The sequence below is a fragment of the Misgurnus anguillicaudatus genome, chromosome 19 (assembly GCF_027580225.2).
Source record: "Misgurnus anguillicaudatus chromosome 19, ASM2758022v2, whole genome shotgun sequence".
In the NCBI taxonomy this organism is placed as follows: domain Eukaryota; kingdom Metazoa; phylum Chordata; class Actinopteri; order Cypriniformes; family Cobitidae; genus Misgurnus; species Misgurnus anguillicaudatus.
In genome coordinates this window covers 53,662,097-53,734,185 of record NC_073355.2, presented here as the reverse complement: position 1 = coordinate 53,734,185, position 72,089 = coordinate 53,662,097, and the positions used below count along the sequence as shown (strand labels likewise).

Genomic DNA, 72,089 nt, shown 5'->3' with positions numbered 1-72,089 from the left:
TATGAATTTTTCGTTGAATCTGTAGTAAATAGACGAGGTCTGAGGTGAGCAGCAGAGAGTTCTGATATATATCAGGGGCCATGAAAGACACTGACACCGAGATGCAGTTCAAACATAGACCGAAGTTTATTAGACAGGCTTCAGCTTATATAGTGTACAGAAAGGAAGCACTGGTCACCTGATAAACATTTGATAATGTCTAGAAGAATCATGTGGGCAGCTATTGAGCAAACATGTCTGGAGAACAATCACATGATTGGTCCCTTCGCAAGAGCATCTGGATACGGATACATAAATAATAATGCTTAGACAGTTGTATTGTGTAAAAAGAGGAAAGGGAGATTAGAACAGGGAAGTCTGGTCGTACTTCATGACCTGGACTGACCAGCCCATGTCTAGCTTTTGTGCATAGTCAAGGGAAAATGTCACAACTCAATCTCAACTTAGTAAATGCAAGATAAATGAACCGTATCATTGCTTCATTAATCATCCGAATATAACAATAAAGAAATATATATCAAATAGGTAAATGTGGGGTGTGGGGGAACAACATTTAAATTCTGACAATGGCCCCTTTGAGACACGTCAGTGGATCACATCTGATCCCACGCACACACCCATATCAAAAGAAAAATTAATTTCCTTGTGTTTGAAAATAAAATTTTGCATCACAGGTCGTTTGGGTCCACCTTCTATACATCGAGTTATCACTAATCCATTTACTCCAGATACATTATTTATGACATATAACAGGGTTATGGGTCCACATCTGGAAAGCACTGGTTTCATATACTTTAAGAAAATACTTTTCCTAATTGCAGAAATCAAATTGTTACAAATAGTTTATTAAATAGCAATTTCCTAAATAACCCTTATTTTCAAGAAACCAATACCTTTATTATTATTATTTTTTCTATAGACTTTCAGATCACTATCATTCAAAATAAACATATACCACAGCATATGATCTATGAATCGCTTTTGCAGGGCCAGTTGTGTGATGTGTTCGTTGTCTTCCAATATTCTTTGCTCTGCTTCCACAATGTGCTCGCTGAAGATGATGAAAGCTTTGGTCACTATACATGGTTCGAATTCTTCTGGCAGTGGAGCTTCCATCAAGATCTCTCACTCGTTGTTTTTCCGTTGTTCTCTGTGACTAGTAGTCGTTGGTTGGTTTCGTCTCTGGTGTCCTGATCCATGGCAGAGTGGTGCTTCAACCTTGAGGCATGAATCCACCGTAGCTGATTGTCAATCAGAACTCCCATCTTTGTCACAGCCATCACCATGTCTGGGCCGAGGTATTTTGGCTCTCATCTTATTTCGGATAATAAAGCAGGTAGCAAATCTACCCATTTCTTTCCAGTTTCTAACGCAGCTTTGGTTATCCTATGTTTAATTTTCGTGTCCGTTCTCTCTATGACAGCTGTTAATTGTAGGTGATGATACGGGATATTAAAATGGCAATTAATAGTCGGCGCTTTAGCTAAGAGCTACATTACTCTAGACACAAAAGGTGTCTCGTTGTCGGATTCAATTGTTTTCGGTATGCTAAAACGAGGAATAATTTCCTTTTGTCAAAATTTTAACTACAGTTTGCACATCCTCTTTGTGATAAAAAAGATATTTCATAATTTCCAATCGGCAGTATGCGAATGAAGTCAATCTGATCATGTTAATCACTTGCACAGCCATAGCAAGGTCTGTTTTGACATCATATTCAAATAGTCATTTAATGTGAGCTTGAGCTGCTTCTTTGGCAGCCTCATCTGGTCTTCTTGTTTCACACAGCCTGGTCATCATTTCCTGATCCATGATCTTTTACTTTCACTATTGCCATTTCAGACGGTAAGCCAGGGATGGGCAACTTCGGCCCCGGAGGGCCGGCGTCCTGCAGAGCCCAGCTCCAACCATAATCAAACACACCTGAAGCAGCCAATTAAGGTCTTACTAGGCATACTAGAAACTTTAACGCACGTGTGCTGAGGCAAGTTGGAGCCAAACTCTGCTGGACACCGGCCCTCCAGGACCGAAGCCGCCCATCCCTGCGGCAAGCTGTACTGCTTTTGTCAACCATCCTACCAAATATGAATGAGCTATAAGTTTACCATCTGCTGTCTTAAAATCTCAGGCTTCCCATGCTTTTTTACAAAATTTAGAATGCACATATTTAGAGTCGTGTAGATTTTGGCTTTTTCCTTTCATTAGCTCACAAGCTCGTATTAGAGTTACCAATTCTGCAGCTTGTGCTGAGTTGTAATTTAGAGCAAAGGCTTCGATAACCTCACCAGTATCCGACACCACAGCATAACCACACAGGTAGACATCGTCCGATGGCTTTGCATATGAGCCATCCACATAGATCTGACCCCCCCATCTAGGGGCGATTCCATTAAATTGGCCCTAGAGAAACAGGAAGTGGTCAATTCAACAATGCAATCATGTTTTAGATCGTGCTCAGTCATGTCTACCAGTCCCAAAACTGTGGAATTAATGTTAAAAGTGGGCTGGATCGTTACATTTTTGGTTGCCAACAGCGTGGCCTCATACCCAGGTCGCCTCTGTGCCGTCATGTGTTGTGTTTGTATATTATATAAAAATGCACCTACTTGATGTGATGTGTAGAGTCATTGACTGTGACAGCACCGTTCTCTCAGCCACCTGTACAAACAGAACATCAGCAGCCACTGCATAAAGACATTTTAGGCATACCTGTTACTATATTATCTAGTTTTCTAGACAGATATGCCACTGGCCTATAAGCGCAACCTTGTTGTTGCCAAAGGATATCCAGAGCCCCACCATTCGCCTCTCACGCATGCAGGTGAAAAGTCTTTGCATAGTTTGGGTGGCCCAGAGCTGGGGCCGTAGTAATGGCGTGTTTCAGTGCCATGAAATGAGTCTCTGCTTCATCAGTCCAGCATATCAGTGATGCAGGCGATGCCTTGTGATCAATCGTGCTCCGCAAATGTCCGTCATGGGCAGCACACTCAGGTTTCCATGAGTAACAAAAGTTTATTAACCCCAGAAAACTTTGGAGCTGTTACACAGTTCGTGGGAATTTCATCTTCCGGATCAGTTCAACCTGATCTGTGGAGGTTTTTTTTTGAACACCTGGCATTATGACGTGACCCAGGTACAAGAACTTTTGCTTGACCCACCGGAACTTTTCTTTTGATGCTTTGAAACCAGCGTCCACCAAAATATTGCAGTACGATAATGGAGGCTTCCTCACAGTTCTTTTCAGTCAGAGCAGAGACCATGATGTCATCGGCATACAGCAGACAGCAAACCCGAAAACAGCAAGTTGATCTTTTTTTTTCTCAGTGTCTTTTTTCACCGCAGCGGAGAGGACGGATGGTGAGTCAACATACCCTTCTTAGTTTTTGCACCCCCTATCCTATAAGGCTAGCTGTGGCTGTGTGTCTGGATGCACTGGAACAGAGAAACAAAAGCAGCACACAAATCAATGACAGAAATACTTATGTGTGCATGGTATAAAATTTATAACAGTGGGCACATCTGGAACAATCAGAGACAGAGGAATTATCAGTTTATTGAGTGCTCTTAAATCTTGTGTAAGACATTATGTCTTTCCATCAGCATTCACCACCGGGTTAATCGGTGTGTTGTATGGCGAGTAGGTACGAGGACACCCTGTTAAACAAAATGGTGAATAATAGGTTTAATGCCATCTTCCTTTTCTTTTGACAAAGGATATTGTTTGATGTAGACAGGTTTAAGTTTAACTTTGTATGGTTTCATATCAATGAAACCTGTATTATTGTTTGACTGAGTTCATAGACATGGGTTAATCAAAGTGTCTACATTCTGTAGTATGCGGGCGGGTACTGGATCTTGGTCGGCCTTCTCACTTCCTCCCCCCATAGGCAGAGGATCAAAGTATGTCCGTAATCATGACATAAAAGAGAAAACAACATGAGAATCATGAAATTCCATTTTTTACTTGTGCATAATGTCTCGCCCGAGCAAATTAAGACAAACATCTGGTATGATTTGAAATTTGTGAAGAAAAAAATGGTTTGACACCTGGAGCTCTTACCTCCAGAGGTGGTGTAATGGGTCAGAACATTTCATTGTGTTTTGTTATGCCAGTTTGTCTGGTAATTACTGTCAGATAGTTTCTGATGCACTTGCTTTGGCTGTTGCATTGACTGTCTACGTGGTGCGCCCTTGGAATAAAATTTCACCCCCCTTTGAACGACAGTCACATTTCATGTGGCCCCTTTGTCCACATAATAACACATTATATCAAATCTCAGTTTCCTTTCCGGTGCTTAAGCAAGCTTTTTCCCATTCGATGAGACTTGCACTGAAAACATAGCATGTTCACCAGATGCATCAGACTCACAAATCAGTCTATTCACATTCATATCCAACAGATTTCACTTACCTACGATTCATATTATTCAACAGCATATTTGTAACAGCGCACTCAGACTTTGTCAATCGGTAATCTAGAATAAACTCATAATGCTTTGAAACATGTGCAAAATTTAGAGGCAGTTTCATTTGGTTTTATCTTTCCGTTTAATGCAAATGATAAATACTGGCAAATGCCAAACCGTTTATCTAGACAAACGTGCAGCTGATTAAAAAAGCATATCATGATATTCATGATCTTCCCGTGTGAGTGGATGACGAGAGGCTGCAGTCCCCTCACCTTCAGTCACATGGTTTTCCCGAATCAGACAGCGGCACGTATCAATTATGTTTTTTATTTATTTATTTATTTATTTATTTATTTATTTATTTATTTATTTATTACATCGCTCTCCAATGTTTTCAACAAAATAGTATAAATCTGCCCCTGTGAGGTGCTCATAACTCTTGTGAGATTGCAAAACATTCACACATTTTACAGTGTTTTGTGACGACGGCAAACTTAAGCTGGTAGCCTACTATTCAACATAATATATGGCAGCGCATTTTGGGTTGGGGGTTTTCGATGTAAAGTTATTAAATTACTAATCGCTAAGTTACTGACATACAGGTCAGCATAAAACCTTTATTCTTTGTATACATAAAATCATCAGGCTTTTGCCTGGACGTGGCAGAATCACCCATCTTCAACACAATGTAAACAAATAATAGCAGCAATAATAAACAAACCGCAACAAGCACAAATAAGCAATTGACAAACACCCGGGTTTTCTGTGCTCCTCCACTCAGCCTCAATACATTTACGTATCGTTTCGTTCTTTAGAAGTTATATATTAGTTTGGCAAATTATTTGAAATTTGCAAAAATCCAGTTTTCATAAAATGTCATAAATGTTATTCATATAGTTTTAATAAATTTCTTTGATAGTGGGCAATGCTCGTTTTATATTCAATTCAACGTTTTGTTGATGATTACTCAACAATAACGAATAACAATAACACCGCGATCTCAAATATACAGCGAGCTCTAACTGTATATTTGACCTCGCTCCGTACGCAGTCAATGCTGCATCTGCTGGTAATCTCGATTACCGCACCCGTGAAATTTAATTGACAAGAAATCACTCGTTGTCAATTTGTTTCTTTCTTTTACTCGTGAGCGACTATCACTTCGTTACTAGCAATTAATTCGTAAATCAATTAGCCAACGGTGGCGATTTTTGGGCCACCTGCCCCATGTGGGCCGAGTGAAAATGACCGATCTTGTCTCGAGCACAAGATATGGGTCCTACTGGGACTCTACAGGGGTAAGCGCTGTATTTCAAATTTATTAGAAATATCACGACACTTACCCCTTTATGTAGGTCCTCCCCGATCTGCGGTGTTCGAATTTCGGTCTCCGGTTCTGTCGGGAGGAGGCTCACCCCCCTGTCGCCGGACGAGCGCCCAACTGTTAGAATCTAATTCTACGCAGGTCTAGAGGTATGAAGTTTTCGTTGAATCTGTAGTAAAGAGACGAGGTCTGAGGTGAGCAGCAGAGAGTTCTGAGGGGCCATGAAAGACACTGACACCGAGATGCAGTTCAAACATAGACCGAAGTTTATTAGACAGGCTTCAGCTTATATAGTGTACAGAAAGGAAGCACTGGTCACCTGATAAACATTTGATAATGTCTAGAAGAATCATGTGGGCAGCTATTGAGCAAACATGTCTGGAGAACAATCACATGATTGGTCCCTTCGCAAGAGCATCTGGATACGGATACATAAATAATAATGCTTAGACAGTTGTATTGTGTAAAAAGAGGAAAGGGAGATTAGAACAGGGAAGTCTGGTCGTACTTCATGACCTGGACTGATCAGCCCATGTCTAGTTTTTGTGCATAGTCAAGGGAAAATGTCACAACTCAATCTCAACTTAGTAAATGCAAGATAAATGAACTGTATCATTGCTTCATTAATCATCCGAATATAACAATAAAGAAATATATATCAAATAGGTAAATGTGGGGTGTGGGGGAACAACATTTAAATTCTGACAGTGTGTGTATGTATCAGAAGTGTTTGTGTGTTGATGATCATCTTAACTTCACTCTTTATCACTGTGTTTGTAGTTTATCTCTGTGTTGGGTGACAGCTGCAGGTTTTTGTGATCTGGCTTCAGCCCTGAGATCAAACCCTTCATCACACTTAAGAGAGCTGAACCTGAGCCACAATAATCCAGGAGTCTCAGGAGTGAAGCAGATCTCTGATCTACTGAAAGATCCACACTGCACACTGGAGAAACTCAAGTATGTCAGACATTAAGAGTCCTGTGTGTGTGTGTGTGTGTGTGTGTGTGTCTGTGTGTGTGTGTGTGTGTGTGTGTGTTGTGCTCCACCCAACGTGTTTTCCCCTAACCCTGTACAAGCCTATGCTGATGACATCCAATTGGCCTCTCGGGAAGAGAGTGTTATTAAGAACATGCTTGTCAGAACAGACTTATTTACGAACTGGTCAGGTCTGCAAATTAAGCATTCAAAATGTGCTGTTTTCTACCAGAGACGAAGCGGGGGAAACCGATGGTACAAATCCAAAGCTGATCAAATACCTGAGTTTACTATCAACACAGAACCGATTCGTGTGTATGACCTGCATGAGACGTACACCTATTTGGGTCATAAATTTAATATAGCAGGGGAGTGGAAGGAGCAGGTTGAGTACATGGTTACTGAGTATATTTCCAGGATGGACTTAATTGATGCCTCACCACTTCCTTTGCTCATGAAGCTGGAGGCCATTAGACAGATTGCCCTGTCTAGAATACAACTAGGGATGCTCATATCAGTTAATTTTCCCGACCGACAACCGTAGCTTCTAAACCGAACATTAACCGTTAACTGATAAGATTTTAATATGAAATTGTCATTGAGTAAAAATACAGTTGACGGTTGTCTGTGAACTAGTAAAAACAAAAGATTTAATTTGAACGTGCAAACAGCAGCGACAGATCAACAACAGAACCAGGATTCATACATTATCAGATATTCACGCAATATATTCACCTTATTAAAAAGCACGCGATCAGTCCAGAGGATTAATATCCAAAAAGGGCAGATTGTCTCCGTTTCATCTACCACAGTGGTCATTTCTAAAGCAGGTTGCTTTTCAGAAAGTTTTGTTTTTGCGTCGTCTTTCTCCAATTGTGCAAAAAGAGAGATGTTTATTACAGAGCATGTGAGCGGTGCGGAGCGGGAGCGGAGTGGTAATATTTCCATCAGAGCGCAGAGCGCATTTCCGAAGTTTCCGCTCCGCTCGCTCAATACGCAGCACCGCTCGCTCATCCCAGTATGCCCTTTGGTAATTTGATAGTTCGAGAATCTATAGCAATAAGTTATGTAGTTCAAATATTGTTTTAATGAAGTCGCCAGCCTTATATAGAAATGAAAGAAATGAAACTAAGATGACAGAATAACTGTAGCGTCGTCTGCATCTAGATGCAGTTTTAAAGATTAAAATAACTTTAATCCAACTGATCAACACAAATACAAAGCGCCATAATATAACTGATTGCTAACCAGCATTTAAACCACTTAAAATAAAAACCTGTATAGTTCTCCGCTCCGTGGATGAGGAAGCTTCAGCCAAAAACGCCGGTGCCTTTAGTATTAACTGACTGAACACTTGACTCTTCCATGGACATTTAGATATTAATTTTTTTCATCAACAGCATGCGAGGAACATTATAAACATCGATGATAATCTGCCGACTCGACTGATTCAGCACGTCCTCTATTCTACAGAGTCCGCTTAATTAACGGCTTTTCGTTCGGTCCGCGTGAGCTAAACATTTTTGTTCTGTAATTTGCTCTCGCGTAGGTTATATTTCTACATATTTTTGACCAAGTAACACTCGGGATAAAATGTAAGTTGTTTTAGATAGCATTTAAGCTTCTGAAATGTTGACAAATCAGTCTGACTAAAATGATCTATCCAGATGAATTTAGACAAAATAATGATTTATTCGTTTTCATAGAGATACACGTTAATTTAGCTACTAATATACTATTGAAAATGCCATAAATAAATACTTATGGCCTTCTGTATTGCATTCGTTTTGTACATTTACAGGTTCATAAATACTGTCTAATTTTAATTTCTTTAAGACACAGCTGTGTTCTGTATTTACTGATGCACTGTAAATTTGCACTTTGCACTTGAAATTGTTCTTCAATTTATTTTAGTTTTTTCAAATAATATATTTATATAATAGTATAGTTTGTTAAATGTTTTTCTCATAAGGGGAACGAATTATTATAATATTTCGTAATTAGGCTACTTATTACATTTATTATTACTTAAAATTGTGAATTAGTAAAACGTGGATGACGTGGAAACAATTTGTTAATTTGAATTATATCCGGAGCACCGTATCAGTTAAACTAGGTCTAATAGCCAACACACAACTGTACATAACTGCGATTTATCAGCTAATACTTTAATTAAATGCAATTATCCAAGAACGTCAGTACAGAAAACAATTAGGCTTACTAAATATTTTTTTTATGTCGGAGCGGGATCTGAGCGGGAATTGGTTTATTTGCTAGCGTGAGCGGAAAGTTAACGGAGCGCTTGCTTGGGCGGTGAGCGACTGAGTGGAGCGCTTGAAGAGTAGAGCGGAATATTTAGGGGAGCTTTGCTCACATGGTCCGGGACACGCGCGCGTCTCCGTTCAGCTTCCAAACACGCATACAAATGATCAGACCGTCAGGGCAGCAATCATTTGTGTCATTTACAGGACATTCACAAATTAAAGATAGAAAAGTGACGAAATGTCTGTCGGCTCATGACTACACACGCACCATGTATTAACAAATATTTTTTTATTTTAACTGATAATGTTAATCGGTCATAAATTCTTACCTTCGGTTAACGGTTAAACGGTCAATGTGAGCATCCCTAAATACAACATCTCTTTGCCAATGTCCACCTTATGAGTAAGACCCTGAGTCAATTGAATGATAAAATGGTTTCTTTAGTAAGAAAGTGGTTTGGATTGAACACTCATACTACTAGAGACATAATTTTCCAGTCTAAACAAGACGGTGGTCTTGGTGTTCCAAATGTGGAGTGGATATACAATGCAACAAGATTGTCACATCTTATTAAAATGTTAAACAATGATGACAATACTGTCAGAGAGCTTGCTAGATCCTCTCTGCTTCTGGACATGAAAAGACGCAAAGTCCCTTTGGCAGGAGAGGGAGAGTCAAGCTTTCTGGGTTTTAAGAGAAAATCTAATTGTAAGATGGAGACACACTGTGCTGGTTTCGGGGTCTGGTCAGATTGGCCTGACCTTAATGACCTTTGTGTAAAACTTGGAGTATCCCTGGACTGGGTGAAACCTGATACAGCCACCATAATTGTTTCTGAAGATCTTATAACCGATCGTTTAACCTCAGCAAGGGCTATTGTTGTGGATACAGGATTTCACCTATCACCAGACAATGCACGAAGGTACCTTGTAAGGCTACAACAACAACGACAGCAGCAACACTGGATTGGTCTTAAACTACAGGGAAAGATTGCTTGTATTCTTACTGCAGACCATTCTGTTTCTCACTCAATACTCAGAAACTCTGTGGTTGATGAAGACATAATGACTTTTGCAATCAAAGCCAGATTGCAAGTCCTTCCAACTAGACTCAATCTTTCCCTTTGGTACCCTAATTCATTCTCTTCACACTGTTTGCACCATGATAACCAGTTAATTATTGAATCCCTGTCTCATGTTTTGAATGGATGTTATGCATATAAGGGAATGTATGTTGCCAGACATGACAGAATCGTTGACTTACTGGTTGAAAATATAATTCCATGTGTTTCACAGTCTACAAAAATCTATAAGAATGTATGTGTCTCACCTTGCATGTTCAAACTCTGTAATAGTGTAACTAATGTGTTTTCAAATGTTGCTGCAAAAAAAACAGATGTTGTTGTTGTTGATGAGAACAGCAGAGAAGTGACCATTCTTGAAGTAGGTTGTACATTTGATTACAGTCTGGAAGAAGCCTACCTTACTAAGCTCTTAAAATACCAGCCACTTAAAGACATTGTTGCGCAGCTGGGGTACAAATGTAAGTTTTTGGTATATATATTTGGAAGCTTAGGTAATGTCCACAGACAAGTGGTCAGAGGTCTGCAAATTGCTGGTCTCCCTAAGCCAAGAGCAAAAGCTCTAGCAAAATTTTGTTCAATTTCAGCAATAATTGGTAGTCGGCACATATGGAGAAGGCGTTGCTATTTGTACCCATAAACTGAGACCAGAGGCAATGATTATTGGATTACAATGCTTGTATCTAAGATTGTTTGTGTTCAATGAAATTTATTGTAAAATGTGAACACAAATAAAATATTAAAATGTGTGTGTGTGTGTGTGTGTGTGTGTGTGTGTGTGTGTGTGTGTGTGTGTGTGTGCGTGTGTGTGTGTGTGTGTGTGTGTCTGTGTGTGCATGTACGTGCATGTGTGTGTGTTTGTGTGTGTCTGTGTATCAGACGTGTTTGTGTGTTGATGATCATCTTAACTTCAATCTTTATCACTGTGTTTGTAGTTTATGTTGGTGTTGGGTGACAGCTGCAGGTTTTTGTGATCTGGCTTCAGCTCTGAGATCAAACCCTTCATCACACTTAAGAGAGCTGAACCTGAGCCAGAATAATCCAGGAGTCTCAGGAGTGAAGCAGATCTCTGATCTACTGAAAGACCCACACTGCACACTGGAGAAACTCAAGTATGTCAGACATTAAGAGTCGTGTGTGTGTGTGTGTGTGTGTGTGTGTGTGTGTGTGTGTGTGTGTGTGTGTGTGTGTGTGTGTAAGGCGTGCGTGCGTGCGTGCGTGCGTGCGTGTGTGTGTTAGAAGTGTTTGATTGTTGATGATCATCTTAATGTCACTCTTCATCTCTGTGTTTGTAGTTTATCTCGGTGTGAGGTGACAGATGAAGGTTTTTGTGATCTGGCTTCAGCTCTGAGATCAAATCCTTCATCACACTTAAGAGAGCTGAAGCTGAGAGGCAATAATCCAGGAGTCTCAGGAGTGAAGCAGATCTCTGATCTACTGAAAGATCCACACTGCACACTGGAGAAACTCGAGTATGTCAGACATTAAGAGTCATGTGTGTGTGTGTGTGTGTGTGTGTGTGTGTGTGTCTCTCTCTCTCTCTCTCTCTCTCTCTGTGTGTGTGTGTGTGTGTGTGTGTGTGTGTGTGTGTGTGTGTGTGTGTGTGTGTGTGTCTCTCTCTCTCTCTCTCTCTCTCTGTGTCTGTGTGTGTATCAGAAGTGTTTGTGTGTTGTTGATGATCATCTTATCTTTACTCTTTATCTCTGTGTTTGTAGTTTATGTGGGTGTAAGGTGACAGATGAAGGTTTTTGTGATCTGGCTTCAGCTCTGAGATCAAATCCTTCATCACACTTAAGAGAGCTGAACCTGAGCCGCAATGATCCAGGAGTCTCAGGAGTGAAGCAGATCTCTGATCTACTGAAAGATCCACACTGCACACTGGAGAAACTCGAGTATGTCAGACATTAAGAGTCATGTGTGTGTGTGTGTGTGTGTGTGTGTGTGTGTGTGTGTGTGTGTCTCTCTCTCTCTCTCTCTCTCTCTCTGTGTGTGTGTGTGTGTGTGTGTGTGTGTGTGTGTGTGTGTGTGTGTGTGTGTGTGTGTGTCTCTCTCTCTCTCTCTCTCTCTCTGTGTCTGTGTGTGTATCAGAAGTGTTTGTGTGTTGTTGATGATCATCTTATCTTTACTCTTTATCTCTGTGTTTGTAGTTTATGTGGGTGTAAGGTGACAGATGAAGGTTTTTGTGTTCTGGCTTCAGCTCTGAGATCAAATCCTTCATCAAACTTAAGAGAGCTGAACCTGAGCCGCAATATTTTAGAAGTCTCAGGAGTGAAGCAGATCTCTGATCTACTGAAAGATCCACAATGTACACTGGAGACACTCGAGTATGTCAGACATTAAGAGTCATGTGTGTGTGTGTGTGTGTGTGTGTGTGTGTGTGTGTGTGTGTGTCTCTCTCTCTCTCTCTCTCTCTCTCTGTGTGTGTGTGTGTGTGTGTGTGTGTGTGTGTGTGTGTGTGTGTGTGTGTGTGTGTGTCTCTCTCTCTCTCTCTCTCTCTCTGTGTCTGTGTGTGTATCAGAAGTGTTTGTGTGTTGTTGATGATCATCTTATCTTTACTCTTTATCTCTGTGTTTGTAGTTTATGTGGGTGTAAGGTGACAGATGAAGGTTTTTGTGATCTGGCTTCAGCTCTGAGATCAAACCCTTCATCACACTTAAGAGAGCTGAACCTGAGCCAGAATAATCCAGGAGTCTCAGGAGTGAAGCAGATCTCTGATCTACTGAAAGATCCACACTGCACACTTGAGAAACTCAAGTATGTCAGACATTAAGAGTCCTGTGTGTGTGTGTGTGTGTGTGTGTGTGTGTGTGTGTGTTTGTTTGTGTGTGTGTGTGTGTACCTGGTAATTATCACGTTGTGGGGACCAATTGTCCCCACAAGGATAGGAATACCAGTGTTTTGGTGACCTTGTGGGGGCATTTTGATGTCCCCATGAGGAAACAAGCTTGTAAATCAAGATGATGTTTATTGAAAATCTAAGGTACAAGAAAGTTTTGTGTGATGGTTGGGGTTAGAGAATGGGGTAGGTTAGGGGAATAGAATATACAGTTTGTACAGTATAAAATGCATTACGTCTATGGAATGTCCCCACAAAACATGGAAACCAGAGTGTGTGTGTGTGTGTGTGTGTGTGTGTGTGTGTGTGTGTGTGTGTGTGTGTGTGTGTGTGTGTGTGTGTGTGTGTGTGTGTGTGTGTGTGTGTGTGTGTGTGTGTGTGTGTGTGTGTGTGTGCGCGCGTGAAGTGTTTGTGTGTTGATGATCATCTTAACTTCACTCTTCATCTCTGTGTTTGTAGTTTATCTGTGTGGGGGCTGAGAGATGAAGGTTTTTGTGATCTGGCTTCAGCTCTGAGATCAAATCCTTCATCACACTTAAGAGAGCTGAACCTGAGCAACAATGATCCAGGAGTCTCAGGAATGAAGCAGATCTCTGATCTACTGAAAGATCCAAACTGCACACTTGAGAAACTCTAGTATGTCAGACATTAAGAGTTATGTGTGTGTGTGTGTGTGTGTCTCTCTCTCTCTCTCTCTCTCTCTCTCTCTCTCTCTCTGTGTGTGTGTGTGTGTGTGTGTGTGTGTGTGTGTGTGTGTGTGTGTGTATCAGAAGTGTTTGAGTGTTGATGATCATCTTAACTTCACTCTTCATCTCTGTGTTTGTAGTTTATGTCGGTGTGGGGTGACAGCTGAAGGTTTATGTTATCTGGCTTCAGCTCTGAGATCAAACCCTTCATCACACTTAAGAGAGCTGAACCTGAGCTTCAATGATCTAGGAGTCTCAGGAGTGAAGCAGATCTCTGATCTACTGAAAGATCCACACTGCACACTGGAGAAACTCGAGTATGTCAGACATTAAGAGTCGTGTGTGTGTGTGTGTGTGTGTGTGTGTGTGTGTGTGTGTGTGTGTGTGTGTGTGTGTGTGTGTGTGTTTGTGTATGTACCTGGTAATTATAACTTTGTGGGGACCAATTGTCCCCACAAAGATAGGAATACCAGTATTTTTGTGACCTTGTGGGGACATTTTGATGTGAGGAAACAAGATTATAAATCAAACAGAATGATGTTTCTTGAGGATGTGTAGTAGGAGAAGGGTTTCTGTGATGGTTGGGGTTAGGGAATGGGGTAGGTAAGGGGAATAGAATATACAGTTTGTATGGTATAAAATGCATGACGTCTATGAAATGTCCCCACAAAACATGGAAACAAGAATGTGTGTGTGTGTGTGTGTTTATCAGAAGTGTTTGTGTGTTGATGATCATCTTAACTTCACTCTTTATCTCTGTGTTTGTAGTTTATGTCAGTGTGAGGTGACAGCTGCAGGTTTTTGTGATCTGGCTTCAGCTCTGAGATCAAATCCTTCATCACACTTAAGAGAGCTGAACCTGAGCGACAATCATCCTGGAGTCTCAGGAGTGAAGCAGATCTCTGATCTACTGAAAGATCCACACTGCACACTGGAGACACTCCAGTATGTCAGAAATTAAGAGTTGTGTGTATCTGTGTGTGTCTGTTCATGTGTGTGTCTGTGTGTCTATCTCTCTCTGTGTGTGTACGTGCATGTGTGTCTGTTCATGTAAACCCAACATGTGTGTGTGTGTGTGTGTGTGTGTGTGTGTGTGTGTGTGTGTGTGTCTGTTCATGTAAACCCAACGTGTGTATGTGTGCGTTTGTGGTGTTTGAGTGTTGATGATCATCTTAACTTCACTCTTCATCTCTGTGTTTGTAGTTTATCTCTGTGTGGGGTGACAGCTGCAGGTTTTTGTGATCTGGCTTCAGCTCTGAGATCAAACCCTTCATCACACTTAAGAGAGCTGAACCTGAGCGACAATGATCCAGGAGTCTCAGGAGTGAAGCAGTTCTCTGATCTACTAAAAGATCCACACTGCACATTGGAGAAACTCAAGTATGCACCCGAGAAAACAGGTGCAGGTTGTTGTCATAGAATACCGAAGTATAAACTAGAGCCACCATCTTGAAACAGGGGAATCCCGCATCAGCGTCATTGTATGCAATGGTGTAACGGAAATAAAATCACCATAAATCATCACGAATGCGATTTTTTGGGTTTTCTTTTGGTTCGTTTCAACAGCCAGACATGTATTTAGCATTGAGTCCAGAAAAATATTAAAGTTTTAAAATTTTGAAAATCTACTCACTGATTCTTGAAACTTTAGCAAAATCATGTCCCACTAAGAAAAGTTCTAATTCTTTTGGAAATGAATAACATTTTCATGAAGAAAAAGAATCAATGTTATAATCAGGGGGTCCTTTGCACATATGTTAGGGCAGTGGTTTTCGGTCTTGTCCTGGGGGGCCCACGGCTCTGCACATTTTGTATGTCTCCCATAACTGACACACCCAGTTCTGTTCATGGATCTCTCCATTAATGAGCTGATGATCTGAATCGGGTGTGTTGGATGGGGGAGACATGCAGGGTGGGCGGGGCAGTGGGTGCCCTGGGACAGGATTGAAAACCACTGTGTTAGGGTGTATTCAAACCTGCCTTGTTTGGTTCGATTGAATCGAACTCAAGTTCGTTTCCCCCCTTGGTGTGGACCTTTTGGGCATGTGTGAATACAACAATCGAACTCTGGTGCGGACCAAACAACCGCACCGAGACCCAGCTGAAGAGGTGGTCTCGGTCCGATTCCAAATGAACTCTGGTACGGTTCATTTAAGGTGTGAACATTCCGACCTCGATTCTAGCCAAATGCATTATATTATTGTTATTCTGCTAGTGGGAGACATGCTATCAAGCAATTTATGTCGTGCATATACTGTACGGCAATGAATTTGAATACCTTTATTGAAATAATAAACTTTTTATTTCTTTGCTTAACTTAGGTGAGTTTGTCCATGTTTTATATTGTTGTAGTTTTATATTCATAAAAAAATGCAAGCCAATCATTTGTTTCAAAAAATCTAAGGACCTTAAAATTTATTTATGTTATAAGGCGGGTACAATGTTTTCCGTCTATTCGTTTTGTTTAAGATACGTATGTAACCCTATTTTTAACACAAAAAGGTTATGATTTTCTTATTTTAAACTTAACTCTTTCACCGCCAGCATTTTTAAAAAAAGTTGCCAGCCAGCGCCAGCGTTTTTCATGATTTTCACCAAAGTTTAATGCCTTCCAGAAAATGTTCTTCTTTGAATATATAAACATACAATATACCAAATGAAAGAACAGACCCTCTGCTTTCAAATAAAAAAAACGTTTCTTCCTACCTTCAGTGGTTCTTTTGTAATCAGCTTTTGAATATGGGTAGGTTTCTGCAAAAACACCACATTTTGAGCAAAAAGCAGAGATAATTCCATTTTTGTGACGGACTTTTCATAGAGATCCCATTCAGAGCGTTCTTTAAAACAGACACGGACATGCAGCTGCTTGCCATAGGGCAATACTTCCGGGTTTAAAAAGTTGCGGAAGTGCGCCACCTGGTGGATAATAGCGGTGTTGCGGAAAGACGGAAAATCTCGTCATTGGCGGGGAAGCGTTTTCTCTTAATTGACGAGATATCTCATCAATGGCGGGGAAAGAGTTAACCAAGAAACCTGGATTCCCGGCAGTTGAATGGTGAATTGGCCGGTAAAAATATAGTATTTACACAGTCTCTTAATACAAAATAGTACCTTTCAATGTATCAAATATCCTCTAAGCACAATAAAACACCAGAATACAAATATAAAGTAGTAAATTAACACTTATTTATTTCCTTAGGCTAATAGTTTTGTTTTGTTGTAGTTTTAGTTGAGCAAAGGTAATAAACAAACAAACAATATCAGAAATGTAGTATAAATGTAGTATGAAATAAACTGTATCACAGGGTATGAAAAGTAATTATTTCCTTGAAAATAAAGATTGAAACCACCCACTCAAAATATGTTTTGTCTTCCTTTTGTTACTTTAGTTACCTCATAGTTTTTATGCTTTGAAACTCACATCCAATGTTTTTATCACATCATATGATATTACAAATTCACCCTTTAGTAAAATATTACACTCTTTCAGTTTTTATATGCACAGTCTATATGAACCAACAACTCAGTCACGAACACTAGTGTTTTTCATTGGGGCCCAGTTGGTGCACATTTGAAGTATGAAGAGTTAAAAGACAAATCCTTTTATGCAAACTTGGAAAAAAGAAGACTCACTTACATCCATCCAAGGAAAACGAAATTGACACGCGAACAGCGTCAACTGACAGTTACCATGGTGATCAATTCAGCTGCACGATGAGTCCAGGCTGATCCAAGCACAGTGTAAACACGCGATCTTTATTTCAGCAACAAAACGCGTCCAGTCGCAATCAAAGTCTCAGAAACAACGAGAATCCCGTCTGCAGTCACTCTTCATACATACGTTGTTAATATTGTAGCCGCTAGACCGTCATTACACGCGATGGCAGAGATATCATCATCTTATAAGCAGGCGGTGATATGAAATAACTTTAAACTTTTAGAAAACCAAACAAAATAACACAAATGCAGATTCGTTACACTTTGGGCCTTAATATTACGACAAATATATTAATCAGTCTCCAAATATGCTAACGTCTGCGTTTGCACACACAGCCCGCATGCAGTCTCTTCTCGCCATGTGCGTTGCTCCTCCCCTCTCTTCCGCATCGTCACTATCGTTGTTAAATGACCTTTAACCTCTAACTCAACAGTCATTGGCCAAAAATAATAAACTCACATTTAACACATTAATTCACTGGATATAAAACAAATCCATATACAATTAAACCAATAATGCAAATAATATTACATTTTAAAATAGAAATAAAAGAAATAAATTGACATTATTTTCAGTGTTGCATAAAGCACATTTTTAAAGGTCCCTACACGTAATTTTACTAATTGTTGTTCTGTTTTAATAAAAATAATAATAAACACATAGCATTCCTATGGAAAATTATGAGACGCGCTATCAAGCAGTTTATGTCGTGCATATACTGTACGGCAATGATTTTGAATACCTTTATTGTAATAGCAGAATATTATGCATACAAACAGCGCATCTAAATCCGCGTCATTTAACTTTTCCGCAATCGCGGAACAAAACGCAAAATCAAAAGAAATGTCTTGCCAACCTGCATTATTTGTTTCATGGCAAAATAATAGCAGTAATTTAAAATGTCTTATTAAATGTTTATAAAAGTATCTAATATTCTTTGATACAGAGTTAGACAACTTGGAAACCATTTCTGGCTTTATTTTTCTTCAATCTTTCTCCAGCACCATGCACCCCATCACCAGCAACACCGCGCCCTACAAACAACAATCAATCAAAATCTCCTGTGCACATATTACTACATTTTTATTTTATTTAAAGTTTTTTATTGTTATCTAGTATAATGAATTATTTTCATGAGGATTCATCCGTGAAAGGTCTGTGTGAGCTGTGTGTCCTGTGTCGCACCTGCTGTCTCACATAAATGACAAAAACTGGGTGAAGCAATGTCATAATGCATTTCAATTCACTGTTTTTTAGTCCTTATATTAAGTTGTTGGAAACTTGGGACACAAAAAAGGCATCTGTCCACTACCACACACACACTCACACACACATCTCAGTAGCCATTAAAACTTTCAATGTATATAAAGAATAAACGTATAATGTGATAAAAACGCTATAAAAACACTACACTAAAGGGAAAAATAGGGGGAACAAACTTCCCCGTAACACCGGTAACCCCGTAACCGTTTAGTCCATGGCAATTTTTTTTATTAGGCAACACTTAAAACCTTTTGACAATTTGCCTGACGTGGCTAAATAAAAAAAAAATTGCCTCCCAAGAAAACCCATTATGGAGCTGGTGGATCTTCTCAGACCATAATTCTGTATCTAACTCTCTCTGTTTATTGTAGATAGGTTGTTTTTTATTGAAAACATTAATGGCAAGCAGAGCCGAATTAAATAAATGGACTACAATAGGCAGGCTGCATTTTTTGGGCCCCCCCCCCATCGAGGTTATTTATGAATTGAAATCTGAAACTTACCAAAGTTACTAATAAAAGTTAATTCACATTTTACATAGCCTAGTCTTTGGTTACAAATTGGTTGTTTGTATACCAAATTAAGTCATGTGTTGTATATTAACCAGTCTATCAGACAATTTTTTGCTAAATTTATTATTTATACGTCATTACACGGCTCTATTAAATGCTATTAAATTATCCTCACCTTATCCATTGGGAGTGTCATTGTTAAGGCAGTAGTACAAGTAAATAACCAATAGGTGTCAGTAATCCGCGGGAGAGCTTCGTTGCATATTTCTCTTCAAGATTGAGAATCGCAACGAAATCCTCGTCGAGCAACACGTCCACTGAGGTAAATGTCCTCAAAACACTGGTTATTTATGTTTCAGTTATATGAATTATATAATAACAGTTTTTATATTATGTATAACAGTTTTATCTCGAAGTAATGGTAGTGCTAAACTCTAATGTATCGTTTCTGAGGCTGCTAGATTTTTCTTTACGCTATTCACGTTTGTGAAGTGAATTTAAAACACAGATTGCTTGCAGTTGACTTAGTTAGCCACTATCCATATTGGTTTTGTTATCATGTTTGGTATCTAACGTGATTTTTGTGGGGCTTAAAGAAAAAAAAATCTTGACCCCGCTAGTTCTGCCATTGCAGTCATGAATTATTATGCAAGGAACTGTTTGTTTTTTTTTGCCTCGTTATTATACGCAAACATGCCTTATATAACGTAGGGAAATGATCGTTTGTCCTTTATTTATTTATTTTTTGCAGCAACCATGTCTGTGTCCTTAAAGGAACTCTGTCAGGTACAGAGTGGAACGATGAACTTGAAAATCAACCATTCTGATGACTGGCGTCCCCATCCGAGTCACCACCTCAGACAACAAAAGTCATAAACTCACAAACACAAATACACTCAGTAATGGGCTTAATAAAGAAAGACTTAAACTATGATTTTATCTGTGTTAACCTATGAAATCAGTTATTGATGTATTTTAAATATTTACGTATCATAGGCTTATCATACATGCATTGAAGTTTTAAAATGTATATAATATAATACTTTAATTAAATTGAATGTTTTGGATACCACCATTAAATTATTTTGTGCATGTAAAACACAAGTAGCATGTTTTTATTGAATTCAATTTTGAATTCAATTGAATGTTTTGCATACCACCATTAAATTATTTTGTGAATGTTAAACACAAGTAAATGTTTTATTTATTGGAGATAAAATGGCTGTTTAATTAATATAATACTTCTGTTTGTTAGGCACTAACAAGTGAAAATAGTTAGGTTTTGAGTACATTTATTAAAACTCGATAGCTGTAATGCTTCTGTGCAGAAGGAAGCCCGTGAGCCACGAAGGTAAGTTTGCGAGCAGATTCATTTCCACTTATTAGACAGCAGTCCCCTCATCGTGTTTTGTATTGCATCACTTATAGATCGTAAACCTTTAAAATCGAGTTTAGTAAGATGTATACTACAGTCAGCTTTGGTTAACTATTGAAGCATCGTCTTTAAGGCTCAATGTGACCGCAGTATTTGTTGAACACTGCTGGCAGCGGCGACGTCTGTGTCCGTACCATTTTTATCAATGAGAGCATAAGCTCGTATCTCTCTGCTCCCGAGTCATAAAGCTCGTCTTTAATGAAACAATGTTTAATAACTTAAAAAATACGACGTTTTTTAATTTCCTGACAAACAATGGTTTTGGACATACGGGGATCCCGCCCGACAGCTGCGAAATTGTAGATGGGACATTTGTAAAAAAAAAAAAAATCCCCCTCTGTCTGGGCCCCATCCCGCCAATCGGGCCCTAGGCACGTGCCTAGTTTGCCTTTGGGTTAATCCGGCTCTGATGGCAAGCAATACCGCATTAAACAGAGGTACTACAGCTGCTTGCCAAGTAATTCTGATTGTTAAGTACCTTACCATTAGTATAAAAGTGTATTATATAATTTTTTTAAGTCGTTAAACCCACGTCAATAAGCGGCACAAGTGGCACAACGGGATAAGGAGGGTGGATGATTAGAGAGGGATACTCGGTTCGTCTACCCGTATTACTGACAATTTGATAATTTAAAGCTATGGTCTACGATTTCAAAGATTGTTCATTATTAATAACCTCGTTTAGATGCTGTTTATGGTTCTACAGTAACATCCTAACAATATGAAGAGAAAAAAGAATTTAAAAAATCCATTCAGTCTATTGGGTGTATGGTAGCAAATAAGTTGACCAATGTAAACTGTCCGGCCGGACAGCTTACATTGGTTAACTGCTCTCATCCAATCCCTGCTACATTTGAAAATCCACCTCGTGCTCGCGTCTCCACCCCATCGCACACCACCCCGCCCCTCTCCTGCCTGCGACATGAAATTTGTGTCAGTGTATGGTAGCTAGCGAAGCAGCAACATCTCACTAATGGAAAAAAAACTAAATGACAGCAGCAAGCAGCCCCTGCTTGTCCCTACAGTAAAGGTTGGAAGAAAAAGGAAGTCTGTTGAAGAAAGAGCAGAGGTTAAAAAAATTTGAAAAACGCCGGACTCTAAGTAGAATCAATATATGGTCCGCCAGTGACCGTTGGAGGAAGCTTCAGGGAGATTTGGGGCTGAAAACCGACGCCGACACGGCAGACTTTTGTTGAACAGGTACGCACTTATTTATACTTTTATTGTGTGAGGTGTTACATAAATATCTTTTTATGAGTCTGACAACATGCTGTCGGTCGGCATCGGAATGTTAGCCGTTAACATCGCGTATCACGGGTCAAAGTAATTATATTTACTAAGATTGTGTGAGGTGTTATATAGTATTATCAATCTGACTACATGCTGATGCTGCCGGTCGGCATCGGAATGTTAGCCGTTTAGCATCGCGTATCACGGGTCAAAATAATTATATTTACAAAGATTGTGTGAGGTGTTACATAAATATAGTATTATAATCTGACTACATGCTGATGCTGCCGGTCGGCATTGGAATGTTAGCCGTTTACCATCGCGTATCACGGGTCAAAGTAATTATATTTATAAAGTCATTTCTTGAAGCTCATGAGGGGAAACGTATGCCAAACGTTGTTGTGAAAGTAAATAACGTCAATCATAATTGTAATTGTTCATTCCTTCAAGCCTTTATGTGTTTACTGCTCGGTAAATCTCTGTTCTGCTGTTTACTACCAGTGATCAATGAGTGACGTTGAATGAGTGACGTTGTTCAGGTGGTTTCCCGGTGGGAGGGATCAGGTAGCACAGAGGGGCGGGATGAGTTTTTTAAAACTTACTAACCGTCTCAGGCTTTCTAGACCGATTTTCAACATCGTAGACTACAGCTTTAATTAATAGTCTATATTTTACGGATAACTAAACTATGTTAAAATAAATGTTACTGGAATAATTTGAGTAATGTACCATTTGTATAGAACGTGTTGTCTTTCATAACGCCATAATGCAGCTTCGCGTGAAGTGGAAAATCGATCCCTGAGAGATCGATTGCAAATAATTCACCACCTTCACTTGGGACAGCGACATTGTTACGTCGCACTTAGACTTCGTTCACACTGCAGGCTGAAACGACCAATTCCGATTTTTTTGCCCCTATGCGACCTGTATCTAATCTTTTCATGACAGTCTGAACGACACAGATCCGATATTTTCAAATGTGACCCAGGGCACTTGGGTATGTGGTCCTGAATCCGATACGTATCCGATCTTTTGAAATGCGTCCTCCGTCTGAACGGCCAGGCCACATGTATCCGACCCATACGTCATAATTCTGTGTTGAAGTAGGCTGAAACGAGAAGATAAACAACAACCATGACGGACGTTGCTAACACTGCACAAAACGCCATGGCCAAAAACCTTGCTCTCCTCCTTCTTTTTTTTTTTTTTAAACGAGAAGATTGTAGGTGTGACCCCGAATAGTCGAAGATTTAATGCATCGATAGGAGAAGCCTGATTCGACTACAAATCTCACAGTCGTATCGTCGCAGATGTGTTATGAACTACCCGGTGCACACGTTATCTGATTTCACATATAACAGCTTTCTCCCACTATATTAATATACAGCATATTATTATAATGCTGCAAATAATATGTGAAGTAGCAGCTTTCAATAAATATTTTAAAAATGCGTTTATAAATCCAACAACCTCTGTGACCGGGCTACACGTCCATAAGAGGTTTCTGTGTTCATAAACCATTGCCTCTTTGTTTCTACATTAAAAGACAAAGCTGGCAATTGTGGTTATTCTTTCGTTCTTTTAATAATTTCTTTACTTTTTTATTTTATTTATAAATCACTCTGGGTTATCTGATTTATCTATTTGGCTTGTGTTTTGTTTCCGTGCACTTGAGGCATTTTGCACATTTGTTCTGCACTTTATTACTTCTGACTTTATTTTATTTAAAAAAATGTATTTATCATAAACGTCAATTCTGATCTAATTTAAGTCCGTAAATTTTGGATTGCTTTTCGTTGTATGGATGTTGCGCTATTGCGTGCTGGCAATGCTTGCGCATGCAATTTAGCCGAACGGGCTATGTGCTCTGCGTCTCATATAGAAGTTCATCAAACTAAACATACAAACACGGATGTTTTTCGACGGGTATAAGTTTTTAAAATGTTAAATGTATTTAAACAGAGGTAAGCCGTTTCTTTATATTTCGGTGCTGAAACGGAAAATATCTGCACCGCGTATTGTCTATAAAATCATTAATTTCAGTGTTTTTCTTGTTATAAATTAACGTTTAATGATTTGTATATAAAGCTTAGTTTTTATTATTTAAAGTAACGATCACAAAGTATTTGTCATTTCTCATGTGTCGTTTTTTTTTTTTGTCATGACTGCTTTGACGCACTAAATCTCCAAATTAAATAAAAACATTGAATTGTAGCCGGAGTTTCCAAGGCAGGATCCCCTTTGTTATTGGGGAGATTTTTTTGCACAATTTATATATTACTTATGAATATTTTAGGAAATTATTTTTGACACACGTAGGTTATTACGTGTATTTTGGGTTTTAATTTCATTACTGTCTGTGCATCCCCGTGGCCTCATCCGAGCGCACTTTCTCCGCCTTGCGTCTTTTGAAGATACGGGCATCAGCACCATGACCCAGAATAGACTCAAACACCTTTGGCTAATGCATGCCCACACAGAAATTCTGAACTCCCTGGGCATTCGTCCCCTAGCTCATGAGAGACTTTGGACTTTATTATACAACCTGCGCGATGCTAGTGTCTTTTGCTAGATTAAAGAGCGCGTTGATAATATGCGCATACAGTATTAACGGGATGACAACGCGGGTTTGCTTTTCACATACATGGATGCGAAGCAGCACAAAAATGCTGTTTAATATGAAAAATTAAAGGATTAAAATGTAAAAGATTATTATTGAGTCTCTTGGACATAAATGGGGACTGATTATGAGACGTTAGAAGGCACAAAGAGCTGCTTCATCTGTAGCTAATAAATGCTTTGCTTTAAACAAATGCATCTAATTTTAAATGTTTTTAAATGCTTCCCCACGAATTTATTGTATATAATCCTGGATTTGGTGAGATGAGAACTCATCTCTTGTTTGTAACAAATAGTATTTTTAGAGTACAAACCTTATATAAAGCCTAATATATTCTAAAAATGTAGTTACACTATGTATATCTTTATAAAAGTATACAATATCAGAACTAAACCCATTATTATTATTTTTTTCAATTTATGAATTATTTATAAGTTTAAAAAAGACAGTAATAGTACTATTTAGTAAAAAAAGATCTTACGATCTTACGAAAGCAAAATATGTTCGTCCGCATGGACATTGAAAATTGTAAAGTTTAATTAATATTATATGTTGTTATAATATTATTTGTTGTATGTAAATATGTTGTATGTATGTATATGTGAAGTTGTAACGAAAGTAATTTCCCCTGGGATTATTAAAAGTATTTCTGTTTCTGATTAATAGCGCATATATTTATCTGATAACTGATGATGTCTGTGTGTTTCAGACCCTGGCTGTGTGCACTGAAGTGTATATGACAATAAAGTAGTGAAACTCAATGTATTTATTTTTAAAATGTATTTTAAATAGGCCTATAGGCTCATAGGTTTTTTGTTAAAAAAAATAATTCACAGCACCCCCTGTTCAAAATGACTTCCAGCGGCCCTGGATTACACTGTTGTTGACATCCATGTTTAAAGTTAACAAGTGACGTCTGTCAGGCACAAAACACAGAGGATCCCAATGCAGTTAACAGAAGGTTTTATTTAAACAATAATGACAGCAAACAGACAATGGCACGTCTGGGCATAAAGCCACACCAGGGCAGACGGCTGAGACGGGGAACACACACAGGCACCGGAACGATGAACCACACATGCTCGGGCTCCGGCCAGACAACGAACGGTGGGAGGAAGTATGGAGACCCCGATACGGGGTAGGGTGCGTAGACCGCTCCCGTGAGCGCCGCGTCACGGAAGCCACTGGGACAGGGGTAAATCCTGCGGTGGGCAGAGGGAGAGAGAGAGAGAGCGTTAGAGACACTGATGAGAGAAGCTGGACAGCTCCAGTGATGAAGGACCTCTCCAGTGGACAGCGACAATGCCGCGATGAGTCTCCGCAGTAAAGTGATAGACCAGTCTATAAATCCAACAATGGTTGAAGACAGTCTGTAACAGGCAGCAGAGAAACAGTCCAGAGAGCCGTAGAGTAATCAGAGTCCTCAGGAAAACTCTCGGGTAGCAGTGAGCTCAGACTGGGGTAGGGAAAATAAATCCACAAACTAGAATCAGACACAAAACACGACTAGAAACTAGCGTAGCTAGAAATGGCGAGAACATACGCCGTGACAGACGAGTATATGGACAACTTTGACAAATTTTGACAATCTTTTGACAATCTTAGACAAATTTGACAAACGAACTTGCAAAGACACACTAAACACACAGGGATTAAATACACAGACATGATGACGGGATAACAAGCAACAGGTGAGGAAGACATGAGGAGGCAATCACAAAGAGCAGGAACACCTGTGAGGAAGCACACGTGAACCTTTAAAACACATACAAACACAAAACAACCAAAATACAAACAAGACAAAACCATAAATATATTTATATATAAATAAATATATATAAATATATATACACATGAAAACAGAACACTAGACTAAACAAGACATAAAAACAAAGACTGGAAAATGCAAGGGAGCGGGGATAAAGTCACAATGACAAGAGAATACAAGGGAGCGGGGAAAAGTCACAAGACACGAGAAAAGCGTGGTCTGATATGACAATACCAAAACCACGTTCTCCCACACAAAACATTTACTGTTAGGACCCTGCCATACAAAACTAGATATAATTACCAACAAGATTATGGCAGAGTCCTCACAGGACCCTCCCCTCAAGGGACGCCCCCTGGCGGCCCTCAAGGAGAGACACAGGACAAGACAGACTGGACACTGGACAACATCCACGAAAACATGACAAACACCAACAGAGGAAGACAAGACAAAACAACTAGAGGGTTAGGGTGGGACAACAAAAACAACAAACAAGGGAGGGGGGGCGGGGGAACAACAGCGTTTACAGGAGGAGGGGTTGGACTGGGTACAGGACGAGCCTTCTGACCCCGGGGAGTAACTGAGGGTTGGGTGCGTGGAGGCCGGGCGGGTCTAACGGGGTTCTTAGGGGAGGAAACAGTGGGAAAAACAAAGTCAGGTTTAGAAGGCTGAGGGGAAACAGGAACAGTGTCAGGGGGCGCTGCGGCCAGCAGCGGAGACGACATGGAGACAGTGACAGGGGGCGCAGCGGGCGGCTGCGGAAACGAGACAGGAACCATGACGGGGGGCGCCGCGTCCGGCGGCGGAGACGACATGGAGACTGTGACAGGGGGCACAGCGGACGGCTGTGGAGGCGAGACAGGAATCATGACAGGGGAGGCTGCAGACAGCAGCGACGATGAGACAGGGGCAATGACAGGAGGCTGCGCAGATGGCAGGGGCTGCAGCGGTGGCTGCACAGACGGCAGGGGCTGCAGCGGTGGCTGCGCAGACGACAAAGGGACAGTGACAGGGGCCGCTGCGGACGGCAGCGGAGACGGGACAGGGACTATGACAGGGAGCTGCAGCGGAGGCTGCGCAGACGGCAGAGGCTGCAGCGGAGGCTGCGCAGACGGCAGAGGCTGCAGCGGAGGCTGCGCAGACGGCAGAGGCTGCAGCGGAGGCTGCGCAGACGGCAGAGGCTGCAGCGGAGCAGACAGAGGCTGCTGCTTCTCAGAGGACTGAGGGATGGCAGCTGGCTGAAGAGCAGAGGAGTCCTTCTTCCTCTTCTTCCTCCGTCTGGAGGCCGGTAATGCAGGACGGAGATCGGGTGCGGGCGTAGTCTCCGGTGCTGGAGAGACGAGAGTCGACCTCCCCAGCCTGATCGCCCCAGTCAGAATGCCCCTTCCCCGTATTGCCAGACGACTACCCCGAAGGCTGGCTGGCGGGGCGGAGCTTATGGAGCTTGATGTGGTGGGTGCTGAGCTCTCCAGGACCATCCTCCCGACAACACGGCCCTCTGGGACAGATGACAAAGGGGCAGAATGAGAGGTGTCAATAGAATCCCCTGGCTCTTCACGGTTCATTAAATACTCCACTGTATCTATGAAGTCCAGGGGTCTCAGGGTCCTCTGCTCTGCTGCAGAAAGGGGTTTGTCGAGGCAACCGTTGAAGATTACCTTTAACTCGGCCCCAGTAAAGCCGGAGTACTTGGCAGCCCTCAAAAAGTCCATGGCGAAATCCTTCACATCGACTCCCTTCTGCCGAAGGCCGAACAGGACATGTGCTTGGTGGCTTCTGTAGGCAGGCCAGGGTAGGTCCATTACTGCGGGATCCATTTATGGCAAGTTCGTTCTGTCAGGCACAAAACACAGAGGATCCCAATGCAGTTAACAGAAGGTTTTATTTAAACAATAATGACAGCAAACAGACAATGGCACGTCTGGGCATAAAGCCACACCAGGGCAGACGGCTGAGACGGGGAACACACACAGGCACCGGAACGATGAACCACACACGCTCGGGCTCCGGCCAGACAACGAACGGTGGGAGGAAGTATGGAGACCCCGATACGGGGTAGGGTGCGTAGACCGCTCCCGTGAGCGCCGCGTCACGGAAGCCACTGGGACAGGGGTAAATCCTGCGGCGGGCAGAGGGAGAGAGAGAGAGCGTTAGAGACACTGATGAGAGAAGCTGGACAGCTCCAGTGATGAAGGACCTCTCCAGTGGACAGCGACAATGCCGCGATAAGTCTCCGCTGTAAAGTGATAGACCAGTCTATAAATCCAACAATGGTTGAAGACAGTCTGTAACAGGCAGCAGAGAAACAGTCCAGAGAGCCGTAGAGTAATCAGAGTCCTCAGGAAAACTCTCGGGTAGCAGTGAGCTCAGACTGGGGTAGGGAAAATAAATCCACAAACTAGAATCAGACACAAAACACGACTAAAAACTAGCGTAGCTAGAAATGGCGAGAACATACGCCGTGACAGACGAGTATATGGACAACTTTGACAAATTTTGACAATCTTTTGACAATCTTAGACAAATTTGACAAACGAACTTGCAAAGACACACTAAACACACAGGGATTAAATACACAGACATGATGACGGGATAACAAGCAACAGGTGAGGAAGACATGAGGAGGCAATCACAAAGAGCAGGAACACCTGTGAGGAAGCACACGTGAACCTTTAAAACACATACAAACACAAGACAACCACAATACAAACAAGACAAAACCATAAATATATTTATATACTGTATAAATAAATATATATAAATATATATACACATGAAAACAGAACACTAGACTAAACAAGACATAAAAACAAAGACTGGAAAATGTAAGGGAGCGGGGATAAAGTCACAATGACAAGAGAATACAAGGGAGCGGGGAAAAGTCACAAGACACGAGAAAAGCGTGGTCTGATATGACAATACCAAAACCACGTTCTCCCACACAAAACATTTACTGTTAGGACCCTGCCATACAAAACTAGATATAATTACCAACAAGATTATGGCAGAGTCCTCACAACGTCATTGACCATTGAGTACTCTTCTGCGCATGCGGGTCACTTCTGAGTCATTTCACGTTCACACAGGAGATCACAAAAAGGTTGCATTTAATTGGAAATGTGAACGGCCTTGCAAAAAAATGACATTTTTAAAAAAAATCGGAATTGAGCATTAAGCCCTGCAGTATGAACGTAGCCTTAGAGGCAGCGTGTTAAGAAGCTTCCTAAGAGACACTTCGGGGGAACACACATAGGAACATAAACAACTTTGCTAAGATATATCTTTTTGAACCTTCTTAACGTGCTAAGAGTGAGCGTTATCGGGGAACCGGGACCTGATCTCTATCAAAAGTCCTTCACAAAAATGCAATTATCTCAGCTTTTTGCTCAAAATGTGGTGTTTTTTAAGAAACACACCCATATTTGAGAGATGATAAAAGGAGAACAAATGAAAGCAGAGGGTCTGTTTTTTTCATGTGATATATTGTATGTTTATTTATTTAAAGAAGAACATTTTCTGGAAGGCATTAAACTTAAGTCAAAATCATAAAAAAATGCTGGCACTAGCTGGCAACCAGGGTGGTTGCTAGACATAAAGCTCTACTGGGGCACAGACCCCCCATTTTTTGCTTACTTTTTTTTTTGAAAGCCTGCTGTGTGCAAGAAGTGTGCAACACTTCTATACAGTGTCCTTTGCTTAACCCACTATTCTACAGTTACTGCGAAAGATACAGTACATATATACAAATGTAATCTTTATCATACCTAACATTATTAACATGTTATGGCATAAATGGCTAACATGTTTGGAAATAATGACAGCAGAGAACATATTTTCTACATTATACAATGATAGCAATGATTAATAACTTATTTTTACAAGAATATTTAAAGAAACCAGTAATTTTATGACTATACTAAAATAATCTCAGTCATAGTTACTGCTAACTACTGTATGTAAGTTTGTGTCCTAGAGTTAAATATTAGTAAACTAAATATTAATTTCATATCTGAAAATACAGAACAATATAAGACATACATATGTTGATTTTCAAAGCAATAATGCAATTCTATAGACCGGGGCTACTTGTCTCATGGGTTGGTTGTCACACTGCTTATTCCAGACATACTACATGGCACTGTGGTACAATTTTGATATCAATTTGTTAGCCTTTAATAGCTTACTCATTTGCACTTGAAATTTTGCTGAGCAGACACAAAACATTGAGGTTAGGAGACATTTTTTTATTTTTATGTGTCAGAGTAAATTTTCATGTTGGTGTTGTTTTTGTGTTGAGATCTTGTAGGATATTATTACTTAAAAAACAAAACACTCATTAAAAAGCCAAAAGTAGTAGCTTTATTTTGAGTCATCTTTTAGCGATCAAGTTAAAGCCGTGTGGCAGCTAGCTTATCATGTTTGTCAAGAAGTCAGTTGGGGATGGTTGTCACATAGCTTGCGGGGTTGGTTGTCACATGTGAGTATTGGACATGTAGACCTTTTAAGACTGTTGGTCTGTTTGTTTGTTTGTTTTTGTTTGCTGTTAAAATAAAATAAATAAAGCATTAAATAAAGAGGTTTTAACACTAAAAATTATTTCATTTTATTTCTCAACACAGTGGACAATAGGCTTTATGCCCAGCTGCACTACTTCCTGAACTTCAGCCAGCTTCTTGTTTCCTGTCTGCCATTATTGGACAAACTGATTAATCCAGGTGTGCCTGACCTCAGTAGTCACAACAACAATACTCAGACACACCTGGATTAATCAGTTTGTCCAATAATGGCAGACAGGAAACAAGGAGCTGGCTGAAGTTCATAGTGCTGCTGGGCATAAAGCCTATTCAAGTAACTGATCACCCACTATAATTACATTGTTAAAACATAATGGGCATTAATAACAACTATCATAGGGGTGGATTCATATTAAAACTTTTTGCAGTTTCTATCTTAAAAAACTAAAAAGTTACACATTATCTTTTCAGATCCCAATTTATCACTGAAATCCTATTGAACCACTATAGGGACAACCAACCCCGTGATGGGGTTGGGTGTCACATTGTGTCAGAGTATCTTTGATGGTTAATTACTTCCTGTTACAATACATTCGAAAAGTAAAAAGTATGCACATTTAAAGCCAAGACTCCAAAGTTTCATTTCATGTAGGAATTACTGCTGAAAGATTTTTTGAAGATGAGCAATTCATGCATGAGTAAAAATTGTGACAACCACCCCCGGTCTCCTCTACTCAAAGTTTATATAAACAGCCGTCTGCTTTTCTCCTGTGACATTTAAACCTCATTTACACAGACATTTGGTCCCAGAAAATACCCATAACATTTGAAGACAAGCTGTTCTGTGTGAACATAAATGTTCTGGGATTGTTCCCGGAAAGAGGACCTAGTAACATGCCGTAAGATACCCATAAAGCCCTCATTGTGAACAAGACACAGAACAATGCGGTAAGGGGCGTGTCATAGTCAGGAGGCGTGTGTCATGGCAACATGAAGTTATGGTTCAGATCTTTAAAATTAGAGGTTTACATTAACAAACATGATGAGAAATGTCTGCAAACTGGACTGAAGGGAGCTTGTCAAATATCCGATCTGAAGCTGAGATCATTCACCAGCACACTAGAATGGCATGTCACATTCTTCTTTATAGTCTTATCATAAACAAAAGTGCATGCGAGTGGTTTCTGAAGAGAGAATTAAAAATGAAAATTCTGTCATCACACTACCAAGTGCAGGACTTTACATAACATGTCTTTCTGTGAACGCACACACAGATTCCGGCAAATCACTGGCAGTGTGAATGAGCTAAAAACAAACGATCCCGACAAATCCCACATGCACTCCAATGTATTTTCCGTAATGTAGGGCTGTGCCAATAAACGATATCACATCGAATCGCGATTAAATTTAAATCGATAACGATGATAAGCTCTGGACATTTTTACTCGATATGGATTGATCAGTACTTTTGTGTAATGTTGGACTTACGTCCGTTTCTCGTCATGGATCGCAAACAACGACAAGCACCTTATTAAAGCACAAGCAGGTTGCATTAAAGCCTGGATCATAGCAGACGGAAAAGGTACAGTACTTTCTTCTCGCGTCCATCTTGCACGCACACATGTCTGCACCGCTTTGAAAGTACACAACATTTACAAATTTAGAAAAGATAAAGAAAAGTAGCCGATCCACCGCTGCAGTGAATATACTGTGGGGTTGTGCACACCAAAACTTTTAAATGCGGCTGAAAACGCCTGGACAGTGCCGAATGCCAGCTGTTTTTTCAGCTGAGTGCCAGCTTTCTTCAGCCGAGTGGTTTGGTAGCTGTGATACTTCAGCTGTGAGCCGGTTGGTTGCTGTGGTAATGTCCCGCCCCTCCTACACTGTGATTGGACGGCCGTGTAAAAACGGACTTTGATGAGCGGAGCTTTTGACTCGAAGTTTGAAAAACGCAGAGCTTCCATTGGAAACAATTGAAAACATGCGCCGGCCGCCGGCGTAAAAGTTTTGGTGTACACAACCCCTTATTCTAACTCAACTCATTTTATTGTATTCAGTTTAGTGCCGAGTCTTGAGACCAAACTCCTCAATAGGCTTGTGCCGGTGTTAAATTTTCATGTTGCGGTGATTTTATTTTCGGTTTTATTACGGTAGACGGTATTACCACGATGTTGAAATGCATTACAAAAACAGATTGAAAAGATGAGCAAATGTCATTGTTTTAGTGTTAATTCAATTCATTTCAATTCAATTTTATTTATATAGCACTTTTCACAATTGCTAATTGTTTCAAAGCAGCTTTACATTAATAGAAGCAGTGAAAAGCACAGAAAATCGACAGATAGCACAACATAATAAACGATAGCATGAGCAGCTAAATTTGCTGCGGCTATGAATCAACATTATAAACGAGCATTTTACTAATGTAACGTCTAGAAGAGGATCTTAAGTTAAGCCCAAGAAGGCTGCCTCCCCGGGTTAAAAAAAACCCTAAGAGAAAAAAACCCAGACTTTTAAGCCGGGGAAATAAAAAAAGTCCTAGGAGGGAAAAACCCTAGGGATATATATATATATATATATATATATATATATATATATATATATATATATATGAATATGCATTAACGACGACAATGGGGCCTCCGGCCCTAGTCAAACGGGTTGGCAACCCGACCATACATGACAACCAGTGGCGGCTGGTGCTAAAAAAATTTGGGGGGGCGCAAACACACTCAAAATCAAACTTTTACTGTAGTAATGCAGTACTCTTAATAGCCATTTATCAGGTGATGAGTATCATTAGCATGTAATGCTGAAAATGTTACAGTTGAAATCAAACGCACGAAATAAATGTACTATGAATCTGTAATGAGCTAATATCAAGGTAATCATTCGCACGCACGCACGCACACACACACACACACACACACACACACACACAGAGAGAGAGAGAGAGAGAGAGGTTGCGATGGACATTTTCAATCTCCGTCATTTTTTTTGAAAAACAGCGTTGTAAAGAGTCCTTCACAGTCATTTATTATCCGTCATTTCATGTTTTAATTATTTTCATTTTCGTTCACATGTCCATTTCTAATCATAATCTTACAAGACGAGCATACAAATGTGTTTATTCATTTGTTTAGAGAACAGATAAATGGAGACCGTGCATCATTTTACCATCACATGAAGCAGATTAATTAATGTTTTTTTCTCACAGTGACAGCAGAGGCAATAAAACACGGAGCTTTATGCTGAACAGGCAAATCAAATAACAAAATACTACTGCGATTAAAATATCAATAAACATGTAAAAATCTGAATTGAACTAAACTCATCTGAAACCATCTTATGTAATAAACGCATGAAGGCAGATTAATGCAGACTCTTGTCATTAGATTTTGTATCTTTACCTTAAAGACAGGCATCTTGTTGCAGCACTCCTGTAGTGTTCAACTTAAGCAGCCATGCGCAGACCAATCAGTGTATGACATCAAAATATCGCGAGAATATCTAGAAACCAGGGCGTCATTTGAGCAACACACTGCCACCAGCTGGATATACTTAGGACTTACATTCTCAAGTTGAGTTGTATGGGCATCTGCCAAAATGGCGCTTATATTTTTCTTTATCCTGCTTAAATTTTCTCCGTCAAAGACTTTTCGTTTAACGCAACTGAATACACACAAAAAGAGACACTAAAGTTGCCTAATCACAGGCTCGTACGTTTCTTTTTGCTTTTATAGCAATAGCACAAGCACATTTTCCCCTCACAACAGACTAAGTAACTGTTACATACAGTCCATCAGCTCAATATGCACGGTTCGTGAAGTTTCGTGAAGCTGTGAGGTGGTATGTAAAAAGGGCCATCAGCGTCTGTTTTGCCTCAGAAAACTGTCCAGATTTCATATTGATAAAACTATGATGACCCTTTTTTATAGGGCATTTATTGAATCAATCTTGTCGTTCTCCCTTGTAGCGTGGTTTGGAAATTTGTCTTTGAAGAACAAAAACTCTTTAAATCAAATTATTAGGTGGGCAAGTAAGATCATAGGTGAGCCACAGCTTAACTTAGCAGACCTTTATTCTAGTTTTTTAAGCGCAAGGCGAGTTTTATAATTAAAGATTGGTCCCACCCTTTACATGATGAGTTCCAGCTACTCCCCTCTGGATGTCGGTTCGTGGCCCCTAGGTGGAGAACTAAACAATATAGGAACACTTTTGTACATGCTGCTATAAAACTATTGAACGAAAAAAGCAGGAGATGATATGTATGGTTATTTTATATATTTTAGTTGGGTATTGAGGGTGTGTGCAGAAGCAAAGTTTCATGACCTTTTTACATATTGTAATATTTTATTGTTATTGTATGTTATTATGTCTTTGTTTTATGAATTGTTTTTAAGTTTGGATTGCTGAATGTCTGGTCTGCGCAACAAATTTACCTTCGGGTACCAATAAAGATACCTTGACCTTGACCTTGTTTCCTTAAAAACAGTGGTTTTCTCGTGGGTGCTTTTTAAACTCTACAACCACAAAACTAACAACAAAGTTTACCAAGCCACGTAATATACCGGATTATAGCAGCACTCGCTCTCATTATGTCCAAGCAACACAAGCTCAAACGTGCCACAAAGTTCATGTCGTGCACGTCTATCATGCATTCAGACTTTAAAACAGCAAACAGGGAAAAAATAAAACTCAAGAAGACTTACATGATATTCAGCTAGCCAACTCTGTTTGCCATGAGAAGTGGTGGAGAACACAGACTGCCATCATTTGACTCCGTTGGTCGATCTGGTCCAAGCTTCTTAATCCTTTATTTATTCATCAATTAAATACCTTGTAAAGGGTGATTTTGTAAGGATAAAAGCATATTTTCCTTCATCTCAAGATATTTCACTTGCTTTCACTGATCTGTACTGTAGCTATCATTTAACACAGCAATCTCCAACGCGGTTATGAGACTCTTCGAACGATCCAATCACAGGAGGTAAAAAACATTAAAAGCAATATTGATTCGCTTTCAACATAAGTGGGAGTGTTTGGGGCACACAGTCCTGCGCCCCAGGGCGGATCCAAAACCAGCCACTTAGAGCTCAGCCTCAGGTCACATGTTTTTACCCTTTTCCTGACCTACATAGACACTCATTAGGGGTGCGCCCAAGACACACAAACATGACACACACACACAACGAACTCAGTTTTGATTTTTAATTGTTTTAAATAATTTATAACATGACTAACAGTGAAATAGTACAACTAAATGAATTTATTTTGTATTAATTTGCACTATATATTTAACTTTTTGGTAACATGTTAAAGTAGCTTTCCTCTCTGGCCAGCTTTAAGGGGGCGGTGCCCCCTAGTGACCAGCCGCCACTGATGACAACCCGTTTGACTAAGGCCGGAGGCCCCACTGTCGTCGTTAATGCAGAGTCAGTGGCAAACGGTGGCAAACTATTTACTGCAATTCATTTTGTGTTCATGCTGATAAGGTTTTTGTTTATTTATTTATTAGGTTTGTCTGTGTTATGATCGTGATTGCTTTGTTCCGTAAAAAAAGAACTATTGTGAGTTAACTACCTTTACTAGACAAATTATGTGAATGCTTTGTTGAAGAGAAAAGTTTTAAGTCTTATTATCTCGAGAGAGCACTTTGACAGATTCAAACAATAAAGCTGTATACCCAATCATGCCAGAAGCTAATTTTGTTTAGAGCCTTTTGTACATACTGATGTTTTGATCAATGGATCTCTGGATTGATAAGGAATAATAACATTTTAGGATGTAATGTAACATTTTCAGACTGTGTCTGATTCTCGGACATCGGTTGGTAAATCATTCCAGAGCTTAGGGGCTAGATAGGAGCCATGGTGAAATGTGCGCTGTACCTCGCGTTGGATTTGCGAAAGCTGGGCAGCAGCTCCTCCACAGCTTCCCACTCAGGTGAGGACAGGTCTGAAAAGCATATTTCGGATGAATCCGCCATCAGATCGGCAAATGCTAACTTTAGTCGGCACCGTTTGTTGATGCTAGCGAGCTTTATGCTAACAATGGGTGTTTATTAGTGATAAATCGTTTTACATGGTAGTACTGCTCAATAATCGTCACAGTAAAGTATTCCTAAGATAAACTAATAAGTTATATTATATAAATAGGAACAAGATAGTAAGAAAATAGGATTTAGATGATGATCTCAACGGAGCTCCGATGCACGATGCACACAGCATTGCGTCTAATAAAGTTTAATAACTTAAACTTATTAAACTTACATAAATAAAACAATACCCAGTAGAAATATGTAAACTGAACCAATCAGATTCAAACAGAATAAATTCCAAATGGCAAAAGCAGTCAACTTTAGTGGTTTAAATTATTAAAGTTCAAAACACTGTGCAACATGTTTACTTACAACAAAAGCAATGGACTCCGACATAATATTAGTTTGCGTCCATATAAACTCATCATTACTCCCGCTCGGGTTTGAATGACAGCAGAGAGACTCGCCCACCGTCTCACAGACCACCCCCTCACAATATTCAGTACAGAAGCTGTCACGTCCCGGGGTTGTCATCGTTCTGTGTGTGTGTGTGTGTGTGTGTGTGTGTGTTCTCACCTTTGTGGGCATGTCATACCCTCTTGTGTGCACCTGCTCTCTCCCTTTCGTCTGCTGATTGCTTCCAGCTGCAGCTTATTTCCTCTGTCTATTTAATCTTCTGTGTGTGTGCGTCTCTTTGCGTGCTCGTGTTGTTTTGTTCGGTTGATCATTGCCACGTTTTGCTGCTCTGTTTTATTTTCTAGTCTGTGTTTTCCTAGTTCAGTAGTTGCCTCCAGGATTTGCTGCTTATGGTGAGCTCCCAGTTTAAAGTTCCCTTTTCATCACAAGTGGATTTACCCTTTTTTTTCTCTCCAGTGCTTCCAGTGTTATCTCCTTCACATCTACCGGCTTTCGTGTGACTGTGAATTATCTCTCCCTCTCCAAGCGGGTGCTCGGTGTTTCTCGCCTTCAGAATAGAACCAAGGACTCATTGTGACTGTGGATTATCTATTTTTCTCCAAGCGGGTGCTCTGTGTTTCCCGCCTTTAGAATAGAACCGAGGACTTTGACTGTGGACTATCGCCTTCATACCTGACTGGTCATCAGGAGATTTACAGGGTTGCCCTTTTTAACTCTTTCACCGCCAGCGTTTTTAAAAAAAGTTGCCAGCCAGCGCCAGCGTTTTTCATGATTTTCACAAAAGTTTAATGCCTTCCAGAAAATGTTCTTCTTCAAATAAATAAACATACAGTATACCAAATGAAAGAACAGACCCTCTGCTTTCAAACAAAAAAACCTGTTTCATCCTACCTTGAGTAGTTCTTTTGTAATCAGCTTTTGAATATGGGTAGGTTTCTGCAAAAACATCACATTTTGAGCAAAAAGCAGAGATAATTCCATTTTTGTGACGGACTTTTCATAGAGTTCCCATTCAGAGCGATCTTTAAAACAGACACAGACATGCAGCAGCTTGCCAGAGGGCAATACTTCCGGTTTTAAAAAGTTGCGGAAGGGCGCCACCTGGTGGATAATAGCGGTATTACGGAAAGACGGAAAATCTCGTCATTGGCGGGGAAGCGTTTTCTCTTAATTCACGAGATATCTCGTCAATGGCGGGGAAAGAGTTAAGAACTTTGGACTATAGCCTTTTAATACCTGCCTGGCCTTCGGGAGATTATTTATTGAGTACTGCTACCGCTGTCTGTCTTTTAATAAACTTTTACTTGCATCAGATTCTGTGTCTGACTACCTGATTCTAACAGTACGAGCACACCAACAGTATGAAATCTGCAAGTAATGACAGTTTGGAGGCGATGCAAGCAGCTCTGACCCAGCAGGGAGTGGTCATTGACCAACACTCTTCCTTACTCACGTCTGCTTCTCATGATTTTCAGCGGCTCTCGGACCAGCTCTCGTCCTAATGATCGTCTGGAGCAAGTAAGATCAGCTGTTGGTGGTATGCTTCCCACTCCTCCTCCAGACGCAGCATCAGGTTCGGACCAAGAGCCTCAGACTGTTAACCCCCCCACTTACGACAGAGATACGAGTGGATGAAGAGCCTTTCTTGCACAGTGTTCCCTGGTCTTCGCCCTCCAGCCCTGGTGTTACACCTTGGATACTTCCAGGGTGGCTTACATTTTAACTCTACTCACCGGGAGGGCGAGAGACTGGGGAATGGCTGTGTGGGAGGCCAAAGCACCATGCACGCTCAGCTTTAAGAGTCTCCGCATCGAGATGTTGAAGTTGTTTGACCGTTCGCTCCAGGGCGATATGGCGGCCGCTGAGTTGGTCAGACTTAATCAGGGCAATAATTCTGTTTCTGATTAAAGCATCAGATTTAAGACTCTCGCCTCCTCCAGTGGTTGGAATGATGCTGCCTTACGAGTCCAGTTTCTCGACGGACTTAAATCTGAGATTCAAGATGACATTGCATCACACAATCTACCTGTGTCCCTGGAGGCGGCGATTGAGCTGGCTTTACGGGTGGAGACACGTCACCGTCAACGTAGTCATCGTCAATCATTTCGACAATACCTCACCAACTCCTCATCTCAGGAGTCTAGTCACGCACACACAACACCATCTGCTGCAGACGGAGAACCCATGCAATTAGGAAGGCTTCGGCTTACCAACAGGGAGAGGCAGCATCGCCTATCTAATGTGTTACGTCTCTACTGCGGTAAGCCGGGACATATGGCTGTCAGTTGTCCAGTAAAAGGGTCTGCCCGCTGGTAGAGTCGGGAGTACCGGTGGTCGCTTCTCCAGTTTATAATTATCCCGGGGGCCGTACACAACTTTCTGTGATCATAAACTTTAATAACTCTGATTTTCATTCTCAGGCTCAGGGCTTCAGCCCCCCTAAAATTCAGCCCAGCCCCCTAAAAATTATTTGATTCATTAATTTGTGATCGCGTCAGTCACCTATAAAAACTCTTTAGAAAAGGCAGCTTGCTGCGTCAAGTTTTGGCTCCTCCCCTGATCTGAGTCAGCATGGATTTAGCGCGTTTTTCAATCCGCAGGGGGGCCGAGCAGCAGGGGCGATTCTAGGATTTTCCTTTTAGGGGGGCTCAGCCCCCAGTAAGGGTATGATTTAAAAAAATATTATTTTACTATTCAGTAGGGCTGTATACTACCAACCTTACTGCAATCCACTATTCCATTGTATTCCCTGTGTTTCATAAATGGGACAAGAACATTTTCAGTTGGGAATGGAGATTTTTTTACAATGACTTCCTGATTCATTATTCACTGTGCAAATACACAACACACGTTTTCAGTACAAACACATCATTTTACTGTTTTTACTGTTTTATTGTAATTTATCTTAAAGGTTAATATTAATTGTTAATATAGACATTGTGTTAATCTGGGAACAAATTTATACAGATCTAAAATATAGAAAAGGGGACTGACCAACAAGTGATCTACCTTAATACTGAGTTGTCAAGATGCAGTATGATGTGGTTTTCAGGACAGGGTTTAGATTAAGCCAGGACTAGGCCTTAGTTATATTATGATGTTTATGTAGTTTTTACAAGCATATCTTACAAAAATATTACAGGTGTGCATCTTGAGACAAAACAATGTGACTGATGTATTTTAAGATATGTTAGTGCAAGCTACTTTTAGTTAAGAACTAAAACTTAAACAGGCATTTTAGTCTTGAACTAGACTCAATCCCTGTCTGGGAAACATTCCCTATGTCTAGTAGGTGAACCCTCAAAAACTTACTAGTAATACACAATGTAGTCTACCATACCACAGACAAACACACATGTGGCATACACTTTTTAAAAGGAAGGAGTTCAAATGTTGAAATATTAATATTTTAAATGAAACAAACATATTTAATAACCTATACTTTACTTATATTATTAGATTTTAAAAAATTATTTTAAAGAACTGCAAATATAAGGTGAAATTGCCATAAAAAGCTTGATTTGCACTTTTGATCCAGTTTTTACACAAAAAAACAAGTTTTATAAAATGATAAACTTCACAATCACCTGGTGTTTGTTTTGCTGCATGAAATTATCTGCTTGATGCGTTAAGAGCAACTGTACATAAAGCAATGCATCACGCCAGCACCTGACTTTAAAACATGTAACGCTAATCAGCAATAATAATATATAGATGTGTGCGTTTACTGGTAACTTGACTGACCTGCTCCCTTCTTGGCGAATATTTCTGTGATTTTGCAGCATCTCGCTGCGTCTGTCTCTCTCTCTGCTTCTCCTTTGCGCTGCATATTTGTTAGATAAAGCCAAAAAGGCAGTGGGTTGCCGCCGTTAGTTCATGTGCTGGCATTTTCGCACCGCGATTGCCTGATTCGTAGATTTTAAGAGGTCCATCATTCATTCATGTCATATTATTTTCACATGTCAACCTGCGCTGACTGCACGGCGGGCCAGAACAGCCGCCAGTCCGCCTTGCACACACCTTGTACTACTGATTTGTTTGCTGCACACCTGCAATATTTTTGTAAGATATGCTTGTAAAAACTACATAAACATCATAATATAACTAAGGCCTAGTCCTGGCTTAATCTAAACCCTGTCCTGAAAACCACATCATACTGCATCTTGACAACTCAGTATTAAGGTAGATCACTTGTTGGTCAGTCCCCTTTTCTATATTTTAGATCTGTATAAATTTGTTCCCAGATTAACACAGTGTCTATATCAACAATTAATATTAACCTTTAAGATAAATTACAATAAAACAGTAAAAACAGTAAAATGATGTGTTTGTACTGGAAACGTGTGTTGTGTATTTGCACAGTGAATAATGAATCAGGAAGTCATTGTAAAAAAATCTCCATTCCCAACTGAAAATTTTCTTGTCCCATTTATGAAACACAGGGAATACAATGGAATAGTGGATTGCAGTAAGGTTGGTAGTATACAGCCCTACTGAATAGTAAAATAATATTTTTTTAAATCATACCCTTACTGGGGGCTGAGCCCCCCTAAAAGGAAAATCCTAGAATCGCCCCTGCTCAGGCTTTATTGGATTCTGGAGCTGAGGCAAGTTTTTTGGACGCTAAGTTAGCCGAATCCTGGGGCATTCCTGCTGAACCTTTAACCAAGTCTTTGTCCTCTTGGACACTAAAGGGTCAACAGATGGCTTTGATCACCCATCGCGCACCCCCCCTGTAAGTCTATTTGTTTCTGGCAATCATCGTGAGGAGATTGAATTTTACATAATATTCTGATCTGCATCAGGTGTTCAGTAAAGCCCGAGCCACCTCACTACCTCCTCACCGATCCTACGATTGCTCTATTGAGCTTCTCTCAGGCTCTTCTCCGCCTAAAGGTCGAGTTTATTAGGCTAGTGACAATGCCCCAGAATTTTTGAGATACCCCTACCGGAGGTAGAACTAAACCCAATTATGTTTTTCCTCATCTCTAAGGTCTCCCATATATGAAATGGATTCTTGGCTCAAAATATTTTACTGCTAAGATTGTTAAATTAATAGATATTGTTATACACCCCAAAACAAAAAAAGAGTAAAATATAGCCTTGTCCGTATGGGAGTTAAGGCAAATAAACTAGTGCAGATCAATACCACAAGCTCTGAGAGCTTTGAAACTTGACATGTTTGTAGTCAGGAAGTTGATTTACCTACCAGAACAGACTGGATGTGAATATCTTGATGTATGGACATATAAACACATAACTACAATAAGCGGACATATACAAATTTAATATCTATGCAGAATGTTTTCATTAACTTTGTGGTTGCTTTGCCATGGATTTGTCATGGACTTGCCAGACCTTTTGTATTAGACTCAGGTCTGAGTGTATCGGGCAAGGCCATGACAGTATTATGTTCTGTGTGGGGACATGTGGAGTCATATAGTATGTGTGGCTTCCACGTGTTCCCAGTGTTTTGTGGCTGTCATGGTCTTGCCTGACCTTGGTTATTATACAGGTCGGATGTTAAAGGGCAAGGCTATGGCAGCATTGTGTTTATGTGGGAACACGTGTGTTTTCACATCATGTATGTGTGACACGTGTTCCCAGTGTCTTGTCACTTTCACCCTACTCCCTTATGTACTCATGTCTTACGTGATTAATTATGTTCACCTGTTCCCCATTGATGTGGTGTCTTTATAATGCCCTCGCGTTCTCTGTGTTGTGCGCATGCGTGGTTGAATGTTCAGAGATTCATGTATTCCGTGTGCTCTGTTACCCGTTCCTGTTTTGTTCCCGTGTTTTGGTTTGTGTTTAATCACAGTGTTGAGTTATCCTCTGTTTTACCCCCACGTGGGTATTTTCTGTTCTGTTTATTAAATACATAGTTTATTTTTGATACATCCTCTGCGTTTGAGTTCTTCTTTAATTTTCCATTATTCTGTGTAATCCCACCGTGACATAACGCACGCGACCAACTGAACCCAGCAGGGATGTTTTCCGGCAGCCGCCTGGTGATACGGGGAAGGGGTTCCTGTCCCGCATACGAGTCGGGTTACGAGTTCTATGACCCGCTCGTATGCGGACCCGAAGTTAACACCTGGCGGAGACCAGTCAGATCTGCCGGATCCCGTCCGACTCCGTCCAGTCCGAGGGGCATCATGACCGGGGCTATCAGACTGGGGAGGTCGCCTCCCATCGCCCCGGCACCGGAGTTCTCGCCCGCACCAGAGATCCGTCCAGTACTCCCAGCCTCCAGACGGAGGAGGAAGAGGACGGAGGGGGCGTCGGAGCAGCAGCTGCAACCGGCGCAGCCGGAGACTCGTCACCCGCCGGCTCAGCCAGAGACTCGTCACCCGCCAGCGCAGCCGGAGACTCTTCACCCGCCGGCGCAGCCGGAGACACGTCACCTGCCGGCGCAGCCGGAGACACGTCACCCGCCGGCGCAACCCGGGACACGTCACTCCTCTGCTTTTCAGCAGAGTTTTGGAACTCATTTTCCACATTCTGGACATTTTTTTCCCCCTGTTATTGCCCCACCACCCCTTCATGATGTTCTGTTTTTGTTAAATCACCCCAACCTGTTTGTCACGTATGTTTGTTTACCGTTGTTGTTTGTTGTAATTTTGTCGTGGTTGTCTTCTGTTGTGCAGTCTCTCGTTCCTCGTGTTTAATGTTTATGTTTTTTGGACGTCTAGTATCCGTCTCTAAAGATGGGGGTACTATCATGGGCTTGCCAGACCTTTTGTATTAGACTCAGGTCTGAGTGTATCTGGCAAGGCCATGACAGTATTATGTTCTGTGTGGGGACATGTGGAGTCATATAGTATGTGTGGCTTCCACGTGTTCCCAGTGTTTTGTGGCTGTCATGGTCTTGCCTGACCTTGGTTATTATACAGGTCGGATGTTAGAGGGCAAGGCTATTGCAGCATTGTGTTTACGTGGGAACACGTGTGTTTTCACATCATGTATGTGTGACACGTGTTCCCAGTGTCTTGTCACTTTCACCCTACTCCCTTTATGTACTCGTGTCTTACGTGATTAATTATGTTCACCTGTTCCCCATTGATGTGGTGTCTTTATAATGCCCTCGCGTTCTCTGTGTTGTGCGCGTGCGTTGTTGAATGTTCAGAGATTCATGTATTCCGTGTGCTCTGTTACCCGTTCCTGTTTTGTTCCCGTGTTTTGGTTTGTGTTTAATCACAGTGTTGAGTTATCCTCTGTTTTACCCCCTCGTGGGTATTTTCTGTTCTGTCTTATTAAATACATAGTTTATTTTTGATACATCCTCTGCGTTTGGGTTCTTCTTTAATTTTCCATTATTCGGTGTAATCCCACCATGACAGGATTATCATAGAAACATATATGATGGCTTATTGGAAAGGTGGGGTTGTGCTGAATCTGGCAATACCAAATTTGTAAATAAAGCATGACCAATCAGAGTGTTCTGTCACTTAATGTATGACGTGTCTAAAATGAACAGAAAATATTTAAGATTCATGATAAATTTTAATAACGATACATTTTATAAGGCACAATATACTATACGATTCATATGAAACACAGATCAAATTGAATCATGTTAACATTGAAATGCAACACCTTTATTAAAATATGTATATCCACTTTTATTTATATTGTTAGCTTTTGTCTGTCCAGGCCAGCAGAGGGCAGTAGAGCACTCACTGCTTACTTCACCCCATTGGTGTAATCTTTGATTAGATAAGAATAAGATATTCAATTCAATTTTTTCAATTCAATTTTATTTATATAGCGCTTTTCACAATTTGGTAATTGTATCAAAGCAGGTTTACATAATAGATGCAGTGAAAAGCACAGAAAATCGACAGATAGCACAACATAATAAACGATAGCACAAGCAGTTAAATTTGCTACGGCTATAAATCAACATTATAAGCAAACGTATTACTAATGTAACGTATAGAAGTTAAGCCCAAAAAGGCTGCCTCCCCGGGTTGAAAAACCCCCTAGGAGAAAAAAACCCCGGAATTTTAGCCGGGGAAGTTAAAAAAAAGTCATAGGAGGAAAAAACCCTTGGGAGGTATATATATATATATATATACACATTGAAACGGAAGGAGATTAAGCGGAGATTAAGCGGAGATTAAGCGGAGATTAAGCGGGTTCTGCCGGTGGTCTTTGGTCAGGCACAGTGGTGGACGAATTACACAAATCGTGTACTTGAGTAAAAGTAAAGATACCCAGGGTAAAATATTACTCAAGTAAAAGTAGAAGTACTTGCTTAAAATTTTTACTTGAGTAAAAGTACAAAAGTATCTGCCTCAAAATGTACTTAAGTACAAAAGTACTGATTTATTATGGCCGTATCATTTTTGTCACAAAACTCAAATTATGTGAAATAACTCTCTTGGCTAACCAATCAATTAATAGAAGGACATTAATAAATCAGACACTGATGTCTATTAAAATTATCATAAGCCTAAAACCTTAAAAACAAAAAATTTCCTTTGGCATCAAATGAAATAACAGGATTTGAGAGCAGTAAGTCTCATTTCAAGATTTATTTGTTAAATAATTTATCAGTTTAAGTGTAATAAAAACTTGACTTAAGCACAGGTTCACAACAGTTTTCAAAACATTAAATACATAACGTTATCTAGAAATCAGTCTCCCTTTCTTTGACAAATAAAACAAGCCTTGGCTTACAGAATATAATTTCAGAAACGTTTCATGTGGTTTAGCATGTCATATGTATATTGTAATCAGTGGTGTAGTCTAGATTTTTGTAGGGAGTATACTCAGATTTTTCCCTCTCACCCTTATGCTAACTCGTCCCAGCGCAACGCACCACCACACTCACAGATGCATACAGTATGGATCTTCATGTAACAGAGCATTCTGAAAGTTTACTCATAAACACATAAACTGAATGTGTTATCAACATGTCAGTTTATTATAAGAAAAAAAAGAGTTTAACAGCCAATGGGTTTACAGCTGGGGAAACTGGACTGATTTTTAGACTGGTTTAGTGTTAATCGACATCTAACTCGGGGCCAAAACTTACTCAACTGTTAATTAAAATTAAATAAACTGTTTACAATCTTCAATCCGTGGCTAACACATGCATAACTATTGATAACCTTACCATGTGTAATTTAATGGTGTAAATGTTTTTTATTAATACACATTTAAGATGACAATGAATTAACTCTAATACAGCAAATTCTAATAATTAAATTTGCATAGTCATTGATATAAAAAGCTTATTTTTTGCATATAATACAAGCATTGTCTAAAAATTAAAATAGGCTTTTACTTAATTATTATTACAAGACCATCATGTAGCCTAGACACCAAAACCAAGTGAAGAAAATTATCTCTTTAATTTGCAAGTCTGAACTGAACATCAACGCAGACATGAATTTCCTCACAGAAGTTTAAGATCATATATCATAGAAGTTTAAGATATATACGATCATATCTTATATAAATGAACACAGAGAAGGGAAGCACAAGCAAACATGCTGAAAGAGGCTTAAAACCATCAGGACATAAACAGGCTTATTTTATTGCACTTGAAACCTTACCTCGAGATAAAGTATTAAACTGGACTGATGATTTAAATGTTTTTTACTCACATGTGCGTTGTTAACTCTCCGGATAACTCTCGTTCACTTCTCCAGGGACTGTTTGTTTACAGTGTCACGCGAGCAGCTACGCTGCAGGTTCGACTTCATTTTGCGCTAAGCAGACCTCTTGGTGATGTCAAAGTACCGCGAGAGCGATTCAAAGCAGATTTCTCCATGTGATAACTGGCATCGCTCTCGCGGTACTTTGTTGTCACTCGCCTGTGGGTTCTTGTGGCGCCACAGCAGTCTGCTCCCCAGTCACTCTAGCGCCGCTATAGTAGTAATTTGATTTCATACGCCGATCGGATCGCGCAGTTCGGCAGGAAGTCATCAAATATATAGCTTATGTATATCCATTAAACCCGCTAAAGTAGCAAGTGTAGCATGCTAATGGTTAGTGCTTCACATCTAAATTATGACTAAAAGTTTGAAATGTCACAAAACCATGCTGTTACGCCTCCTGACGCTATTTTTAGTGGGTATACGGAAATCCTTGACAATTTCTAGTTTATACGGCGTAGTCCTGCGTATCACGTAGACTACACCACTGATTGTAATACATACAGTAATTAAATGCATTTATATATTATGGAAGCAAAACTTTTGAAAATATTAATAACAATCTCAGTTAATAAGGAGCACTCCAATCCACGCATCATACACTGCATGGCTAGTCAAAATGTCATTTATATTTTACAACAGTCTTAATAGTGATTAATTGTCATTTCAAAATAACAGAGCACTGAGCTTCAAATACAATGAACTTAAGTGAAACAGCTAACTATACGGCTAAAAATAGCTTCAGCCTGCATAGCTTAAAGTTCATTCATGATAACGTCGTATATATTTTAGCAACACAATTAACAGTTTTCTGCAAGCTACTGTTAAGATTGCTCATTTAAAAATATAACCAGAATAAAAATGGCTTACCTCTACGCGTTTCCTTAGATTTGAAAGAGTATTCTTTTAAAACGAAATAGCACAGTTTCAAGGCAGGCAGAGAAGACACGAAGGACTCGTTCTTTTATTCAAGGACTTAAAAAAACTTGCATAAATAAAGCCATTGTTGTTGTGACGGGTCAGTTATCTCCTGAGGATTCTCCTCCGTTGTTTTTGAATGCAGTTTCATTCTCTGCTGCACTCGTGCGACTCGCGTAGTTTACGTGAAACAGCGCGGCAACAAGTTCAAAACGAAGCGCATGCTGTACCCTGATTGGTGACGCATCACGTGTGCATCTTAGGTTTTTTTGTGCAGCTTTAGTTTGCCCAGTTACGGTTTTTATCCACTGATAAAGGAACGACCGATTTTTTAAAATGTAGTGGAGTAAAAGTAAGATATTTGACTTTAAAATGTAGTAAAGTAAAAGTAAAAGTCTCCCAAAATAAAAGTACTTGAGTAAAGTACAGATACGCGAAAAAACTACTTAAGTACAGTAACGAATTACATTTACTTCGTTACTGTCCACCAGTGGTCAGGCATCAGCTGGACATCACGTTGAAGAACAGCTAGTAGATCAGTTGTGTGCCGACTTTCACATGTACCGGAACTGGATCTGTTTGTCTCGTCCTCGGGATCAAGGATGAGACAGGGAGAGAGAAACAAAATCTTATTAGCGTAGGGGCCGTTCACATAGAAAACAAGTGTCACACAGTAATGTGGTTTTAGTCAGCTCGGTTCCGGACAGGCTAACTATTGCTGGTTAAGTGTATTACATATAGTTGATGATTTTAGAAACGGAAACAGAACTCGTTTGACTAAGGCCAGAGGCCCCACTGCCGTCGTTAATACTAACGTACAGTGGCAAATGGTTCTGTATGACATACTATTTTAAGGTCATGGGAAAAGGCCAAAATTGCAAGCCGGCCATATTTGGCAGTTAAGACTCAATCGAAAACCAATTCAAAGTTTCAGCATATTACTAAAGAGTATTAATGAGATTTACCATGCTTTGAAGTGTTGACGAAAAAAAGGTTTTAATTTATTCATTAATTTATTTATTTATTAGGTTGTACAAGCTAGCTATTAGGAGAAGAGTACCATTGTTAAAACAACTATTTGAAAGCCTTGTTAAAGAGAAAAGTTTTAAGTCTAGATTTAAAGTTATCTACTGTCTCTGATTTTCGGACGTCGTTGGTAAATCATTCCATAGCTTAGGGGCTAAGTAGGAAAAGGATCTGCCACCTTTAGACACTTTTGATATTTTAGGGATAATTAAGAGGCCAGAATTTTGTGACCGCAATGCACGTGATGGATTGTATTCTGATAATAATTCTCTAAGATATGAGGGTGCTAGGCCATTTAAGGCTTTGTAGGTGATTAGTAATATTTTAAATTGTATACGATATTTAACTGGTAGCCAGTGTAAAGATGCCAGAATTGGGCTTATGCGGTCATACTTCTTAGTTAGACTAAGAACTCTTGCAGCAGCGTTTTGAACTAGCTGAAGCTTGTTGACCTGTTTTGCATGGCATCCTCCGAGTAACGAGTTACAATAGTCTATTCTAGAGGTCATAAAAGCGTGGATAGGCTTCTCTGCATCTGATGCAGACAACATATGGCGTATTTTTGAGATATTTCTAAGGTGGAAGAATGCTGTGCGGCAGACATTGGAGATATGGCTGTCGAAGGATAAACTGCTGTCGAACATCACACCTAAATTCTTAACCCTGGAGGTTGGCACCACAGTGCAGCCATCTATGGGCAACTTGTAATCTGTCATATTATATTTGTAGCGATTCGGTTCGATAACAAGTATCTCTGTCTTATTGGAGTTTAGCATAAGAAAGTTATGTGACATCCAGTCACTTATATCGCTGATGCAGTCTGATAGCTTAGAAAAATTTTGTGTTTCGCTAGGATGCGAGGAGATGTAAAGCTGTGTGTCATCTGCATAGCAGTAAAACTGAATGCTATGATTTCTGATAATATCTCCCAGAGGTAACATATATAACGAGAACAGGATAGGACCTAAAACTGATCCCTGCGGTACGCCGTATTTAACCAGGGAGTGATGTGACTCCTCCTCATTTACATAAACAAAGTGATAGCGATTGGTTAGATACGATCTGAACCAAGCTAGCGCCTGACCACTGATGCCAACATAGTTTTCTAGCCTATTAAGTAAGATTGTGTGATCTATTGTGTCAAAGGCTGCACTAAGGTCTAATAATATAAGGAGTGATATTTCACCACGGTCGGATGTTAGGAGAAGGTCATTTGTAACTCTAAGCAGCGCTGTCTCTGTGCTATGGTGGGGCCTGAATCCTGATTGGAACTTTTCATACGTACTATTATTTGCTAAGAATGTGCGTAGCTGGCTTGCCACTACCTTTTCTAATATTTTGGAAAGAAAAGGGAGATTTGAGATTGGTCTAAAGTTATTTAGATCTCCCTGGTCAAGGTTTGGTTTTTTAATGAGCGGTCTAATAACTGCTAGTTTGAAAGCTGTTGGAACGTAGCCTAATTCTAATGATGAGTTAAAGACATTTAGTACTGGGTTAGACACTATAGGGAATACCTCTTTGAGTAATTTTGTGGGAACAGGGTCCAATATACAGGACGATGATTTGGATGATGCTACTAATTTAGATAGCTCATCTATTGTAGTAGGTTTAAATGACTCAAGATGTTCGTATGGTAGGCAAGCGTTAAATGTATTACTGGGTAGAGTGGTGGCTGCTTGGGTACCTACAATGTTTTCCCTAATAATCATAATTTTCTTAGTAAAGAAGTTCATGAAGTCGTTACTATTGTGTGGGAGTTTATGAGTGGGTTCTGTTTGTTCTTTATTTCTAGTCAGTTTCGCAACTGTGCTAAAGAGGAAGCGAGGGTTATTATGATTTTCTTTAATAAGATTGCTGAGATACGTAGATCTGGCGATTTTTATAGCCTGTCTGTAGTGTTTAACACTCTTTTTCCATGCTGCACGCCATACCTCTAACTTTGTGCTTCTATAATTTCTTTCCATTTTTCTAGCAGCCTTTTTAAGGGCAGCGGTTTGATGGTCGTACCATGGAGCTGGCGTTTTTTCTTTGATTCTCTTTTTTCGAATTGGAGCTACGGCATCCAATGTGTTAGAACAAATACTCTTCAGGTTTTCTATTACAATATCTATATATTCAGGGTTATCTGCTACATGTTTCATTTGGGACATGTCTGGAAGAGTGCTAATAAAGTTATCTTTAGTGGTGGAAATTATTGTTCTGGCTAGTCGGTAGCGTATTGTGGATCGAGTGATCATATCTAGAAGTACCGTGTATGAGACAAGGCAACGGTCTGAAACTGCATCGCTCTGAGGTGATATCTCGATTTCATTAATATTGAGCCCGAGTGACAGAATTAAGTCTAATGTGTGCCTATGAGTATGCGTGGGCCCTGTCACGTTTTGTCTAATATTGAGAGAATTTAGAATATCCATAAATGCTAATCCTAATGTGTCTGTTGGGTTATCAACATGTATGATAAAGTCACCAACGATAAGAGCTTTATCTACAGTGACTACGAGGTCAGACAGGAAATTTGATATTTCTTTAAGAAAATCTACATGATGGCCCAGAGGTCTATAGATTGTAGCAAGGACAAAAGAGAGCTGTTTATGGTTACGATCAGTTATTTCCATATTTAATAGCATTATTTCAAATGAATTAAATTTTAGTTCGGATTTATGGTTTACTTTAAAAAAAAAATTGTATATTGTAGCTACACCACCCCCTCTCCCCTTTAAACGCAGTTCATGTTTATAATAGTAGTCTTGTGGGGTGGATTCGTTTAAACTAATGTAATCGTCTGCTTTAAGCCAGGTTTCTGTTAAAGAGAGTGCATCTAAGTTTTGGTCAGTAATTATTTCATTGACAATAGGTTCTTTATTGGTAAGCGATCTAATGTTAAGAAGGCCGAATTTTAACATTCGAGGTTCATCTGTAAACGTATTGTTTTCTAATTTTATGTTAGTAAGATTTGTACGAGACGAGGTAAACGGTGCTCTGTATTCGTTTGTTCGAGGAACACACACAGTTGAAATGTGTTGATACTCTGGTAAGATAGACTCTAAGTTCTGGGATATATGTGATCTTGACATGTCAGAGCTACTAACAGATGGACGGGTAGGCCGATCTATCTGTTTCCTGACCTGGGCCCTGGGTAGTCAAACTGTATTAGAATTTAGAGTATTGGTCAGATTTCTAGAGAGTATAGCATTTCCTTCCGATGACGGATGAAGGCCATCTCTCTTTAGCAGGTCAGGTCTCCCCCTGAAGTGTTTCCAATTATCTATAAACCCTACGTTATGATGAGGGCACAATTTTGACATCCAGTGGTGAAGAGACACTAATCTGCTATAAGTTTCATCACCCCGGTAGGCGGGGAGGGGACCAGAGCAAATTACATTATCTGACATTGTTTTTGCAATTTCACACACCTCTTTAATAGTATCTTTGGTGATCTCTGACTGGCGGAGTCTGGTGTCATTTGCGCCGGCATGAATAACAATTTTAGAAAACTTACGCTTAGCATTAGCCAGTACTTTAAGTTTGGATCTAGTGTCTGACGATCTGGCTCCCGGTGTGCAGTCGGCTGTGGTGGCTGGTGCCTCAATGTTCACGTTCTTAAGTATCGAGTCTCCAATAACAAGGGCACCTTTAACAGATGTCTCAGCCGGCGTATTGTTTAGAATGTCGAATCTGTTAGAAATTACTAGGGGGGACTTCGATGGGCATCGAATATGACTACGCCGCCTGACAGTCACCCAGTTAGTCGGCCGTGTTAAATCAGTTGCCGGAACCGAGCTATGTGTACTACGCGTTACCGTAGGCGCACCCGAAACAGTGTTTGAAACATTAACATTAGCATTAGCGGTCTTACTGTCCTCAACGAGCGTTCGGATGTGCGCTTCTAGTTCTGCAACCTTCTCCGTCAGCCTTACTACTTCAATACACTTAACACATGTAAACCCCTCTGTGCTGACGGAAGAAGCTAAACTGTACATGTGGCAAGCAGTGCAGGTTACAATGACAAGCGGAGTCTTACCGTTTTCATTTTGGGCGATGGCGTCTCTGTTCGCCTGAACGCGGTCCGTGAAGCTGCATCGAGACCGGTGCTCGCTCGCTGGCTGCCTCGTACGTCTCCGGGTGTCAGGAGCCAGGGTGATGTGAGGCACGCTGTACCGCCTGGTGCTAATGCCGGGACACAACTCCTCCACAGCTTCCCGCTCTGGTGAGGAAAGGTCTGAAAAACATACATCGGATGAGTCCGCCATTAGATCGAAAAGGAAGGCAGATTTACAGTAAACAAACAGTGAGGAAACGGTAAACAAACTTCAGCCGGCACGTTTGCGCTAGCGGGCTATATGCTAACACTAAGTGTTAACCAGTGATAAATCGATTTAGTTATAAATACTGTTGAATAATCGTCACGCTAAAGTATTCCTAAGATGAACTAGTAAGTTATATTATATAGATAGTAACAAGATAGTAAGAAAATAGGATTTGGATGATGAACTCGACGGAGCTCCGATAACAGTGTTGCCACTCTCTCTTGCGTCTCTCTGTGAGGCTAATGGTTGATCTAGCTGTAGCTAGCTACTTTATTGATATCTTCCTAACCAGACAGGTAAATAATTACAAATATTATGTCATATGAAAAGGCTGACCTAGCCTAATACAAGAAGCTAAGTAGCTAGTTGTATAAATTACTTAATGTTGCATGTGTAATTCAACTTGAAATGAAAATTCTGAAATGTATATAATTTTTCCTTTTCACTAGTCTCTTGAATTATGGAGAATGTCTTACAGACATTGGATCCAAAGCTTTGTATAACTTGTGGGAAACATTTTGAAAAGGGCAAGAAAAAAGATCCCTATGTCCAAAACCCCACAGTAGAAGGCCTCCAACGCATACTTAACCTTGCTCAGCAGAGAGATGATGATGTCCATAAAACTCTGGCTCCATATACAGATGACATACTTTCCTCCAAAATCAAAGTTTCATATCATGTATCATGTAGAGCGAACTACTGCAGTAAGACAAAAATCAGTGAGCAGCAGCAAGTTGCAAATGTTGAGAGTGAGAGCACATCTGCACCAAGAAGGCTGAGTAGGGCTGATACAACATCATTTGAAATCCGAACAGATTGTTTCATTTGTGGGAAGGCCAGCTCTAGACCAGAACCTCTGACACCCATTTCGACTGGTACAGACACAAGTACCAGAGACAAGGACCTTCGGGCAGCTTCTGAAAGGCTTGATGAAGATGTACATCTTCGAATTCTTTCATGCCCAGATCTTTTTGCATATGATGCCAAATACCACAAAATGTGCCTTGCTGTAATGGTTTTGTTATGTGTTCTGGTTGTATTCTGTGTATTTTTGTGTTTTGGACTTTTATTTTGACATCCTGTTCTGTTCTGGCTTTTATTTTGATATACATCCTGCCATGTTTCACTTCACACTTCCTGTTTGTTCTTGTATATAAGTCACATCCTGTTCACCCGCTCCTGGCTGATTATTACATCGCCAACATCCTGTCTGCATCTGCCTGTTACGTGTTTATCTGTATCTGTTCCTGTTTTTTGACCTGTGCCTGTTATCTGGATTTTGCCTGTACTGCCGCCTGCCCTGACACATTGCCTGTATTTTGGATTACGTTTGTTGGTTTTGCCCTTACTGGATTTGTTTGCTGGCCCTTTTGGGATTTTACTCAATAAAACACCTTTTGCACATGGATTCATCTTCTCATCGCTTTCTTTAAAGCAGCCCCTTACACTTGCACACTACATTTCGGAACGAAATATAGCAGCTGCCAGACGAAGAAAAGAAACAGAAAAGCAGACCAGTGTCTATGACAAAGCCTTTATTAAGCTCACTGAAGACATTGATAAAACAATATTGTCCAAATATATGAAAGTGAAGACACTCACCTCTTTGACTGATAGCTATGACAACATACTAAGGACCATTGCTGAGAAAGGTGTGTCCATAGTTCAACACAAGAAATATATATCCTGGAAACTAAAGGAAAAGCTGATACAGCATTACAAAGACAGGCTTGTATTTTTTCCACGTCCAGGAAAGTCAGATCTGATCTGCTCAGATAGTATGGCCATAGGTTGTGCACTGAGGGAAGCTGCTAAACTCACAGAAATAACAGTAGACAGTGAGACAACATTTCCACAGACAAGTCAGAGTCTTTCCGAAATCCAAATATTACACTGGGCTGCAGACATATTAAGGAAAAGCATGGAGCAGGTAGAGCATGACAGTCAATCATATTTCAGCAGTGACCGTCTATCACAGGGGTGGGCATCGAGGGCCACAGTCCTGCAGAGTTTAGCTTCAACCTTAATCAAACACACCTGAATGTCATTTCCAAACAGTCCTGAAGACTTCAATTAGATTTTTCAGCTGTGTTTGATTAGAGTTGGAGCTAAACTCTGCAGGGACACTGGCCCTCAGGACCAGGAGTTGCCCACCCCTGGTCTATCATGTCTCCAATGCAGCAAGTATGTACCCAACATCCTGTATGACTTTGTCAACTGGTGTGTTGATTCAGATGCCCACAGGGATTACCAAACATGTGATGATGACCCAGCATATGATCATAAGCTTATCCTCTCATTTCAATTGTGATTACAGATACATCAAATCTACAAAGCGACCCGAACCACCTGAACTTGCCCAACCTGAGTTATTTCACACAAATACAACAATCTCTAAAGCAGCTGAAGACAGAGATCTGGTATGGAAGCTGTCCCGAAATTTATTTGAGAATCAGCAGCATGTCCCTCTTGGTCTGCATTTAATGCCTTCACATCAGACACTGCTTGTTCAGTAGCCAGTGTTCTCTACCTGCCCTTCATAAGAGAATCACCCTCAGAATTGTCCACCATCTACACAGCTATGATACGACTTGTACAGCTTGCTGCAGAACTGGGACAGCACCATATTCTTGTGACAGCAGACCTTGCCTTTTATAGTAAAGCACAACAGATATTGTAGAGCAAACCATTGCCCTTACAAGGAAAGATAACAATGAGATTGGGAGGTATGCATATCACAATGGCTTACCTAGCAAGCATCGGAAAGCTCTATGGCGATGGTGGACTGTTTGACATACTAACTGAGTCAGATGTGTATGCAGAGGGAACAGCTCAACAGTTGCTTCAAGGAAAACAGCTGGCAAGAGGAGTAAGAAGCATAAAGCTAACATCTGAGGCTCTGTTCAGGCTCTTCTGGCAAGCCATGCAATCATGGCTTGAAAAACAAGGCCTATGTGCAACGACTGAAGCACAAGAACAAATCCTACGCGATGTACAGCATGCATTTCATGGTAATGACAAGGCCACTGCTCAACAGCTCATCAGTGAAGTGGAGACTGAACTTCCTGAGATCCAGAAGAGAATCCAGATGTTCATAAATGAGGGAGTTAAGCATTCTGCAACCTTTGGATACTGGTTAAAGTTCCTCAGTGGGGCTGATCTATTGCTAAGGATTCTTCATTCGGAGCGTGAAGCTGACTTTCAAATTCACCTAAATTGCATGTGTGAAGTGATGCCTTGGTTCAGGGCTGCTGGCAGGACCAATTATGGCAAGTACATGCTAATCCATGTTGCAGAAATGAGAGCACTTGAACATGAACAACCAGAAGCATACACATTCATGCAGCAAGGTGGGTTTGTTGTTCGCCGGTCTAAGCATCGAAGCTTCAACTGTGTGCCTACAGATCAGGCACTGGAGCAAACCATTAATCAAGAAGGCAAGAGTCAGGGTGGAGTTGTTGGCTTCGCATTACGAAAAGGAGCTCTCACAAGATGGTGGATGACAAGACATGTGACCACTGCATATGTGGATGCCATGAAAGAGCTTTGTGACACTGATGATCAGAGCCCGAAAGCACACAAGGAGCATGGAGCATCCAGAATGGACCGAGACGAAAGAGACATACAGAAGATAATGGAAGCTGTAGAGCAGAGGCAGAATCCCTTTGATCTTGATAGCATTCCTGAGGAACTAATCAACATTGCAAGTGGTCAGGTTGCATCTGAGAAAGTTGCAAAAGACCTCTCAAGCTTCCTCCAAGATGGTGCAAAGCAGAATGCCATCTTTATTGAACAACGTCTGGCAGAATCAAAAAGAACAAAGAGCTTCTGGGAGCCAGAGAAAAGAAACCAGTGTGCAACCTTCAAGGACATGAAAACATCAGTTGGAGTCAGCATATCTAGAAAGGTTCACATGGACTCAGATGCGCTCTTTCGAAGATTACTGGCTGTCTCAAAGCAAAGAGAGGTGTCTTTGGAGACTGTGATGTCTCACGAACTTGTAGCTGTCCCGCCCTCTTTGTTTTATGATGATGGAAGCATGAGGAAGACAACAAAAGCTGACCTGGCCAAGAAACTTGAGGCTGTTGTTGAAGAGACACAGCAGCTGCCAAATGTTAAAGAACCATCAGCATATATCATTGATGGAATGGCTCTTCTACAGAGTCTCAATGAATCAGCATTTGTAAGAGCTGTAAGGTGGTGCCAAACCCTGACAGAAGGTATTTCCTGAAGCCAGCAGCAAATGGCTGAATCCACAGGGAATCGCTTCCTAATTCCTGTTGAATTATCATCTGAAACCTTTCTCAAAGAATTCACATCTACCCCCCAAGACAGTTACCCCATGGTGTGGGACACCCTACCACACTTTCTCATCCTCCTCTTCTCATGTTCTCAAGCAAACTGTATATGGAATGCTACATTCTGTATACACAAAGTGTCTGAAACTGGTCTTGTTTGGTGTTATATGAAGTGTTTTAATGCAAGTGGTACATTTGGGTTTGTTAATATGACAACAGGATTCAATGTTAATCTGTGACAATAAATAAGTAAATTTAACCTAATGTTGGGAGACAACTCCTAACTTAGACATGTTGACCAATCACCCACTGTATGTACAGTATATTAGGCTATACCCCTGATTTTACAACAACCAATCAGTACCAAACTCCTATATGCTTTGTTCTCTGGTTATTTAAGGAGATGTGTAGAAGACTCAGGCGGGACTTTCTATATCTAGAAATGCACCCCCGTGATGCTGTATCTTTGCTACAGCATCATGTTTCTTTTTATTTTATTTTGAGGAATCTGTAACCAGATCTTTATCTCCTTACCAGGTATGCAATGGTTTTTCGTTTTATTGTTTTGTATTTGAATTGGATATATTAATTGGCTTTGAATTATGTTTTTCCTACCTGGTTAATAAATTGATACGTTTGCATTTATTCTGCCTTACTCTGAATTATTGACTACAAGTAAATTGATGTATCCTTTGTTACCGCAAATCTATGACCAGGATTAAGTAGGCGTATTGTCTGCCATTTTATGTTTTGGTTATTTGGTCTGACGAACCACTTACTCTTAATAGGGTTTAGTTTGGCTTATCGTCTGACTTTTACTATGTTGGTCTGACGAACCATTTACTCTTAAGAGGCTTTAGTTTGGCGTATCTTCTGCCTTTTACTATTTTGGTCTGACGAACCACTTACTCTTAATAGGGTTGAGTTTGTCGTATCGTCTGCCTTTGGTCTGACGAACCACTTAATTTTAACTACAGGGTTAAGCATCGACAAATCGACTGCCTTGTATTATAAGGTCTGACGAACTTCTTAACTCTTGATTAGTTGTATGGTCGAGTTTGTGATCGTGAACCTGCAGCAGCTGATGCAAGGATTCTAAGCGACAACTGAGATCCACTTGAACGAGTCAATATAACAATGAGTTAAATAGAATGATCAAACGTTTATCCAAATTCTATATTTATATCAATTTGATTCATATTACAATACGTTTTATATCCTTGGAGTCAGATGTAAAGTTGCATAACGTTAATTTGTCTTTATAAGCGCCGGAAAAGACCGAACGCGCTACAACCCTTCGTTTGGATTCCGTCGTTGGGCCAAACGGATGGATGGGGTCATATTTGTTCCCCTTACACCTTTCAAACGTTCAATGACCTGGGTGAGTGTGTCTGGAAAAAGATCGCAACTTTAATGGGAAAGGAAGTTAACAGCTGTGTCGTTATAGTGTTTGATAGATATGACCACCAACACTCAGTCAAAGATCTTGAAAGACAAAGAAAAGGCACCATTCACACCAGCAGATGAACACATATCATCACAGGACAAACAAATGTTCCAAACTACAGAAAATACCTCAGGATCAGCGGAAACAAGGCTGCTTTATGTAGCTTTGTCAGCACCTACATCGCCAGTACTGGGCCAACGAAAATTTCTTCAGGGAACACTGTCATCTTGGCAGGTGGCTTTGAAAATGGTCAGGAGGTTAAAAGGATTAGCAAGTCAGGCATTGACTGCTTGAAAGATCTTTACAGTGACCAGGAGGAGGCTGACACGAGGCTTGTGTTACATGCAATACACCTTGCACAGTCACATTCTCGTCTAATTGTCAAATGTGATGATACAGATGTACTTGTTTTGTTTCTGTACTATTCTAGCAAAGGGATGTTTGGATCCTCAGCAGTTTGTATGCACTCTGGATATGGCCTTAAGGAAAGACTCATCCCTGTATGTTTGATCGCTCAGAAGCTTGGAGCAGTGCTTTGTGAGTGTTTACCTGCATGCCACGCTCTCACGGGTTGTGACACCACAAGCAGTTTGTACAGAATTGGGAAGGCCACTGCCCTCACAAGACTGAAGGCCCATCTTTTTGAGTTACAGGAAATGACCAAATTTGGACTCTCTGGTAGCCTGGAAGAGGCTTTACCTGTGGCAAGAAGGTAAGTCCTCCTCCTGTATGGCCAAAGAAAAAAGGTGGATGGGCATCTTTGCACCAACCTGGATGAGCTGAGGTACACACTAGCATCTACTACAGATTTGTCAGCAGCAAATCTACCTCCAACAGAAGATGCCTTCCAGCAACATGTGCTGAGAGCCTTGTACCAAACAGCAGTGTGGCATCACAGCCACCTGGCCAAACCTCTTCTCTGGAACCCAGTTGGTAGAGGGTGGAGGCTCAGAGAAGATGGGTGTATTGAACCTGTGATGTTCCAGAAGCCACCAGCACCTAAAGAAGTTAGAGACATCACCCACCTCTACTGTAAAGATGGAAACTGCAACGCTTGACCTGCACAGAGTTTTGCTCTTGCCCTTTCCCAGACTGTCCAAATATGACCCACTTTGTCACTGACGACAATGTGGATGAGTGAGAGTGGTGTGTTGCAGTTGTAACATCATGGGGGCTGACCTCAGAATGGCTACCAAAAGCAGTTCATGTTCCAAATGGTTGCTGCTAGAAAATAAACAGCCTGAGAAGAGAGGGATTATCCCCCCCTCTGAGTATTGTTTTGTTAGATTGCCATTTGTTTGATTTAAGATAGTAATTTAATTTGTATTTGTATTGTGAAGTTAAGTTATAGTTTTATTAAAAGCCTCATTAAGGTCAAACTGCAATCCTGACTCCTGGTCTCCTTGTTGTGTTATGGTAAGGTGTAATCTTTCGATTTCAATCTTTGTATCCATATGTGACCAGTCATGGAAAGTAGGGACACAAGTCGGATCTGGGCCAGTTTGTGCAGTTTCTAAGCTTTCCAACGATGTGTAACACATGGAAATCTGATAAGATATGGAGAAGTTGTGGCCATTTGAATATAGGAACTCAGAAATACTCAAACCGAGAAAATCGAGACGAAAGGGACTCTTCTTTCCAACGGGGGGAGACAACAGGGCTCATTTACATCTCATTAAGCTAAGCCATACCCCCTGTAAAGCCGTTTTCAGTTTCATTTTATTTAAGCAGGGACAATGCACAAAATTAACATTAACCTTGTATAAAAACAAGGAGAGATGCCTTGTGCCAGGTTGTAGCACAAGTGCTATTTTCCGCCTGTAGTCCCTTGGCAGGTCAATAACACAATAATCTAAAAAATTCCATATAAATAAAAAACATTTAAATTTAAAATTTACATCACAATCACTCTTAATTTACAATGAATACTTTCATTTTCTCAATGTATCCCCCTTCCAAAAATGAATCCCACCCAAACACAAATATGCAATAAATCCTTACCTCGCCCAATTTCAATCACACACACACATCACAAGTGTGTACAGTTTTGTTGTGACAGTAACCAAGCTTTTATCAAACCCGAGAAGAGGAATGGATTTGTACAAGTAATAAGGTGTGTGGGGAGAGTATTCCACTGAGTTGTAGCCACAAAAGAAAAAGATGATTTACCAAAAGAAGTTCTACGATTGGGAATATTGCACTTGTAATGGGTTAAAATTAGTGGTATAAACTACTGCACCTTTATTTTTATACAGCTTTATTTTTTGGTTATTATTATTATTATTGTCACACTGTTACTGTGTTTTGTGAGTAATGCCATGTTTAGCTGTTGAGTGTAGTGACTGCAATACTGGAGGATTCCAGTAGGGGCGTGGACTGGCTACTAGAGTCAAGCACCCGTTCCTTTAGTATAACAGAACAATACACTGACCAAGGGAAACGCAACATGTTTGTTTTGCTGCGTCCGAAAACCCAAGGCAGTGACTCGTTGCCTCGCAGCCTCATGAGGAAATGACTTCGGAGGCATGAAGGTAGCTCAGAGAAAGACTTTCGGACACACTTCTAAGGCAGCGTGTTTAAAATTTAAACAGAGAGCGCCTTTGTGATAACTAATCACATATTTGAAAAGTACAATACTAATTTCTCGCTAGAAATGCAATTAAAAGGTGTAAAAAGTGAAAATATACCTTTATTTACACTAAATTGGTGGTCCAGTCGCGTCCTTGGCCGCCATTTTATTTTTTCGAACTCGACCGCACTCGACCAATCACATTCTTAATGTACGTCCACGCATAGGAGACAGGAAGTAAACCAAACATTGAATTCGGACATGCCTTGATGCCTTGCTGCCTTGGAAAGCTGCCTCAGAAGGCAGCAATTTAGAGTTTTCGGACGCAGCCTTTGTCTCTCACATATGTCCCCTTATTGCAGGTAAAACTCTACAAAATCTATTGTTTATCATTGTAATGTTTCCGTGACTGTTGTGATATTAGTATGAGTTCATTTTATGCACTTTATTGGTTTTAAAGTAATGTTTACGGGTGTTTGATGGAAAGTAGGTCACGCGTGGCGCACGTGAATGCCCCCCTATGTGACTCTTTAGCGCAAGGTTGTCGTTTAAATTACCATTTCTAAATGTGTTTATGTTAAAGTTATAATGATGCAGTTTTAACATTTATTTAGCAGTTATTTTAAGTTTGTGCTCATATTATTATTTAACGTGTTAAGTGACTGGTGTACAATTAATAAGCAATAGTTGATGTGAATCGTCATGCACATGTTTGTATAAAGGATTAACTGTGGGTTGTAAATGAGATACATATACGTACTGTTTATGTACTGTTGGTGTTTTGGTCAAATTCTACAGTGTAAGTTATCAAAGAAGATGTGATTGATATATACTTTGATATGTATTTTGTAAATGTTCTATAAATTGTGTTTTAAGGATAACAGAACAATACACTGACCAAGGGAAACGCAACATGTTTGTTTGTCTCTCACATATGTCCCCTAATTGCAGTGTGCTGTTTACACACTCTCCTCTAGTGGCTGATTGAGTAGCTCTTTTCTTTTCTGAGTTGAGTGCAATACTTTTTTTTAGTGGAGGAGCGACACCATTATGAATTATTTTAAAAAGTAGACAAACATTTGAATACATTATTACATTTTCAAAACTTAAGATATTATATTTAGTCATTATTTTACAGTGATGATATTGACGTGTTTTTTTATCATGGATCTTAAGGGCTGTTTTATATAATGTTTCAAGTGGTCTCAATCCTGTCTTACTTGCTTGAGACCAACTTGTGATACAATACAAAAAGTGCGGAACAATCATTGCATTTAAATAAGTGGTTGATGCCTCAATAGTAAGAGAGTTTCTTATATGTCTGAAATTAAAAAGATTAAATTTAAGTGTACTACTCAATTTTTTACATGTTTTTTAAAAGTAAGAGTTGAGTCCAGGATAACACCCAGATATTTAAATTGGTCCACATTTTTAATTATATGCCCATTTGCTAAGACCTCAGGGCATTCTTCAAGTTTACATCTATTTTTAAAAAACATGGTTACAGTCTTTTCAATATTCAAAGGGAGACATGAGCTATGTAACCATTCCACAACCTTATGCATTACATTCGTTAATTTTAAAGCAACCTCTGTAGCATTCTTCCCATGAGTGTACAGCACGGTATTATCTGCATACATCACCAAATCAATATCATTACATACTAATGGAAGGTCATTTATATATATATATACAAAAAAGCAGCGGCCCTAAAATCGACCCTTGCGGGACCCCCATACTACATCTTTTTAATGGGGATAATGCATTGTTCATTCGGACACACTGATGTCGTCCACTCAAGTAAGATTTAAACCAATTTTGTGTATTTAATGAAAGATTATAATGTGCCAATTTGCTTAATAATATATCATGGTTGACCGTATTAAAAACCTTGCTTAGAACATTGAGATACAGATGTTCTAGCATCAGATGTAGTATTGTATGACAGAAGTCCAAATGACAACATGCAAAAATAAACATGACTTTTTACCTTTGTGTTGATCACAAGTCGAATCCAGTTTGTTTCAGATTATCCAATGACCATTTTGTCCACAAATGCGTATAATCCGTGAAATATAGATGGAACGTTATAGTCTATTGTTTACATCAGATTTCGCATGAATGTCTAGTAATACAACATAATATACAATCTGAGGACTATTTACTTCGTAACATGTAAGGGTATATGATTACACTCCGTTAAACACATGAACCCGCCTTCAAAGTTTGTATTAAAAATAGGTAGTAGATCATCCAAACAGCGCCGTCGAAAACGTGACGTCCTTTAGAGATGTTACCAATCGCTCGCTCGTTCCTCCATCAGCCAATCATGGAAAACATTGATCGACAAAACATGTAGCCAATTATATAACAAATTCAACAATCTCTGTGTAACTTCTGTGTGTTTGGACTAATGCTGCGCTGCAGGAACTGACAAAGAGATGACGACAAAGTACCGTGAGAGCGACTCGAAATTAAACTACTCCGTCAGATTTCTTGAAGAGCTCTCGCGGTACTTTGACGTCATCCGACTGCGGCGCCGCATAAAGTCAGTGACGCGGCTGACGTACGATGTGGCTGACTGTTATTTGTTCCGCCCCAGATTCTTTTATTTTTCTTTTGTTTTGTGCGCCCGAGCTTTACAGTCTGGGGAGACGCACGCTATAAGCTTGAAAAAAAACTTAGCAAACATATCTGAGGAACAGGGCAGCCGCGTCACTACAGTCACGTGACTTCACGCTTGAGCCGGAAGAGAAGACAATGCTGAATAAAGTCGTAATTCTGCTATTTTTGGACCAAACTGTATTTTCGATGCTACAACACAATCTTACTGACCCACTGATGTCACATGGACTACTTTGATGATGTTTTTATTACCTTTCTGTACATGGATTTCAATGAAGGGGACAGAAAGCTCGACTAAATGTAACGTTAAAACATCTTAAACTTTGTTCCGAAGATGAACGGAGGTCTTCCGAGTTTAGAACGACATAAGGGTAAGTCAATAATTACATTATTTTCATTTTTGGGCGCACTATCCTTTTTAGTAGTCACGCTGTTCCCTTTGGGGGCAGAGGCGAAAACACAAGCTTATACAGTATGTAAATATACACACAGACAATGACGCCCCCCGCTGCACGCTAGAATCTCCAGAAGAACAAGCCTATTTTAACCGCAAAATGTACGCTTTTAAATATACATAAACTGCTATCTCAAACATGGAGAGGCTTCTTCGTGATCTCATCTAACAGATTCTGCAATAAAACGAAAATCACAAATTTTGAAAAAAAAACTTTGTTTCTCATTTTCTCGGAACTTGTGCTGCCGACTTGTGTCCCTGCTTTTCGTGACGGGTCACATATAGTAAAAGGTGCCATATGAAATGTTTCATTATTAAATATATCGGTAACACTTTATTTTACGACCCGCAAAGTACCGGGCAATAAAACCGAATTTACAGCGTACCTATTTGTAACAACAGGGTACCTCTACAGTACGTACTTGTAGGTATAAGGGAATATTATTTTAAGTTTGGGGCAATAAGGGGGTAAGAATATGAAGAATTATAAATGATTTATACTCTAAGTATTTTATAACTACAGGGTACCTATTGTAATATTACGTGGTATGTATGACTAGTCAAGTCTATGGGGAAATTATGTTTTATTTCTTTATTTAATTTATTGTGAATTTTTCATATTGACTACTGAATGTTGTATACAGTCAATGTCTAGGAGCCACATCGGCAAATAAATATAACAGCACATCACTTTTATTTTAGTAGCCTATATTACTTGCTTTTAATAACAAAAGTCAAACTGATTTAATGTGGTTATCTTTTTTTTTTAAGGTAAGTACAATAAAAATAGCAACTTATTCCCTATTTACCGGGAAACTCTTACATTTGCGGACATATTTGAAGTGGTCCTTTGCAATTTATTTACTTTTATTTCAAATGACACGACCACAAAGCAGCACGCTATTTGTTTATTTTTAATAGGTGTTATCATTGGTAGAATAAAACTTTGCAACATTTGTAAACACAAGTATTTTAGCCAAATATAATTTATGCAATGGAAAACCAGAATGAAACAACAGCAGATATCAGCTCCCGCTAAAGAAAAAGACGACTACATGCGTAGGCTACTGCGCAGGTGTAGAGCGCGCGGCCGTCTGCAGGAGGTTTGCTGGAACGCGATCCTGAGGTGATATTTCTTTAAGAGGTTTTAAAAACTTTCTACCCTGTGGATTATGGCTGCGAGTGATGTGAGCAGGATCCGCATGCTGGATAAGGTGACTTGTTTTGTTAATACATGACTCACGCATTTCAAACAATGTTTTTCAAGACAGTTTAACAGTAGCAGCTAGCTAGCACATAAATTAGCCTAAAGTTTATAACTAGCTCAGAAAACTCAGTTTTTTGTCAAGTCACAGTGAAGAAACATTTACTGAAGACTTTAATTTATGTGTTTTATATGTAATGCAGAACAGCATTTGTGAGACGACATCAACTCAACATCCGAGTGGACAAGAACCCCAACAGAGGAAGCCAGCCGCAAAAACAACGAATAATTGTCATGACTTTTTATTTGAAATAAAAGTTATGTGATAATAAACATTAAGTGTTGGCTTAATTATAGTGTTTTAAAGATGTTTTGAAATAAGTTGTTTTAAAATAAAAATAACATTATTCTGTATGTTTATGGTATTTACCCTATAACATTTATAACAAGAGGTGAACAAAGCACCACTTTAGTTTACAGCCCGCAAATATAAAAAGTTACCCGGTAAATACACAGAACAAGTGGGGAATAAGACCCACTTTAATTTACAGCCCGCAAATATAAGAGTTACCTGGTAACTCCTATACAGATCAAAGAGGTACAAGTTGCTATTGTTTTTATTGTGTGTTATATTTTATTTGCCGACGTGGCTTAGACATCAACTGTAGGCTTTACAATACACTTCATCAGGTAAGTAGCATATATGAATAAAAACATATTACACATAGACCATAGACGTAAGTCATACATACCACGTAATATTACAATAGGTACCCTGTAGTTATGAAATACTTAGAGAATAATTTCCCATATATTCTTACCCCCTTATTACCCCAAACTTAACTTATTGTTTCCTTATACCTACAAGTACGTACTGTAAAGGTACTCGGTTGTTACAAATAAGTACGCTATAAATTCGGTTTAATTACGCGGTACTTTGCGGGTCGTAAAATAAAGTGTTACCAATATATCTTATATTTGCATTTCTCAACATTATTCTCACCAATGATAATGGGCTTTGGACTAAATTATGTCAGTGTTCCATTTTCTTTCATTTTAGACACCTCATACATTGAATGACAGAACACTCTGAGTGGTCATGCTATATTTACATATTTGGTATTGCAGGATTCAGCACAACCCCACCTTTCCAACAAGCCATCATATATGTTTCTATGATAATCCATGGCAAAGCAACCACAAAGTTAATGAAAACATTCTGCATAGATATTAAATTTGTATATGTCCGCTTATTGTAGTTATGTGTTTATATTTCTCTGTTTTTTTCCATACATCAAGATATTCACATCCAGTCTCAGAGGTGGAAAGTAACGAATTACATTTACTCGCGTTACTGTAATTGAGTAGTTTTTTTGTGTATTTTTACTTTTTTGAGTAGTTTTTAAAATCTGTACTTTTACTTAAGTATGTTTTATTTAAAGTATTGTACTTCGCTACATTTTAAATCATATCCGTTACTGAGTAAAAAAAATATTTTAAAAAGCAAGGTGATAAAGACGCGCAACGGATGTAAATGGGCGGGGCCCGGGGGAACGCGCAAAAAGAACCATGGAGACGGACGAGACAGTCGCGCGCTAATGCAGACCCGCCTCAGTTCAAATCTTATGAAAGAAACCCCTGGTCATATTTAAGCGACCACTTTCCACTGACGTGAAGCGAGTGTTTCATTTCTATGAAAGGTAAGATTCATGCTCTTAAGTATGAAATTGCACGACGCGTTTTTAATACCATGCGCATTATTTTCCGAGGTCTAGTGTAACAGGGTAAATGAAGATGTTTCCACTTGCTACACATTTTAATGTGTGGCCCCTTTAATTGCGCTGTAAACTCCACCCATATAATGAACTGGTTCCGGTAGGGTCATTTAGATTCACGCCAGCCACGAGAGATGCCCTGTCCCAAATGGCACACTCCGGACTTGTGGTCCTCCTCAGAGTCCACACTTTGATGACATCATAGAGTGCAGACTTTAGGGACCCTTGATGCGAGTCCAGAGGGCGCACCGAAGTCGTATTTTGGGACAGACTTGAGCGTCACGCCGGAAATAGTTGTGGTTTCGGATAGGCGTTGCAATTCTGGTGGGAGAAATATGTTGCCTGTAGTTGTTTTTACTTTTGTGCTTGCAAAATGGCTATCAATGCAGCCATATCGCCGTCGTCAGCTCCAACGTCGCAAAAGAGAGTGGTTTTTTTCATTTATTCAAATGCTGGTGGCATACTCAGAGCAAGAGGTAGACTAGGAAATATAATTATTGGTTACGTTAAATTTGTCAGAAGTCACGAGTGCATTAAGTTGATTATTTATTTATTTAATTAATTATTTATTTATGTATTTATTTATTTATTTATTTATTTATTTATTTGTTTATTTATTTATTTATTTTGCTTTACAGGTCAGCCGACTGTTTCGATATACGAGGTTAAATCGGTCCATGCCCGTGCTCCAAATTTATTTTGATGCCGAAAAAGATATGCGGCCAGACTTTCGTCTAAACAGAAAGTCAGTCAGCAGTCTAATTCAAATTCTTATGGACATGAACACGCATGACCATGGATGGGGAAAACACTTGGAAGTCCTTATTTTTCTTTACTGGCTTGCACACGCACTGTCTTACAGAGTCACGGGGCGGACCTTTTCTATTCCCAAATCAACCGTGTGCAGAGTTGTGCATAAAATCGCCAGGGAAATAAAGAATGCAGTGGCAGCAGGCTGGGTTATTTGTTATCCTCGTCCAGAACAACTTCATACCATTGGCCTTGGATTTGCGCAACTGGCACGGCATCCTGCGTTCCAAAACGCGGTGGGAGCAATTGATGGATGCCACATAAGAATTAAACCACCTGGCCGGAATAAAGAGGAATACTTCAATTACAAACAGTATTATAGCATCCAAATGCAGGCAGTGTGTGACTCAACAGGTCGATTTCTTAATATTTTTGTGGGCTACCCTGGATCTGTTCATGACACTCGTGTTTTTAAGAACAGTCCACTTTATTACAATGCTGAATATCCCCCAGCTGGTTACTTTCTTCTAGGTGACGGTGGGTATCCAAGTATTGATAGGCCAATTCGAGTTGTTACGCCATATAAGCTGCCCTTGCAAGGACCAGTTGAGGAAAGGTTCAATCGATGCCATTCACGAGGCCGAATAGTAATCGAGCGAGCTTTTGGGATGATGAAAGCAAGGTGGAGGAGAACATTGTTCTCTGCTTTAGAGGTAAAAGTCGGCTTCTGTACGCAGGTGGTAATCGCATGTGCATTCCTGCATAATGTGTGTTTAACGAATGGTGATGTGCTTGAGCCGGACGATGCACAGGATGCTGATCCCCCCTGCCCACCACCACCACCTGATGCAGCGGACCCCGTTGATAGGTCTGCAGTCCAGTTCAGGGATAGACTGGCAGCACGGGTTTCGGCTCCTCTTGGTGTGCAGCATCCACTGATGGAACATGATTACACACTGTGATGTTAATGAATTTTGAAATTCCTTCCTGCCCAGGTACTGTACTTTTGTTGTTAGCTCGTTTTATTTATAAGACTTAACGTATATGAACTTAATTTTGTGTTGTACTTGAGCATTTCATGTTATGCACTTAAAAAAAGTACTAAACAAATTCAGTATTACACTGCCTGACCTTATTTGTAAATTTACAAGTACTGTTTTGTCTTTGGGTTTGTTTACTCCGGAGTGATAATGCTGCTGAAAAAAAGTATTACCTCAGTTTGTATTGGACTTTAAAAACTGTTCACTGTACTGCACTGTACTGAAACTACAAAACATTGTTTTAGCAGGTGACACTGACTGATCAACAGATACTGTTTGTGCTACATTTATTCTATTTATTTTGTTACCTTCAGGTGCAGTTTGGTGAAATCCTTTTGTTCTTCATAACAAAGTAAACTGTATAAACATTAATTTGTACTTATGTTACATACAAAAACTTTAATAATAAAGTGTATGTGGATTATATTTTTTTGTACATTGTAAGAATTTTCAATAAATTTGTTTATTCAGTACCCTTTAGTGTTTATTTTTCATCTACATATCTTTTCATAGTGAGTGGTGTATTACTAAGTGTTATAAACTTACATTGTTATTATCTTGTATTATCTTCATTGTGAAAATTTAAAGCAACTTCTTAATAAAATACTTATGTAAGGTATACACAAAGCCATTTCGAAGTATCAAGAACATTTATTAACTATATACACGTGTAAAAATATAAACACAAAACAGTAGTATAAACAGTAGAACAGCTGAATGAAAAATAACTTGCAACATGAGGCTCTACCAAAATTAATTCCTGCAAAATGTTAAACAGGTGTGATATACATGTTGCTCAACTTATGTTTTTGTAACATGATCGACCAGTTTAGTTAAAACACTAAGCATCTGATCCATCTGCCTCTCTGCCCTCTGAAACCGCTCTTCCTCTTTTGCATCTGCCTCCATCTGATGCTGGGCTTGTTTCTCTGCCATTTCCTTAATGAGTTCCAGAGAACTCAAATCACTTTGCCTCTTTCTTTTTTTGGGGCTTTTCCCCTTCCCTCCACTTGCCCTGTTTGATGGCCTGGGAATTTCCTCTGCTGTTGAGGACGCTACACTGTCATGCACCCCTGATGGCCCTGGTCTGGCAACATCCTGCTCCTCTGTTTCAGCAGGACTACAGGCAGGGTGCACATCATCGGCCGCTACGGCACCAGAGGGACCTGACATGACTGCTGGTGAAATCTGTGCACTGGGACCAGAAGAAAAGGTAGCCACAGGCATTACACTTGGTCTTTGGCCAATAGCTTCATGCATGGCCTCAAAAAAAGGCCATGATGCTGCAGTCACCTCCCCTTCTTCGGTTCCAGATCCTGTCTTGGGCAGGCACAAATCCTACAACAGTATTATAAACAAATTAACATATATACAGTTGTATGAATTACAGCCTGCACTGGATTATTTGGTGTAAAATGTATAATAGAATGCTATTTGTATGGAGTGTATTTAAAATACTTTGAATTTTCTTTTAAGGTTTTCCCATTTTTTTTTAGCTTGCTGTGGAGTGAGTCGCCCTTGCAGGCCCATGTCCTTAACGATCTCCCTAACAGACAGAACATCGATGAATATAAGCAGTTCAGTATCTTAATTTCAAAAGCAAAGAGAACATTCTACACTTACTCAAACCCTTGAGCAGATGAATTCCTCATCCCTGTGAACACCTTATCCTTCTCCATACGCAGCCGAATAAACAGAAATGTCATATCATCTGTCCCTTGAGTAGAATAGAAACATTTCTTGTCACTTTATGTAACAAAAAATTATTTTTACATTCTGTACAATTCCTATTTTAAGAGATTTATGCCAGCATACCATTAAGCACACACATCATCACATATTACAGTTTAAAGCCTTCACTGTTACATTTGAACTTATAATCCTACAAATTAAACAATGACAATGTGTGAGTGTTTGTACGATTTTTTGGCACGTTGAAATGTTAATTTTATGCTCATTTATTGCTTGTATATCTTTATACAACTGTAATGCTCTCGTATTATTCAGCGTGCATTCTAATACAGTGTAACACTCAATTGTACAAACGATGAAATAGGGTTATTGATGTGTTACGTTACAGTTACAAACTGTACATGTTACTTACACTTAAATATTTTCTGCTCTGACATGCTTGCTTGCTCATCAGCGTCAACTCCTCCCATCCGTCGTATGATTGGTCGTTCGCAAGGACTTCTGGGTTGGCAAAGTGCGCGAAGCCTGCTGCAGTGCGGGCTTCGCTGAAGACCGCATCAAGGGTGCAAAGGAGGCGCTGATGAGCACACTTCGAAGCGCAAAAATGACAGATGGGACACCCTACGGACTCGTGGACTAAGCAAGCACGCGCAATTTAAGGCCACGAGACCGAAAGTCCACATGAAGTGCGCCATTTGGGACAGGGCCAGAGAATGGCTGTGGTGAGTGAGTGCTCTGTGATAAGAATTGTTCTGAATAATTGCATAACCATCTTATGGATGTAAATTTATGTGTTTAAATGTATGTCTGAATTGTGTTTATGATACATCATCTTTGTGGTAACATCAAAGTTGTTTACTTTATTTTAGAACACACAAGGGTGATTTGTGAATCTGATCACACTGTTCATATGTTATCAACAGGTACATATTTCTCAATTGTGTTGTAAAAGTGTTAATATAAATGTTAATAAATTTTAGATTCACGCCAGCCACGAGAGAGAATGGCTGCGAACACACAAGGGTGATTTGTGAATCTGATCACACTGTTCATATGTTATCAACAGAATAAAATACTGTCTTCAAGCGTGAATTGGTGTCCATCCTGATTTACACACAACGCAGATACAACACTGTTACAATGGTGCCGTGACCGTGACTCTGGAAGCATCCTGCCGAAACGACTGATCAGAGATTTCCAGAGGAGTTTGTGCCGTGGGTGAC

At 40.0% G+C, this 72,089-nt stretch overlaps 3 protein-coding genes and 1 long non-coding RNA gene across 4 annotated transcripts in view; 1 reads left to right on the top strand and 3 right to left on the bottom strand.

Annotated features, from left to right (window-relative positions):
• Positions 1–15,029, top strand: part of LOC129426532 (NACHT, LRR and PYD domains-containing protein 12-like) — a 216,732-nt gene extending 201,703 nt beyond the window's left edge. The window contains exons 4-10 of the mRNA XM_073856736.1: positions 6,514–6,690; positions 11,770–11,946; positions 12,202–12,378; positions 12,632–12,808; positions 13,717–13,893; positions 14,345–14,521; positions 14,780–15,029. Of these exons, the coding sequence (XP_073712837.1) occupies positions 6,514–6,690; positions 11,770–11,946; positions 12,202–12,378; positions 12,632–12,808; positions 13,717–13,893; positions 14,345–14,521; positions 14,780–15,029 (1,312 nt within the window). The remainder of the gene's footprint in view (positions 1–6,513; positions 6,691–11,769; positions 11,947–12,201; positions 12,379–12,631; positions 12,809–13,716; positions 13,894–14,344; positions 14,522–14,779) is intronic.
• Positions 15,030–25,270: 10,241 nt separating this feature from the next.
• On the bottom strand, positions 25,271–28,584 carry LOC141351245 (uncharacterized). Its single transcript, XM_073857875.1, has one exon. It carries the CDS (start codon positions 27,937–27,939, stop codon positions 26,488–26,490), a length of 1,452 nt encoding a protein of 483 aa, XP_073713976.1. The 5' UTR covers positions 27,940–28,584; the 3' UTR covers positions 25,271–26,487.
• Positions 28,585–44,831: 16,247 nt separating this feature from the next.
• On the bottom strand, positions 44,832–52,233 carry LOC141351250 (uncharacterized). The gene is made up of 2 exons (XR_012359483.1): positions 48,168–52,233; positions 44,832–45,248 (listed from the first exon to the last, which is right to left on the bottom strand). It is a non-coding gene; the product is annotated as an uncharacterized lncRNA (long non-coding RNA).
• Positions 52,234–69,916: 17,683 nt separating this feature from the next.
• On the bottom strand, positions 69,917–70,902 carry LOC141351246 (uncharacterized). Its single transcript, XM_073857876.1, has 3 exons — positions 70,798–70,902; positions 70,633–70,720; positions 69,917–70,512 (listed from the first exon to the last, which is right to left on the bottom strand). Exons 1-3 carry the CDS (start codon positions 70,878–70,880, stop codon positions 69,976–69,978), a joined length of 708 nt encoding a protein of 235 aa, XP_073713977.1. The 5' UTR covers positions 70,881–70,902; the 3' UTR covers positions 69,917–69,975.
• Between the last annotated feature and the right edge of the window lie 1,187 nt (positions 70,903–72,089).

Excerpts from the sequence above, each read along its gene's own strand:
- LOC141351245 (XM_073857875.1), bottom strand. The coding sequence starts at position 27,939 with ATGGATCCCGCAGTAATGGACCTACCCTGGCCTGCCTACAGAAGCCAC.
- LOC141351246 (XM_073857876.1), bottom strand. The coding sequence starts at position 70,880 with ATGACATTTCTGTTTATTCGGCTGCGTATGGAGAAGGATAAGGTGTTC. Across the intron at positions 70,721-70,797 it reads TCATCTGCTCAAGGGTTTGA|GGAGATCGTTAAGGACATGG; the intron begins GTAAGTGTAGAA and ends TCTGTCTGTTAG. Across the intron at positions 70,513-70,632 it reads ACCTTAAAAGAAAATTCAAA|GATTTGTGCCTGCCCAAGAC; the intron begins GTATTTTAAATA and ends ATACTGTTGTAG.